The following is a 72,089-nucleotide window of genomic DNA, read 5'->3' as shown; positions in this document are numbered from 1 at the left end:
ACAATAACTGGACATTGCACAAGAAGATTTTGAATTTTGTTCAAGTCTTAAGCCATTCAGGAGAAGTAATGGCAAATACGATTTCACAATGCTTGGACAATTGAGGGTTGAAAAATGTTTTGAGTGTGACTGTTGACAATGCGTCATCAAATGATCTCGGGATTGAAAATCTCAAAGGAGGCTAAGTTTGAGAAATAATTTGGTTCTGAATGGAGATCACTTTCATACAAGATGTTGTGCACACATCATGAATTTAGTGGTTAAAGAAGGTCTAAAAGAAATTGATATTTCAATTTCAAGAATTAGAGATGCTGTCAAGTATGTTAAGTCTTCCCCGAGTCGAGAACATAAGTTTTTCGCATGTGTTAGAAGTAGACATATTGAATACAAGGGTAGTGTTCAATTCGATTGTGATACTCGATGGAATTCAACATATGACATGTTGAAGGCTGCTCTACAACTTCAAATAGCCTTTATTAAGTTTGAGATTATTGATGCTAAGTATTGTGAAGAACTTGAGAAAAGGAGTGGCATTCCTACCGCTTTAGATTGGGAGAAAGCACGCGAGGTTGCTCAATTTTTTAAAGTTTTTAAGGCTTCAACTTTGCGCATATCAGGTTCAACATATGTGACAAGTAATATGTACTTGGCAGAGGTATTTTTAATTGGTTTAGCTATAAAAAACATGTGCAATTATAAAGAGCCATCTTTAGCTCATACAAGGAATATAGCTTTAAATATGAAGGAGAAATATGATAAGTATTGGGGAAGTCCTTAAAAATTGAACATGTTGCTGGTAATTTCTTTTGTGTTAGATCCTAGGAAAAAATTGGTGTATGCTCGTTGGTTTATCGAAAAAAAACTTTGATAAACAAAATGCTGAAATCTTGAAGGATAAATTAGAATCGGATTTGAAAACCATATTTAAGGGGTATAATGGTGGTTCGACTAGTGGATCTCAAAGTAGCTTTGTTGAACCCCCTGAATTAGTTGGACGAATTGGAAATCCCGAATATTATTATGGGATATTTTTGCAATCCAGTGGTCTCAAGTCAAGTGGAGTGAAATCATAATTAACAAACTACTTTGAAGATGGGTTAGAAGGTGATATTCCTAACTTTGATATCTTGACTTAGTGGAAGGTGCATTCAAGTCGACTTCCAATCCTAGCTAACATTGCGAGAGAGGTTCTAGCTATACCCGTCTCAATGGTAACTTCTGAGTCTGCCTTCTGTACTGGAGGAAGGGTGCTTGATGACTATCGTAGTCGCCTAACCGTTAGATCCATGGAAGCACTTATTTGCACAGAAGATTGGCTTGGTGGATCACCTTCGCCAGTGCCTACGCAAGATGATATCGACGAACTTGAGAAAATTGAGCGAGGTAATTTTAGTTTTATTGTTATTGTTTGCATTTTAAAGTTTTGTTATTGTGAAATTCACATAAATTTAATTTGTTAGAGAATGTCTTGCTATCATTGTTCTACTGGAATTTAAAAACTGAATTACCAGAGGATTAATCATGGCATGACCAGTGGTTATAAAGTACTAGATTAGATTTCATAGTTCTCTTTATTCTGTTAAAGATGCATAATTATTCTTCAATGTCACCCAAACAACATGATCCCGTGGAAGGAAGTATCAAACAGGAACAATTCCTGGTTGAACTTTAAGCTCTTGAAAAGACAAATGTTTAGGATTCCATTGTGAGATATCAGTGTGACAAACATCAATAACATTAACTCTATTTCCATCAACACCTTTACGCTTTTTTGTTTAACTCTTGAGCTGTTCAGATAATTTAATTTTTGGTTCCAAAGTTTGAATTATTGATTCAATTTGTGGTGCTTTATAACTAGTATATGTTCAATTATGCTGTACTTGAATTCTTAAGTCTAGCTGAAGTTTTAAGTACAATAGTTTTCTTAGCTGAAGAATTTATGTTTGAAGGATGTCTATTTCTAGCATTTGATGTTTAGATTCTATGCCTTTTATATTTAAGACTTCTAGCTTGATTTTTCAGATTTTTTTTGCAAAGTGCATCTAATAGAGATAATAGTTATGTTTCCCTTGATGAGGATTGAAGACAATTATAACTGAGGTATTATCATACTTTAATGCTTACTTCTTAATGTCGGTATTCCTCTAGGATCAATGGTGTTTGTGTTAGTTTATTGGAATGTTTGAAGGCATAACCAACTTGTCATGCTGTTTTAACATATTGTTTGTTTGTCTTCCAGTTTAGTACTAGTTGTCTCCGCTGTGCTTTGGTATTGGTTCTGACTTAGTTGCAATTTGGAATTGGTTCTATTATATTATCTCATAGGATTAGTTTCTTATCATAAATTCAAGACTGTCATAATTAGATTAAAATTGTGTCAAATACACAGAAACACCACTTTAATGGAATCCAAAAAGGAAAAGATGCAGCTATTGTAGTCAATAATGAAACACCGACACAACAACGATACACCGATACATGTAGTAATTTGATAAAGTTGAATGGAGTCACATGTGTTGGTGATTACTAATTAGGCTACATATGAAATAAATAACATATAATATATTTCATATATATTTTTAACGTTTGTATCTTTTGAAGGGTGCGATCAATAGTAGATTCACTTATGCTGCTGCAAGGAGAATGGATAGTAACAGAGTGAATAGTTACTGCAAAATGCCAATTTTTTTGTTATATATGGTTTCAATCATAGTCAAGAGATTTTTTATATGTAACAAACATGTAGCTTTAACAGTTTATCTCTTGTAATAATCCCAAATGTTTGCTGAAATAGCTTATCAGTTTTATGCCGAAAATGATTATAAAAAAATAAATATTCAATTTTTAAAAAGTGAATTTTTATGTTCAAAACTGGATAATTTTTAATAAGTTTAAATCTTAAAACCGGTTATTAAATCAGGTTATGGATGTAACCGGTTTATAACCGGTTTTGAAAAAATAAATCCGGTTATGACAATTGGTTTTAAAATCCGGTTATGCTAAATGGATAATATATGGATATGGACGGGTTATATAACGGTCCATGAGCACCTCTACCTCACTCACATTTTGCAAACCGAAAAATGATAATGGAATAAACTCACAACGAAACTCAAACTTTGGACCCTCTCTCTTGATGTAGTGGCCATGGAAGTTCAATTGAAAGCATAAAGAAAAGCAAAACCCAAACACCAACAATCTCTAACTTCAATCCATTAGTCAGATACAGATTACAATTTATAAGAGCACAAGGAAATTAAAAATAAGAACAAGAACGAAAATTCACGTACATTCCTATTTAATTTCCGATTTCACCTTCGTCATCTTCTTCTTGTGTTGTGCTTGTTTGCGATTGATTGTGCTTGCTGTGTGTGATTGATTGTGCTTGTAAAGTGGCTGATGAAGTTCTGATGGAAAGTTGAGGGAGGTTAGTGAACCAAGGTTTGAGGTGCGTGAGCTAAGAATCAGGTAGAGGTTTAGAAGAGTTTTTGTTGGTCCCTTTTCATTGTTTCCGTGACTTGCTTATAGAGTTGAAGACTGATATTTTGAGGGGGACAATGACGTGTTGATGAATTTGAATCGATGGCTGGGATTGATTCTTGGCCACTAGGCTTTCTTCTTGTCATTTTTTATGTACTGTTTTTTTACTTTTTTTTTATGCAGGAATTGTTTTGGCTATTATAGTGTAATCTTTGGACTGATTGTTCAGAAAAGTTGGTGGATCAAGGTTGGACAGCATGGTTTTGTTGTTTTGTGCAGGTATCAAAGAGATGATGGTGATGAGGCAAGTTGATGATGCTTGATGGAACTGTAAGCACTGAAGAACAACAATGGCTCTCTCTTTTATTTTTTTTATTGATTTTTCTGTTGATGATTGAAATGTAATTAAAACTATATGTATATTTTTGTCCTTGTATTAACAAAAAGGTTACTATCATTATTAATATTCTTTTTTATCTCAAACGATTCCTATTAAATCTATTTGAAATTAGTAATAACAATTAAACAATGATTTAATCACTAAAACCAATTTAAAAATAGAAATAATGAATAGAAAAATGCAATTAGTTGACCAATGCATCAAGTTAAAAATCAAAACAAAAGGATCAAGAAAAAAATATGAACTTAGATGCAAGTGAAACCAAAATTCTTGCTTAAATGAAATGTTTAACGAACAGATGACTTAAGAAGTAAACAAGAAAACATAGAACCAGGGAATATGAACTAAAATGAGAAGGGTGGAAATGGAAATAGACAATTACGAGCATTGTGATAAACTCATGACTATATGAAATGGGCAAGGGGCAAAAATTGGTTTATGACAGCTAGAAAGTTATTTTATAAGCGTATTTAATTAAAAAGGTCAGGCCTCAGGCCCTAAAAAATGTCTTTTAAGCCTATCAGGCCGACCTATTTAAATAAATATGAATAATTTATTATTATTATGTTATATTTTGTACTTTAAATTAAAATACATAAATAAAAGTTGATTATCTTGAAGAACTTATAAAATAAGATGAAAACATCTGATAAACATTGTTTTCATAAGTTCTCTTAAACAAATAGTCTCACAAAAATAATGCTAATAGGTAAGTTAAAATAAGTCAATGCAAACAAATTTTTAGTCTCTTGGTTTTTTAATTAGTTAGTTTATTTAAATATTATTTTAATTGCTTATTTACATATGTCTAAAACTAATAGGCTTTTATGTAGGCTAACAGGTAAACCATGCCTTCGAAAAGGCCAGACTCAGGCCTAACAATAAGCCTACGACAGGTTACAGACCAAGCTTAGGCTTCGATTTTTTCGATAGGCTAGGCTCAGGCTTGGCAAAGCCTAGCTCGACCCAGCCTATTTTCACCCCTAATGACAGCGGGATATAGATTTTAACCTTGTTGTCCTTTTCTATTTAACTCTAATCCTATTATTAACATGGTCGAAACAATCATTTTTAGGGATGTATATAAAAAGCATCAACATAACATAATATTGTACTTCTTTTGTACCACAAAAATAAGAGTAACAATCATTTTCATGTATGACCATTCACTAGTATAAAAATATATTTGCTCAAATACAAACACCATAGTCTGAGGTACGTGGCTTGTTAAAGACATCTTCGACCAGAGTCTTCCAACTTTTGAAATTCTCAAAAGTTTCATCCTTAGTCTTCTGGATGAATACTCACACCTTCCTGGAATAATCATCAATTAAGGATAGAAAATACCTTGCTCCTAAATGTGATGGACACCTTGTAGGCCCCAAAGATCATAATAGATGTAATCAAGGGATCCGTGTGTTATTTGTTTACCTTTGTTGAACTTCACTCTGCAAGATTTTCCAAGTACACAGAGTTCACAAAACTTCAGCTTTTCGACTTTGTCTCCACCAAGCATATTTTGTTTCCCTAATTCGACCAGACCCCTTTCCCTGACATGGCCCAATCTCATGTGCCATATTTCTGTCTTCGACAAAGGTTTCGTGGATGCAACATTTGTCGAACCACTTACAACTTCAGCCTCAAAGGTATACAAGCCTTGTTTCTTCACGCCTCTCAAGACTTCCCTCGACCCCTTCATGACTCTTAGGATACTTTTCTCTCCTTGAAAAACATATCCTTTCTTGTCGAATTCACCAAGAGAAAGCAAATTTTTCTTCAAATCAGGAACATACCTGACTTCAGTCAACAACCTTATTGACTCATCATGGAGCTTGAATCTCACAAATCCAACACCTGCAATCTTGCAAGCTTTGTTGTTTCCCAGCAATACTGATCAACCATCTTGATCACATAATTCCTCGAACAAGTCTTTGTTTGGTGTCATGTGCCAAGTGCAACCTGAATCCATAATGCACTCTCTTAACGAGTCACTGCTTGAAACCACAAGAACATCAGATGATTCGAAATCATCTTGAACAATGGCTGCATTGCCATTATCCTTACCTCCATGATCTTTAAGGCGTTCAGGGCACACCTTTCTTGTATGACCTCCCTTCTTAGAATGATAGCATTGAATGTCGGATGCTTCGCCACTGTAAGACTTCGAATGGCCTTTACCTTCTTCTTGTCGAACTTACCATCCTTTCGCAAGAATTTTCCTTTAACGGCCAAACCTTCACCAACAGTCGAAGGTTTATGCTCCTTTCGTTCGTTCAAGTCCTTAGAATACAAGGTTGATTGAACTTCTTCAAAGGTCTGGGACTCCCTTCCATACAAGAGAGTTTCTTTGAAGTGAGCAAGTGTTCGAGGCAAAGCTCACAATAATAAAAGCGCTTGATCTCCATCATCGATCTTCACATCAATATTTTCAAGATCAAGAATCAGCTTGTTGAACATATCCAACTAATCAACCAACACTTTATCTTTGATCATCTTGAATGAATACAAAGCTTGCTACAGGTAGGGTCTGTCATACCCCAAAATTTTCCCTTATATATTTGCAAATGTCACTTTATTTTGAATAAATGACGTAGCACAGTTGGTAAGAATTTGAGATTAAAAGGTACAAGAGCGAGAGGTCCCGGACTCGAATCTCACTTCTAACTTTTCTCCCTTTTATTTATTTTCTAATTTTAATGCTAACTTTATTCCTATTTACTCAAAAATCATAAAAATTGTATTTTTTTTCACTATTTTAATTTAATTTCCGCACTATTTAAATATGCATTTTTTAAAATAGTCAATTTTCACTTTTATACATTTTTTAGTCAAAAAATCATCAAAAATCATAAAATATTCAAAAAAATCCAAAAAAAGAAGTTTTTAATTTTATTTGTTCTATTTTTAACATTTTTCACAACTTGGGTAACAAGTAAAGATCTTTGTAAGAAAATATTAGTTAATCATTTAAAAGATCACAATCAAATTATTTTTGATTTGAGCTTTTAATGAATAGTTAATATTTGATTTTTTTATTCCATATTTGTTGACCTAAGTTACACTATAAATATCACTAATTTTTACACATTAGGCATTCACAACAACTTTCTAACCCTTATTCTCACTCTCTCTCTTCTCACAAACACAAAAATTATTTTCTCCTCCTTCTCTCTAATATCAAACTTCACTTTCTCTCATGAATACCATAACAAATTCATAGCTTGTTGAAGAAAATCAAGAACACTTTCAAAAAGAAACTCAAGAACTTACATCTTCCTCTCACCGTAGAACCGAGTGGTTCAACGCACATCTTTCCTCCACAAACCGCCATCGAAGCCCCTAGGTGGTGTTGTTTTTTTTTTGTTAGCTTTTTATTAGTTCAATTGATGGCCATGATTATTGTTCTGAAAATGTTGTTTTCTTTTGATTTAATTTTGTTTATGTGAATAGAGAAGAGAGAATACATATGTGGAAGAATATGAAATCACATGGAAAATAATCTACCATAGACGTAGAAGAGGAAAAAAAAGAGAAGTGGAACTCAGTCAGAACCACTGAATAAACCGGATCCACATCACTCCTTCACGCCTTAACCGCTGGCGATCCATCCACTAACACCAAAAGCAAGCTGGCACGGTTGGTGGCATACGAGCGCCAATCACCTTCCCAACTCGGGTTCGACCCCCAGGTTTACCCTTTCTTTTTGTCAATTTTTCGTTCTTTCTTCTTTCTCTACAATTTTCTTTATTTAACCACACAATTAAAATCAACCCATAGCTAATTAGGACTAGGATTAGGGTTTAGACTATTAATTATTTTTTCTTTCCCCTTTTTGTTTAATTAATTTAATTTTAGTAATTAGGTTGTTTAATTCATTTAATTTCCATAAAATCATAAAATCACAAAAAACATTTAGTTTTAATAGTTAATTTGATTTAATTGTCTTGACATTTATTTTAATTGACTATAATTAGGATTAGATTAGATTTTTTAATTAAGACTAAATTTCAATTTAAAATTCAATTAGATTAGATTTAATTTGATTTGATTTAAATAGATAATTTTTTCAATAATTGATTAGATTTAGGATACTCATAATTTAATTTAGGATTCAATTAACATTAACTTAAAGTATTTTTCTAAACATCAAATCTTTTTCCTCTTCTTCAAATATTTTCTCGATTTCTCAATTCGTCTGCTATTTACTTTCTCGCGAATTTTTTTTATAATTTATGTAACTGCTCCTGGTTTGTAATAGTAATTAGGATTTTTATTTCCGTATTTTATTTCTTCATAGTTTTTCATATTATGTAACTGCTAAGGGTTGTAATAGTAATTAGGCTTTTTTATTTTCTGCATATTTTATTAATTATTATGTAACTGCCCCAAAGCCTTGTAATAGTTGTAGGTTTATTTTCTGTCTTTCCCGTTTTGGTTATGTAATCCCCATCTCCGAAGCCTTGTAATAGCGTAGGATATTTACTTTCCGCAATTTATTTTCATGTAAATATATTAATTGCGTGGTTAGTAATCCTAGGGAGTGCAAGCCTTGTTTAAAATAAATTATCCCACTAATTATAAGATAAATATTCGAATTGAACCACATGATTGTGCCACACACACACCTTTAGGGTAACCCTTATTATGCTGCCTATTGCCTTTTTAATTACGATTCTAAAATTGTCAAGTCCCTCGAATCTGAGGATACATAAGCAAAACAAATGTTACTCTCAGTTCATCATCATAAGATCATAGTCCCTTCGAAGTTGCCTTAACAGTAAATGATCTTGTCCCTCGAAGTTGCTTCGGTAAATGATGATTGTCCCAATTGCTAAGGTATCCTCGCCTGTTGCCTAAATGACTATTCTATCCTTCCCTAAAGACTACCTACCCTTTATATGGTACGGACAGTTTTATGGCGAACGATGATTCCTCGATGACCCTTAACATCCAATGAAAGGACTTCCTACCCTCTTTATGGTATGGATAGCCCTTTCAAACTAAAAAGCTAAAAGAAAAATGTTTCTAACTTAGGGTAGGTGCTCCTGGTTGCTTGCTCTATTCAAATACAAATTCAAATTTCAAAATCTTTTCCCACTTCTTTTCAAAGATTCTATTCAAAAAGACTATGCTTATTTACAAGCTAAAGTTCTTATTCAAACATTTTCTTATTCACACACTACACTTCAAACATTTTGAAAACAAAGTGAGCTAAGCAATTAAGAGCCCATGGATAACCATGGATACAAAGGGTGCTTACACATGCCCTTTGTATAACTTACCCCCCGAACTCAAAGTCTTTTAAAAAGCTTTTTTCTGTTCTTTTAGCCTTTCTATATCATGGATAAAATAAAAGTCGGTGACGACTCTTGCTATCCGCGACATTTATTAAAAGTCAGTTCTCCCACCGTATTACAGAACTGACGACTCTGCTGGTGATGCTTTCGAATAAAAAAGAGGGGTTACCTTAAAGTTCAGGATTCACTTAAATGTTTTCAATTGTTTGTATTGTTTGCTTTATATTTGTGGGCCTGTTTAGGTTTACTCTTGTGAAAGATTCTATCCCGGATCTAAGTACCTTAGGTAAATGGCATAAGACCAAGGAGACTGCACGGCGTATACTGCTGCAGTTGATATGGTGGCCATCGTTAGTGTGACACATTGGTTTGTCCTGGTGTTCCTTGGGATCCGTCTTGAGGAAACACTTGGCTGCTGCGTGGTGTCATTAAGCACTAATTTGCCCCTAGAATCTTAGTTGAACTTGACTTTGGCCTATTAGAAAGTAGCGAGATGGCTGGCTTTGGTTCTGACTGAAGTTGGTTGATACTCGAAGCTACACTCATATGGACTGGACTTTCAGGACATTTTCGGTCGGTGATTCGATTGCTGAACTGAAATAAGTGCCTTCGAGAAAGGTCAATGATATGAGCTCCCTAGAACCCGATCTTTATACAGGACAATTTGGACTAAGTAAACTTCAGTGGGGAGGGTATGCACCTTTGGACTACATGCAAGCCTAACTCTAAGGCAATTGTGTGACTTGCTTCTGTGCGCTACTAACCCTTTGATTTCCTTGCAGGTTTTGTAGGACTTATTTTATCCCTACTATCTTACACTTTGCCTGATGCATTGCATTCGCATAACATCATGACATCATAACATTGCATGTTAACTAACCCTTTCAAGGATCTTAGGAATTTAGGGCGCAGAATTTCAGGTGCCCTTATCAAGGACTAAATTTTCATCAAGGGGCAAGAGGATTTATTTTTCTCTGGCCATATATCTTCCAAATCAAAGACACCATACCTATCAAGAGGCAAGAGGATTTGTTTTCCTCTAGCCATGCACCTTCAAATTCATAGGTATCTCGAATCAGAGGCTATGACCCACTCGACATGGTGAGCTTGATTCCTATAGATGAACATCCAAGAATCAAGGTTCTTCAAACGAAGATGCAACCAAATCACTTTCTAATGTTACTAACTAATTTCCTATAGATCCTTGAAAACATTGCATTTGCATTCACAACATCGCATAACAGGTTTTTGCGACAGGTCTTTCATCCTTTCTCGCTGTTTATAAGCACAAATGGGTCTCGAGCAATCAGTCAAAGACCTTCAGGTTCAGAATATCTGATTCCAAGTTTTGATTCTAAACTTGGATAAGGGGCAAGACGAGTTGGAAAACCTTGTTAACCAAGAAGGAAAAGGATTAGCAGATGCAACAATGTTTACTCCACAGCACATGCTGTTGTCTCAAGTTCTGCAACAATTGCTCTGTCAGCACTTGATAACCTTATTGCCTCCATATTCAGTTCTTGCCAATCCTGCTCCTGGGTATAAGTATAATGTAAGATGTGTTTATCATTCGAACAGTCCTGGTCATGATACCGAAGATTGTGGACCATTGAAGCATAGGATTCAAGACTTAATTGACGACAAGATCATTGACTTCAACTTATCTGAGAAGCCTCATATGGCTGATGCTATATACAACCAGAAAGGTCGCAATGAATGCAACCTACCTGTTGGGGCAGTTCCACAACAATGAAGCAAGCTAGACACGCCTAGCCGTCAATTCACAAAGCTCAACATGTCACTGGCTAAGGCATCACAACATCTGCTAAAGGCAAACTTGATTACCGCGAGGGATCCTTCTGTGAAGTCCAACACTTCCTCTCCTTGATATAATCCTAGTGCAAGGTGTGTGTACCACTCCAATAGCCCTGGACATGACACTAACAATTGCTGGACATTGAAAAATAAGATTCAAGATATGATCGATGATGGGGAAATTAAATTCAACACTCCTAAGACCCCTATGGTGATCACTACTCCCGTGCCTAATCATGACAAGATTGGTTAATGGCTAGAATGAAGGACTTTTAGATCATTAGTTCTACTTTCAATTGCAACTTCTATTCTGTTTGTTTAACTTATGATAGACATTATCTGTTTTAATAATCATCATTTGTGCGTTGCATATGTTTGTCTTGAATTAATCATTTCGCTATCACTTATTTAAATTGTGTCTTTACTTTGCATATGTTTTGTGATATTCAACTCCTGCTAAGCTGTGAGCCTTTTGAGGGAGGATGACGAAAACGATATCGCAACCTCATACAGTGATGCCTTTGAACAGACTATGCTGACGATACAGGCATTGTTTCAAATTCCTAAACAATGAAGATATAAGGGTGTTAATCCCTTGTAAACCCCTTTGAGCCTAAGGAGTAGAAATTTTCTTTCATATGCAGTTTAAAACCCTTAATCATAACCTGGGGCAGGGTAGTTACTTAGTTAACTCAATTACATTAGCCGTTGTTTACACAAATAATGATGGGTTCCCGCAACAATTAAATCAGGCAGTCAATATCCACCAAAAAGAAAAGGATGTTAAGCCAAAACCTATGAAGGAGACTTATCGAAAATTGAAACATCCCGCTGACTGTAATCTCAAAATAAACAGTTCAGGAAAAAGTTAGGGATAACAAAGTAAAAAAAAAAGAGAGGTCACTACAAATCCTCGAAAAAGAAAAAGAATTACAAAAAAGAATGACTGCCAGTCCAAATAAACTTCCGGTGCTTTAACCATCATCAAATGTTAATGTTACGAATTCAAGCTCCGCTAGGACTTAAACGCAAAGTTAACTGAGCATAGGATCGAAGAACATCATGAAGATTGGGATGGGTACAAATAAACTTTGAGCCATTATCCTTTGTTTCTTAAACCGTGAACCAAGCCACGTTACAACCCTTGAAAGTCCTAACTGAAGCATGGTTAATTCGAAAGCATACTGTCACCAAAAGGGTATCCTGACTCCTTAAGGTTTGCCATAAATGCTGAGTTGATATCACGTTTTTACAAATATCACGCTTTTACACCTTTGTTTTAATGTCTTTCAAAAACTCAAGACATACATATGCACTGCATCTCATGAATTCATTATTAAACATATTCTGCTACATAATCTCAAGTGTTAGCATCAGGAAGAGCCTGCACAGGGTACGACTAATGACTAAAATTCATCCCGATAGACGAAACCACTTCAGCAACAATATTCCTCACAACCAACTCAGTTGATTAAAAGTTAATAAATACAAGGGGCACCATGTGCTTTATCCAATCAATCTGGGGCAATCAGGTCAAGATTCCAAGAATCTCTCAAGAATGCTTAACAATCAGAGGCATGCACCCAAGTGGGTCTAAAGTTACTTCCCGATCAGTCAGGGGCATCATACTAAGTATTAGGGGCATGTCACGCATAGTACGCATCTCATAAGGTCCTCGCGAGGCGAATCTCTTCAAAATTCCCTAATAGTTGGGGCAAAGCTATGCAAGGCATGTTCAACACTTCGATCAATACTCATTGGTGTATCCCACTCAACACAAGCCCTGGACCGGCAGTTACTAAAATCACTAGGGGCAATGTGCAAAGCATCCACGAATAGCCCTCAAGAAGCTATCTTCAAATAATCTCCATAAAGGTTTCACAGGAGTACATCCCCACAGAGTAGTCCTCAAGAAGCTATCTTTGAATAATCTCCATAAAGGTTGGCACTCACAGTTGAGCTGAGTCAGATAGAACATCGGAGAATCCATTCATCTCTCTTATCCCCAGTCAGGGCACATCAAGATGAATCATTCAAACTGCTCTCATACCCAAGCAGAAGTCAAAAATCCCCAGCTGAGCATCCTCGAGCTTGAAGCGGGAGTTCCTACTAAAAAGGAAGACATGTACTCTGTATTCTCCACAACAGTCAGGGATTTATTTTCCCCGCCAGACGCTACTACAATCTACTATCATAATTAACAACATTTTGTATTCATACATCATACGCCTCATGGCACACACATAACATACATACGCCTCATGGCATATGCATAACACTCTCATTCATTTTAAAAAAAATAAACATTACAATACATGCATCACGATATTGCATAAAACTAATGTTGCTTTTTTTAGTCTATTCCTACAAATCAAGTGAACATTACCTTCTAGATATAATTCAGAGATAATCAAGTCAACGATTTAATTCAGACACTCATTCAAGACAGAGATTTAATTCTGATACTTAGTTTCGGGTATTCTCCAGAGATAGTTCAGAGATAATCAAGACCAAGATTTAATTCTGATACTTAGTTCCGGGTATTCTCCAAAGATAGTTCAGAGATAATCAAGACCAATATTTAATTATGATACTTAGTTTCGGGTATTCTCCAGAGATAGTTCACAGATTATCAAGACAAAGATTTAGTTCTAATACTTAGTTCCGGCTATTATCCAAAGATAGTTCAGAGATAATTAAGACAAAGGTTTAATTCTGACACTTAGTTCAGGGTATTCTCCAAAGATAGTTCAGAGATAATCATCTTCTTAAGATCTAAATCAGTTACTACATAAGGTGCTGAGACGATTGACATTACAAGATCTAAATTGGTGACCCCACAAGGTGTCGAGACGATCAACAATCCAAGATCTAAATTCACGAATACAAACGGTGGAGACGATCAATCCAAGATCTAAATTCATCAATACAAACGATGGAGATGATCATTCCAAGATCTAAATTGGTTACCCCACAAGGTGCTGAGACGATCAACATTCTAAGATCTAAATCAGTTACTATACACGATACTGAGACGATTGACGATCCAAGATCTAATTCTATCATCACGAATGGTGTAGACACGATCATCTTTCAAAGATCTAATTCAATTACTACAAACGGTGCTGACACGATCAACATTCAAAGATCTAATTCTATCATCACGAACGGTAGACACGATCATCCTTCCAAGGTCTAATTCAGTTACTACGAACGGTGCTGACACAACCAACATTCAAAGATCTAATTCTATCACCACGAATGGTATAGACACGATCATCTTTCCAAGATCTAATTCAGTTACTACGAACGGTTCTGACACGATCAACCTCCAACAAACACTTCTCAATACATCGAGCTCAGATACAACCTAACGTACGGCTCATTCTGGTACTTCTCAATACAAAGGATTCAGTCTAACGTACGACTCATCCTAGGATACCACCTAACGTATGGTGTATTGTGACCATTCTCAAAACAATGGACCTGGTCTAACGTACGACCTATCCTTCATCCTAACGTACAACTTACTTACCTAGACATTCATCAATGCAATCGAATCCGGTATAACGTACGACCTATCCTTCAGCCTAACGTACGGCTTATCCAGACATTAATCAATGCAATCGGACCTAGTCTAACGTATGACTCGTCCTAAAGTATAGCCTAACGTATGGCTTACTTTGACATTTATCAATACAGTGGATTCAGACTAACGTACGACTCGTCCTAAGTATATCCTTCAGATACAGTCTAACGTACAACGTATTCTGACTCTCAAGTCTATCAAGCTGGATGGTATCTTTAAGCCCATCTCAATCAAGTCTCTCAATATCCTGGTGGCATTGTGGTGTAGTTTTTTTTTACCTCCCCGTTTCACTTGGGAGGACGGCACGCTAGACCCTTCACGCAAAATTTGGAAGGAGAATGCGCCCGTGGTGGGATGAATTTTGTTTCAGTTCTTATTGTCCTACAAGTAGGAAAGGGAAAAAAAGATCTCAACTAAACCCTAGGAGTTTGCTAAGTGTGGGGATTCACCTAGACTAGAAATTCTGGAGTCCGGGAGGTCGGTTATACATAGGGAAGAGTTTAAGCACCCTACATATCTGTAGTACACTACAGGAACCTTCTCTGTGTCTAAATGTGTTTGTGCTGCTTTGTATTAGGAGAAGGAATTGAATTGAATAAAAGAAAGACAGTCACACAGACTGACTATTTTTGGTATTTTATTAGCTCGCTGAGATTCCTTGTGATCCTCATGCCTACATATCCCTAATGGAAGTCAGAGCTTACTGTAGTTCGGGGAACTAATTAATTATTAATTATTTTTGGGTGCCTTGCTTGAAGCTCAAGGTTGAAGCTTGAATTAAATCTCTGTTTACAGTAAAGAGACATGAAGTCATCTTTATAGAGAGGTATTTCTACTATTCCACCACAAACATTAAAAGAGTGACAGAATAACTGAATTCATTTCATTCAAGAGGGGGACCTTACTTGTGTATGTGCAAGTATACCAGTCAAATGCCTCTTAAATGAAAGAAAAATTCTCATCCAAATTAGGGAAAGTTACCACATGTCTGGGTTTTACTGCCAGCTCATGCCTTTCAAAATCCTAAATGGGAGACTTGATTAAAATGAAATGTAATGTTTGTTTCTTCGAATGTGGTGAGATAGAGGAAAGATCTCTCTATAGAGATAAGCTATGTCTATCTACTGTATAAAAGATTTGATTTTTTAACTGGCTTGTATGAGGCCCAAGCTTGAGGCTTTTTGATTAATGTATTATTTATTGACTCTGGGAGATGACTCCACTGGGGGTTAATTACAAGGAATCTTTGTATTCTGTACAAAGCCCAGAATTGAGGCTGACTCTAGCTAGGAAAAATATTATTTTCTGCCTTGTACAAAGCCCAAGGTTGTGGCTGACTGAGTATGAATGACTCTAATAGGGAAAAGATCCTAGATGTTAGGAATCTTTGACACATGAAGTATGGTTTATCTGCCTTGTACAAAGCCCAAGGTTGTGGCTACCTGAATGATGAAGGACTCACTGGGGAGACTCTATTATTTGCCTTGCACAATGCCCAAGGTTGAGGCTGACTATTAACAAGGGAGTCTTATTGTTTTGGTGCCTTGTATGAAGCCTAAGGTTGAGGCTAACTATTTTTGTTGGGTTTTGACTCTACTGAAGGATTTATTTATTAAAAGACTGATTTTTTTGGAAGCTAACCCTTTCCAGGGGTTTTGTCTCAGCTGGTGAGTTTATCTTTTGAAAAGAATGATTTTTGGAAGCCAACCCTTTCCAGGGGTTTTATTCTCTTAAACAGTTTTTATTAATTGACTTTGGAGGCTAACCCTTTCCAGGGGTTTTAACAGTTTATTGAATGAACTTGGAGGCTAACCCTTTCCAGGGGTTTTTGTTAAAATGAAGGAATGTTAAAAATGGAAGAAAGAATATCTAGTGGAGACTTCTTGTTTAAAGCCCAAGATGAAGGCTGACACTGACTAAGGATAAACAAAACATGGATCCTAGACTCTGCTAAGGAAGATTAATGAAGATAAGGGTGACAGAGACTGTCCATGCCTCTCATTCCAAAAGGTGTACTCAATGTAAAATTCAGGCAAACTTAGCTTGTTTAAAGTTTGGTTTAAATTGGAAGAAACTCACCAGGGTATGTTAAAAGGTGACTAAAGACCTGTTCCTATGTTTATAAGAAACCTGATGGGTCCTTGTATACAAGCTCAAGAGGAAGCTGGAAATGCTTTTAAGAAGCCTGTGGGTCCTTGTACAAAGCCCAAGAGGAGGCTAATCGAGGGTCATCGAGGGTCCTTGTTATAGCACAAGAGAAATCTATGTGGTTTTGAACTTATTTTGGCTTTAAGCAAATGGGTAAGAGGTTTCACCGGGAATAATTCCTCTTTGGGTGGATGTGTCCTATTTTTTGGATTCTAAGGTTTTTGCCAAGATGTTTCACCGGGAATAATTCATCTTGGGGGTTTGAACTACAGATCTCTAATTAGGAAAGAGCCTTCACCGGGAAGACATTCTCAATCCTAGGTCATATTCCTATAATATATATATATAGTTTAATTGTCCTAGGGTTTACACTCAAACGTAGTTCTAATATATATATAAACAGTTCTATATTTGACAATAATTTAAATAAAGACTGTAAATTGAAAGCTTGTAAAGCCTAACCTGGATGGAGTGGAGGCCTTTGAAGAAGTATGTACAAAGCCTTACCAGTAATTGATGGATAACAATTGAATATATATATGATAAACAGTTAATGTTTCTTTTGAAAACAGAAGAAGTGAAGATGGACAAAGGTCACATAGGTATCTGAAGAGTTTCACCGGGAATAATGCCCTTCAAATACCAGAAGAATATTTTGAAAACAGAATGAAGATTTTGTAAATACAGTTTTTGAAAACAAACTATGAAAAGAAAAAGGTGTTGGGACTTACACTCTATTAGAGGCCCACTTAAAAATGATTTACTGTTTATGAGAAACAGTTGAAAATGATTGAAATGATATAAGGTTTTATTGTTTGAAAACCTTAATCATCCGTTTAATTGGAGACTGAAAACAGTTTTGAACATTGACAAAAGTCAACTTAATTAAGGCAAAGATGAAATCTATACCTAATTAAGACCTAAATAATTAGGGTTTTATCATAAAATTATTCACAAAGTAATTAGGTTAAAACAAAATGAAAATATATATTTTCAAAGTATTTAAGAAAACACTTAAAACATACTATTTTAAACCTAATAGGAATATATGAAATAAATAATATTTTTATGATTTTTTTGATTATTCACAAAATAGATATAATTAATGACAAGTGTGTAAAAAATGAAATTAAAATGAATTAATTTGATAGGTTAAATAATTGTTTAAAGTTGTAAAGAAATCAAATGGAAAAAGTGATAAAAAAAATATTGTTTTGTCACTACCAAGGCTTGAACCCACGCTCCCATGGTCACCACACAAAACAAAGCCAACTGAGCTACACGCTCAGTGTGACTAAAGAGGGATTCCAATTGGTTATATATAAAACACGCGCGTTAAAATGAAAAAAAAAAAAAAAAAAGGTCTAAGGGGGGGATCGAACCCCAGACCTAAGGCATGAGAAAGTGAGAGGCGCTTGTAACCAAGTGAGCTGAACGTTTTAGTCGTTCAAAACACGCTTCCAATTGATTATATTTTAAACTTGCTTCTGAGAATTCAAAAAAACGCGCGCAAAGCAACTTCATCTTCAACCTCACGATTTCAATTTCTGGAAATCCTATCTCCCTCAATTCTCAACTAAGTTCAAAGATGTAAAGATGGATTTTGCTCGTTTTTGGACGAGGATCATGATGGTGTCCTTTAATTTCATTTATTCTAAGTGTAACATAAAATTCGCAAGCATGAACACTAAGAACCCTAAAACTGAAATTAAACATGAAATACTATATATGCATGATTTGATGCAATTGATTGAGGGCTAATGATCTATGAAGGTGCAGAAACCAACTGGTAACTTCATTTTAAATTTATCATGCGTGAATCATAGAGTTTGAAGCTTTTGAAACTTACCTGAAAAATGAAGATTTGGCTCTGATCAAAGTGTGTTGCAGAGTTGTTGCAACGATCTAGATAGCTTCAGTGATCCTCCTGGAAGGTGTTGAGATGCTTAACTTGGACTGAAAGTGCCCAGAACCTCTTGCTCGACCCCAACTGCAACAGCTCCAAGTGAGAGGTGAAGATGATGATTCCCCATGTACAGAAGTGTTTCAGAGGTTTGGATCACCTCTAAATGACTCCCCTAAGGTGTTTGAATACTTAATTCCAAAGGAAGAGCTCTGGTTTGAAGAATCCGAGTCTTCTTGCCAAAGAACCTTTGAAAACCTTAAGTATGAAGAAAGAAGAGAGAAAGCAAGAATTCTGTTGCTTTGGTGTGTTTTCTGAATGAGAAAGACCCCTCTATTTATAGGCAAATGGTTCAGAGCAATTGAACATAGCAAGCTTGCTTAGTGAAGTGAGTTTGGTTTCTTAGCCATGAAGAAATTTTGAAAATATCCCAAATGCAATGATGCATTTTCGGGCTAGCTTCCCCAACCATTGATCTTGTATGATCTTAGGGAACATTTCTGATGCAGAGGAGAGTTCTAATTGGCATAGAGAAAGATTCCTTGATGATTCACCATTTGCCATAAATTCAAAAATGCAATCATTACATAATCACATGCCTTTGTTTTTGGGAATCTTCTTCAATCCTTATGCAATGATGGAAATTGATGTATGGCATGCTTGCAGATGTATTAGAGGTCGTGTAGAATCACTTAGTGAAGCTAATTGCACAAAATTGCAAAGTTCCAATTTGTACATGACCTATAATTTCACCTTATGAGGCCAACTTTGAACAAGCATAACTCCTAGCTCAAAATGAATTTGGAGAAGGTTGAGCACAATTTGGAAAGCCCTAAACATCTACTTCAAATCATTAGTTTGGGGTTTCTTCAGAATCATTTGGGAAAATTGTGAAAAATGAGCCCAAAGTTGGATGAAAACTAGGTTAAAAACACTTAGAAAAATTTCTAAGTTTTTATAACCTAAAGCTTGAAAATTCCAAATCTCTTAAATGGTTGATCTTTTGAAAAAAGTTCCTATGTAAGATGTTGTTTTATTTTGCAAGATCTACAACTTTCATGTTGGAAGTTTTTTGAGTTGTGTAGGTGAAATTTTGAGTTCCCACAATGCCCTCAAAAACCCTAATTCCCGACTTTTCGCTCCTTGATGATTCTTCTTGAATTTCTTTGGTCAAATGACTTTAATATCCATATATTGATGATATTGATCTTTGAAAGTCATGGTTTGACCAAAAATCTTAAAAGTCAAAGGTGATCCCATACAGTTGACTTTTTCCAAATAAAGTGAGATTTTGGACTTTTGTGTGGAATTAAGATCTTCTCCTCAAATGAGTGATGTAAATGGGTTATATTGAGGTAGTAGAGGTTCTTGAATCATGTCTTGAGTTTTGGATCCATGCCCTGATTAAAAGTCAACTATCCAGATGAATTAGGTTAAAAACCATAATTGTCGACCAGATGAAATTGGTGACTGTGGATCTTGAATTGAGGTGTGATGTCCAGTGGATCTTATTGTATGGATCATTTGAAGATGATTGAAGTCTTTAATAGATGTCCTGGAGCTTTTTAGGTTTTCCCAAAGGTGATCCCTGATTTGAGTCCTTGATAGGCTCAAAAACCCTAGTCTGGTGACCTGAGTAAACCTGTACTCAGATGACTGGGTGTCTTAATCAATCATAGGTGAATATAAAAGTGAAGCTTTTGAGTCCTATGATTGTGTTAGAGACCAATCCTTCTATTGATTGATCCTTTGCCTGAGTTTTCTTGTCTTTGAACATCCTTGATTAAATGCCAGATGAAGAAGTGACTTCTCTGGGTACTTGCTTTGACCTGATGAAAATCCTGAAGATATATCATCTCAGGGGGGTCAAAAATTAGGGTATGATAGGCATCTCTAAGCCCATCCCCGATGGTGCAAATTTTTGGGTACTCTAGTGTTCAATCCTCTTCCACCTTCAGATTTTGACTAGCACACAAGCCAATCTACATGAGAACATGCAGGCCTTTGGATCTGGCAGCAACGATCTGGATCGTTGAATACACACCCTAACCCTACACCTGCGTAACATTGGAACCAAATGGATTAAAAATTAATGGGCTGAGCCCTTTGCTTTTCGCACCCCCAGAATTGCTATTTCTTTAATAACATACACCCCCTTCAAAGAAATAAATAAAATTAATGATTTAAATCTATAACTCTTTTTGTTAATTGTTTATCTTGTTTAATATAATTTCTCCCCGAACCGACTATACCTATTGGTTGTATTAGGCGAGGAATAATTTTTGATCATTCAATTTATTTATTGATAACATAATTCATTCAATTTATTTATTGATAATATAATTCATTCAACTTATTTATTAATAATATAATCGATTCTCGAGTAATTCTCTCCTCGACCCGACTAAAGCTATTAGTCGCATTAGATGAGAGATAAAAATATATAATTTAAGATACATTTAATTTGCTGCCCGCGACGACCAATCTATCGATCTGAGTAACCAGCAATGCCCCATTAATCCGTTAGCTATACTAATCAAATTTATTGATCATTGCATCTAACGGTGACACATCAAATCAGGGTTGTACGCCCAAACCTTAAAAACACTAAACCACGACACTACGGATTTTCATCCTTTTCAATCAGGCAATTCAAGATGCCTTTCAAATCGCAACTTCTAAAACTACGACAAGGCCATTCAAAAAGCCTTCAAACCTTTCAAATCAAATTCAAAGGTGTACAACCCTGTGCCCGAACTACGTTGACTCTGATTCTCCATAAGGAGATACGTAGGCACTTGGTAACAAGGCGAGTCTCCCCCCCTATAATTTCAATTCATTCTCAAATCTCAATTTTCCCCCTATTCATTTCCTTAGCTATAAACCTCGATATTTAGCCATAACCTTTATCTTAAGATGCAAACCTTAGGAAAGGGTTGAGGGTGCCTAACACCTTCCCTCAACCTGATTATAATAACTTATCCCGAATCTCTTAACTGTGTAGGGTTTCCTATTCGCCCTTCAGAATAGGTGGCGACTCTAAAAGCTTAATTTTTAGGGCAGGTTGCTACAGCTGGCGACTCTGCTGGGGAAATACACTATAGGTGAATTATTATGCTCCTAAGGCTTGAGAGGGTTTAGGTTTGTGGTTAATGGTTTAGGTTTGGCAAAATGTTTAATTGTTATATAATTCACACTGTTGGGTTATATATTATTGTTGTTAAGCCTAAGCGTGGGAATTATAATTAAGACCAGAGGGGAACTACATCGCCTACGAGTCTTGTTATAATTCCACTCAGAGTGGGTTAAATATTCGGAAAGGTCTGATACGAGGCTCGACCTTGTTGAGGGTTGGACTGGGTATTTAGCTGATCTCCCTGGGAACCAACCCCTAAAATTCGAACTTCATGGACCAATGAGTTGTTCCAAAATCCAAAGAGACAAAAAGTCTCGGCGGCTACGAACGATCCCATGAGACCTTCTAGAACATACCAATGGGAAGGGTAGGCACCCTAAGCAGTTACGTCGAACCTATGAACCTAGGGCTTATGTGCTTATGTGTTTAATTATACGTTTCCATTATGTTATATATATATATATATATATATATATCGTATAACTGTGGCATTCATCATGCATCATGTGCATTCTTGCATCATGTCTTATCCACGAAAATAATGAGAAACAAAAAAAAAGGAATTATTATATTTAATCAATGGATGTGGATAAGACATAAACACGAATAAAACATATCATTCATGGCATGCATATAATTTTCATGGCATTAAAAGAAGATTTCTCTTTTGCCTTCAGAGCAAGAGACAATTGGGAAGGATAATCTAACATCCCGACCGCCTTATCGGACAAGATTTCAGCAAAAGAAATCAATGGATCAGCTAGAACAGAATCAAGCCGCTCTTTGTGAGGAGGTGGATCAACTAAAGGTTAGTATGGAAGAAGTTAAAGGAGGTATGACTCAGATGCTAGGATTCATGAAGGCCCTCCTAGATAAACAAGAAAAGGCAAAAGAGGTTCAGTCTGGGGATACACTGGTTCAGGATGAGATCCCCAACGACGAAAACTCGCTGCTAGGATTTGTTTCAGGCTTTGGCCCGGCTAAGGACAGACCTCAGGTCCGATCTGTCAGGAGAGCTATCCAATTCCAAGAGAGAGGAGAGGCCTCTCAAGAGGGATTTGTCCCCACACCACAGACTAAAGGGACAACCCGCACAGTTCGCATCCCTGCTAACAATGTCCCTAAGGATGAGGATTACCTAGATCTACAATACGGAGTACAAGAGGTGGACAACACAGACCAAGCACCTGAGACGCAGCAGTCTAATCCCAACTCTAGGGAAGACTTCAAGGACAGTGAACAGATCAAAGCGCTAGAGGAGAGACTAAAGGTGGTAGAAGGATACGATGCTTTCGATGTGGATGCCTTCGAAATGAGTTTGGTCTCATACTTGACTATCCCACATAAATTCAAGATTCCTGACTTCGAGAAATACAAAGGATTCACATGTCCAAGGAACCACTTGCGCATGTATGTGCGAAAAATGGCTGCTTATGCCCACGATCAAAAGCTGATGATACATTTCTTCCAAGATAGCTTAAGCGGGGCATCTGTTGACTGGTACATGCAATTGGAGAAATCCTATATACGAAGCTGGAATGATCTTGCTAACACATTCTTGAAGCAATACAAGTACAACCTGGACATGGCACCCAACCGGATGCAATTACAAAATATGTCACAGAAGAAGGATGAATCATTCAAGGAGTATGCCCAAAGGTGGAAGGAAATGGCTTCTCGTGTCCAACCTCCCTTGATGGAAAAAGAACTGGTGGACATATTTATGAGTACTTTGCAAGGACCATACTATGATAAGATGGTCGGAAGCATATCTTCAGGGTTCTCGGACTTGGTAGTCATTGGTGAAAGGATTGAAAATGGGATCAAAAATGGGAAGATACAAGGGGCACCCTCAAGTTCCTATCACACAAAGAAGTCATACGATGGGAAAAAGGAACCCAACACTATTGGGGAAATCCTGGTTAATCAGACCCCGACACTACAACAAAAGGATCAGCAAAAGCAACAGGGTGGCCAACGCACCTGGAGGTCAAAGCCAAAACGAGCATTCACCCCGTTGCACATGCCACTGTCTCAAGCTTTACAACATCTGCTCAGTCAGAACCTGATAACTCTGCTACCTCTATAGTCAGCTCCAGCTAACCCCGCTCCTGGATACAAGCATCATGCTAGGTGCGCTTATCATTCAGATAGTCCTGGTCATGATACAGAGGATTGTGGACCGTTGAAGCACAAGATCCAAGATTTAATTGAAGAAGGGCTCATTGAGTTCGAAGAGCCTCGCAAGTCTAATGCTATAAGTGGCTAGAAGGAGGGTTTCTTAGATCATTAGTTTTTTATTCATTCGCAATTTCTTTTCTGTTTGTTTAAACATTGGTTTTGCGGTATACGCTATGTACTTTACAATAATCATTAATGCATTGCTTACGTTTGTCTTGGTTTATTCCTAGTGTTTTCACTATATTCAAAACTATTTTTTTACTTGGTTTTATTATTTATGATATTCAACTTTTGTTCAAAGATGTGTACCTTTAGAGGGAGAATGACGAAAACGATACCACAATCTCATACAGTACGCTTTCGAACGGACCGTGTTGACGATGTACAGGCATTGTTTTAATTCCAATACATTGGAGATATAAGGATGTTAATCCCTCGTCAACCCCTTTGAGCCTAAAAAGTAGGAGTTTTCCTTCACGTACAAAATAAAAACCCTCAAAATATAACCTGGGGTAGGGTAGATGCTCAGCTAACTTAATTATTCCAAATTGTTCCTTTGAACATAATCACTGATGGTTCTCCGTCATAATTAAGCCTGGCAGTCAATGTCCGTAAAGAAAAAGAAAAAACAACGCAAGGCCCGCCAAGTCAAAACCTATTAAGGAGACCTAGGCAAAATTGGGGCATCCCGTTGACTGCAGTTTTAAATAAATAGTGCAGGCAAAAATTAGGGATAATAAAGTGAAAAAAGAAGTCACTACATACCCTCGACAAAAGGAAAATATTACAAAAGGAGGATGATTGCCTCTGCAGATAAACCTTTGGTTTTTGAACCATCATAAATGTCAATGTTATAATTCCCAAAGTCTTTTGGAGCCTAAATGCATAGTTAACTGAGTGTAGGACTGGAGAACGTCATGAAGATTGGGACGAGTACAAATAAACTTTGAGCCATTATCCTTTGTTTCTTAAAACCGTGAACCAAGCCACGTTACAACCCTTAAAAGTCCTAACTGAAGCATGGTTAGTTCGAAAGCATACCGTTACCAAAAGGTATCCCGACTCCTTAAGGTCTACTATAACTCTCGAGTTGATATCACTTTCTAAAAAAAAAACTTTGTTTTACTCAAAAATGTTTTTAAGCTTTCAAGACAGACATATGCATTCGTATCTTATGAATTTCATCGTAAAGCACACTGGTCTATATAGATTCAAATGTTTTAACATCAGGGAGAAGTTGCATGGGGCATGGCTAATGGCTAAAAATCCTACCGACAGGCGAAATAGCTTTAAAAGCATATCAAAGAAGAAATGTCTCTTACGCCTGACTCGGATGGCTATTGGATACACAGGGCATAGCCCGTTATTATCCCATTTATCTGGGGCAATCTCATCAAGATCCATGGAATCTCTCAAAGATGCTGAATAGCCCATGGGGGAAATCCATTACCTGGGGGCACTTTGCAAAGGTCACTCAATATAAGATGGTGTTAATACTATTCTCACATTCTTTCTAGGAACCTTTTTAGGTAGTTTTCTTTAAAATGTCTCTTAATCTTTTCAGACAGTCTTCTTTAAGACATGCTCAAATATCTATTATCCTTTCTAGGAGTCCTTTTTCAGATAGTCTTCTTTAAGACACATCCTCTCGTTCTTTCTAGCAGCCTTTCCAGGTGTCTCTCGTTATTTTCAGAAATGTTTTCAGATAGTCTTCTCTAAGACATAGTCCTTTCTAAGAACCTTTTCTAGGTAGTCTTCTGTAAGACATCTTTTAACTTTTCAGGTAGTCTTCTTTAAGATATTCCTTACCCTTTTCAGGTAATATTCTCTAAAATATCCCTCGTCCTTTCCAGGAACCTCTCTAGGTAATCTTCTTTAAAGACACCCGTCAATCTTTTCAGACATGTTCAAACTTCTCTTATGCCTCCAAGAACTGTGTCAAACTTTGTTTAAAGTACAGTCTTCTTTAGGACGGTCTCCTATCCTTTCTAGGGTAATCTTCTTCAAAATGTATTTTCCTGAGTTTTGTTTAAAACACCACATTCCTCAAAATAGTCTTTATCCTCTATGGGATTCTTTGACCCTCTTTACAAACGTGCCTCCCCGAGCTTTGTTTAAAGCACAATCTTGTTCAAGACAATCTCATATCCTTTCCAGGAACCTCTTCAGGTAATCTCCTAGAAGACATCATCTCATTCTGAGTATTCAGTGAACTTTTGTCCATCGGACACGACCAAGACGCATGACTAATTCTGAAAAGCATCTGCTTCACATTCGAATCAATACCTAGCATCAGGGAGATTGGGTTAATCAAAAGCGACCATTGCTAATAAAGATCCCTGAACTGGGGGAACCACATCTAGGGGGTTCTCCTAAACAGGGGCAAAATATCAAGGATTATAGGGGCATACAATCAAGGATCCTATTGACTGGGGCATATCTTTCAAGAATTCAAATACTGGGGCAGTGCATGTCAGGTTCGTGGCATGGTGTCGTCCTCGGTTTTTTCGTGAGATACGAACTGACTCTTCTTTTATTTCTTTGAAAATCAGAGAGTCGCCACCGAATTTTATTTTATCCAATTAAGGAAAGGTTTATAAAAGAAACAGAAAAAGACCTTTAAGAGATTTTGGGTTCGGGGGTAGGTTATACAAAGGGAAGGTATTAGCACCCCTTTGTATCCATGGTTATCTATGGGCTCTTAATTGCTTAGCTCACTTTGTTTGAATCATTTGTCTTGCTTTGAAATGCTTGTATGTGGTCTTAAAATACCTTTGTAAATTAACTTTGTAATGATCCATGTGCGGATGTATACAAAGTATTTTATCTTTCGAAAGATGTTTTTGAAAAAAAAAGATCTTTAACTTCGTAATGATCCTTGTTTGGATATATACCAAGTATTGTCTTTTTTTTCTAAAGTTTTGTTTTGAAAAACAGTGAATATGTGAAACATTTGTTGTTTTGATTTGAGCAAGCAATTAGGAGATCTACCCTAGATTTATAAGGTCCTTTCCTATTTCTTTTAGAAAATTCTCCTTTGACCGGATGTAAACAAAAGTTTGGATTTGCATTTGAAACAGTAGAATTGATTTTGAAAAGAGTAACAGAGGGATTACCTTAAGAGGTGCAAGTGTGATCGTGTTATGATTCAGATATTTTTGTCTTTTGGGATTAGTGATCTAGCGCTTCATTTTTATCTTTGACATACACGCAGTTTTATATGTACAGAAATTTAAAGTGCGGGAATGTAAAATGCGGGAAATAAATCTACGCTATTACATCGATTGTGCGAGAAATGTAAACTACCCTATTTACATGATTTTGACAACCTATACACTTTATCTATGAATTTAAATTGCAATAAGATAAAGGGAAGTATTTTTGGATTTTTTAGATAGTTGATTTTAATTAGAATTAATGCATAATTAATTTAATTAAAATGAGAAAAAGGTAGAAATAAAATATAAACCTAAAAATTAAGTCTAAAATATGTTCATATTGCTGGTTAATTAATTTTAAAATAAAAACTAATTTTTTTGGATTTTTTGAAGTTGTTTTGGAAATTTATTAAGCTAATTAACATATAATTATAAAAACAATTATACACTTAAGTTAAAATTAATGAGAAAAATATTCTAATTATGTACAAAATTAGTCTATAATATATAAACAAATTTACTAAAAAGAACATATTTTTTTTCTGATTTTTGGATAGGTTGAAATAATTAAAAAGAAAATATATAAATATTTACTAATTAATTAAACAAAATATTTTAATTATTAAGAAAAATAAAATATTTTTGTGACAAAAATTAATAGATTATTTTATAAACCTAAAAATTTTTTTATTATATTTTTTTGATTTTTAAAACTATTTTAAATTAATTTTGCAAGTTATATCAAATAAAATAAAAAGTATATTAAATCTTTGATCCTGTGTGTTTGATGAGAAAGTCCATAGTATGGACTAGCGTGTCTGGTCCGTTGGATTGAGTGACTGGATTAATCATGTGGCTCAGATTGGAGAGGTACATGGTGTGCGTGGATAGAAGTGCAACATAGGATAAGTCAGCATTCAAGTCTTCTAGGTGGGAACCACGCGAAGCTGACCAGCGAATAGAAAGAAGAGGAAATGCCACGCAAGCTGGTCAAAGAGTCTCATCCACTATTCATCTTCTTTTTTAATGGTACCTGCGGATTTTGCTACGCATTTTCCTGCAATTTTACCTGCGGATTTTCCTTCAGATTTCCATGCTTTTGAAAACCTACAAAAACAGCCATTAACAAAAACAAAGGGCACCCAGGTCGACTTAAAATGACCTCCTGAACACGATGGTGGCGTTAGTTTTGGCTAAAAGCTCATGGAACATGGTATTCGAATGCTCACATACTTGAAAACTCAATAATGGTACATGAGAATTCTTACGTGGAAACTTGCATGTAAGTGTTCAAACCTTTCCTAAACCATCTTGGCAACTTGTTAGAAGTGTTAGTTTGCATTAAAACATGTTTAATTAGGAGACACGAAAATTTAAAAAAATGCATGAATATGTAACTTTCGAAGCATGAGGTTTATGAACATGTAACCATGAGTAATGATCCCAACTTACTATATTAGGTCCCAGGAGATGATTAGAATGATTATTTTGTATTGATAGTAGCTGGAAATGTGAAAACGAAAATTACAAGTATTTTGATATTTTTTGAGAATTTTGTGAACTTCTTAGCTATTACGTTGAGGTATTTTCGTGTGTTTGTTGTTGATGAAGTATCCTACTTCATTTATAAGCAATGGAGGTTCTGCAAAGCTAAGCTAAGAAGCATTGATTGCTTTTTGAACTTTTGATTTTTAAATATTAAAAATCTTTGAATTTTTGACCATGGCTTAATTTTCTTCATCCCTCTTGCTCTAGGCCTGCTATGCACCTTCATGCTGCAGAGTTGAATCATTCTTGATGGCTTTAGCTTAAGATCAAAGCATTGTACCATTATCTTTCACCATTTCTTTTTTAATTTAACTTTAAATGTAATAAAATTAAACTAAAAAAGAAATAAAAATGTTATGGATCATGAAAACTTGGCCCCTTTTGGAAAAAAACATTTTTGATCAATGTTGGTTTCATGCATTTTCCCAAAAAATAGCCAACTTCAACAAGGCATATCTCCCTCAATTTTGATCATATGAAGGAGTTCTTGTACTTTTTAGAGACCTCAAGATGTCCTCTACAAGCTACTTTGGAAACTTTTTTTCATTTGGAGAAGTTATCTTGATGTTATGGCCTTGGACAAAAAACCACTTTTTGTTGACTTTGAAAATGACCTGTAATGTCGGAGCTCATATTTTTCAAATGGTGAATCCAATGACCATGGAATCAATTGTATTTGAAATATAATTTAATTTTCTTCAAAACAAGCTTTGGTTGGAATTTTTTGAATGAACGAGGAGAGAGTTATGGCCGGTCAAAGTTCAGTTGACTTTTTAGGAGAAAACCCTAATTTTGAAACTTAGGGTTTTGTTGATTTTTGATCTTTTCTTGATGAATTATGATCAACCATTGATCAAATGATGATTCTTTTGACAAAATATGGATGTTGACAAAAAATTTCATTTTTGACTGTCTGTTGACTTTTCGGTCAAACTGGTCGTTTGTTGATTGTTTGAGCTGCTGACTGTGCGTCTGAGTGAATTGAAGTTTGAAAATTTGTATGGTGGCACTTTGAGACATATGGAGGTCCATGAAATTCATTTGAGGTCTCAAAAAACTCGTTCTCCTGAAAAAAACAAAAACCCTAGTTAGGGACTGTTCGTGTAGGAGACAGTTAAGCGTACCTGATTTTTGTGCAGTGTTGAGTCTCTGCTGATCATGTGATATTCAGAAGACTTCTAGAACAAAAATATTGGAATTTTGAAATGCAAAAGATTGACTTGATTGATGGTACAAAACACGGAGAATCGTGCTGTCAGCGGGTTTGACTGTCAACTGGCTGTCCGGGCATTAACGTAACAGTTAAAGTGAAAATTCAACAGTTAAAGTTAATTTTTTCTTTTTGTTTTTTTTTGTTGTGTTAATGGTGAAAATTTATTTACATGAGTTGTTAGAAAAACACAAAACATAATAAATAAATACAATATACCGTACGTGAACGAAATTACCGATAATAACTTTGAAAAATATTTAATGCACAGAAAAATAAATATTTAATTAGCAGAAAACACACATAATTTTATTTTGATAATTTAAACGATAGTACGACATTTAATATTGACAGTACAAATATTACATAATATAATGAACAGTACGACAAATATAATGAACAATACATTATTTGAAAGCGAAAGATACGACAAACTTTAAAAATGACGATTAAAAACCCATGCTATAAATAACAACGTATAGATGATCGGGAGTGTAAGCAACCCAGGTCCGCATTTTTCAGGACTATGCAGACAGAAAAAGGACATGATTACCACCAAAACAGTGATGACCATAAGAAAACACGTATCCATCCACTTTGCAATTTTTGCCGGGGAAGAAGAGAAGATAAATATGAGGTAGAAGTTTGAGAAATGAGTTGAAATTTGATGTGAGAATTTACGAAAAAATGGGAGGTATTTATAGAGTGAAAAGAAGGATAGAGACGTTGGGGAATGAAGTGATTCCGTACAAAAAAGGAAAATTTGAGTGGTAGTAGGATTTGAAAGAAAGTGTATGGTAGGGTTTGAAAAGAAAGATGTGTGGAATAAAGTTAGGATTTGATTTGAAAGAAAGAGATTTGAAAAGAAAGGAAGAGATTTGAAAATAATAGAAGAGATTTTGAAAATAATAATATAGTACAAAAATTAGTGGGAAACAAAAACTAATAATAATTTACTTGTTACCAGTACAGTCTGAATCCCGGACTCTGCGCCTGCAAAATTTAATTCTGTACCAATTGCGTCAGTACTATTTATCTGCAAATAAATCTCAAATAAACAGCGTGTGTGAAGTAATAAACAGTACTTGGCGTTTGTGTAAGAATAAATTCAACAGCGAACCAAAATACCGTATAAGAAAAATTCTAAAAACTGAGTATTCATAAAATCAGGATATTTATGAAATAAAATCAAGATTATATGAAACTCCCAATTTTTAGACAGAAGTCTATTGCCTTCTTTGTGAAAAAAGATGCGGGCAAATTTTGGGGTATAACAGTTGCCCCTATTCAATCTTCTGAAGGTAGAAGATGATTGAATATTTAGATGCCCTGAAAATTTGCACTTACCTCCACCGGAAGTGATGTTGGAATTTGCACTGAGTGCTGTCTAAGAAATGTCGTTGGCAGATCAAAACATTACCTGAGATGGGCTTTCAGATACCATCTAGCGAATGTGTTGATGGTTTATTCATCAGAATGAATCCATTGATTATATCTTGATGAAGGATTTAAAAACCTCTGCGTTGACCGTTACGGAACCGTCCGAGGTTACCGCTTTAAATCTTGGAGGCTGATCGTTACGGAACTGTCCAAAGTTTTTCCGCTTTAGATTTTGAAAGTTGATCTATGTGGAACCGTCTGAGGTATCGCTTTGGATCTTGAAGATTGACTGCTTTAAGGAACCGTCTAAGGTATCGACTTAGATCTGAAGGTGGATCATTAAGGAACCGTCTGAGGTATCGACTTAGATCTGAAGGTAGATCATTTAGGAACCGTCCAAGGTATCGACTTTGATATGTGTTGCTTGTTTTGAGTTGATAGGTGATTTGGAAAGAGAGATCTCTTCAGAATGAATCTTTGGCTTGATTATATCTGAGAGGAATGTTCGTCTGAATAGAATCCAAGGGAACACTACATGTGATTGAGAATAACTTTGCTGAGGATATTCGTCCACCTGAAAAATCAAGTTAGTAACATGCAATGTCATGATGCATGTAATGTATATGTTGAGATTCTCAAACTAAATGAGAAACGTGCATGTTATGTATGCGTTTGTCATGAAACATTATATGCTATGTATGAATATGCGTATGATGTATGACTTATGCAATTTAGAGCGTATCAAACTTCTGGTTGGGAAAATAAATCCCTGCTTGCTATTTTGGAAACGAAGGCATTGTGATTGTTGATGATCTTTGCTATCTTGTTCGAGTACACTCAGCTGGGGAACTTCCTTACGGACTAGGGTGTTCTGTTGAGGGATATTTGACTACCGTTCGAGGATGAAGGATAATTTGAAAGTTCTGATTTTGATGCCCTTTGAGTGGGAATAAGAAAGATTCGTAATCCTCTGATGCACTATTTGACCAAGCCTCGGTGTGGAGGATCAAACCTTCTGGGGATAATGATCTTGAACAGCCCTGCTGGGGAATAAGGTTTCTCGAATCACTTTGTTGGAGAGAAAAATCTCATTGATGATTTTGCCAAGAAACGTATCTCTGTTGGGGAACTTTTCTTCTGATGCTGGTTTCGGGATGATGTTCAGGTGATTGGGACATTACCTGAATGCTATTCCTGTTTTTTTTTCTTATAAACATCAGTCATATTCAAATGCATATGTTCATTCAAAATTATCATTGGGACGTTTACGTATTCAAAACAGAAAAAATGGAAACATTGATTTTGAGCATGAACTGTATTGATTTTGAAAGAGAGCCATAATAGGCGGATTAGTACAAGGAGACAAAAATCCTAGTAGTAGGAAATTGTCATAAAACTTTGAAAAGTACTTATAAAGGGAAATAGCTAAGTGAAAACAATCCAGTCAAATTTCAATTCTGCTATTGCAAATCTATCTTCGAGCATCTCATCCCTCACCTTTTGGAAGAAAATGATTGAACTGATTGGTGCCTTTGATGTGTTGAACCTTGAAGGTGAGTAGATAGCCAAACGAGACATAGTCGTACGCTTTATTCATAACTTTTGATCAGGCTGCCTTTTCATGTTTTCAGCCTACCGGGATAATTATTATTTTTTTAGTCTCTAACTTTTGCCTGGATCGCCCTTTCAGGTTTTCAATCCACCGAGACGCTCATTTTTGCCTAAGTCGCCCTTTCAGGTTTTCAACTTAGCGAGTTTTTCTTTAAGCGAAGTACTTTTTGACTATATCCGCATTTACAGGGTGTGGGAAATCCTCGCCGTCCATAGTGGTAAGCAACATGGCTCCGCTGGAGAATACCTTCTTGATTACAAATGGTCCTTCATAAGTGGGAGTCCACTTGCCTCTGGGATCACCTTGTGGTAAAATGATACGTTTGACAACTAAATCACCAGTTTGATATGCCTGACTTTTGACTTTCTTGTTGAAGGCTTTGATCATACGCTTCTGGTACAATTGACCATGACAAATAGCTGCGAGCCTCTTCTCATCAATCAAGTTTATATGGTCCAACCGAGTCTGAATCCAATCGTCTTCGTCTAGATCAGCTTCTTTCATAATCCTTAGGGAAGGAATCTAAATTTCAATTGGAAGAACTGCCTCCATACCATAGACTAAGGAGAATGGAGTTGCCCCTGTTGAAGTACGCGCTGATGTGCGATAACCATGAAGAGCAAAAGGTAACATCTCATGCCAATCTTTGTAGGTTACCGTCATTTTCTGGATGATCTTCTTGATGTTCTTGTTGGCAGCTTCTACGGCGCCATTCATCTTTGGTCGATATGGAGAGGAATTATGATGTTTGATCTGGAATTGCATGCAGAGTTCAGTAATCATCCTGTTGTTTAAATTTGTGCCATTGTCTGTGATGATCCTTTCAGGGATGCCATACCGACAAATGAGATTATGCTTGATAAACCGGGCCACAACATTCTTGGTGACTGAAGCAAACGAGGCTGCTTCTACCCACTTTGTGAAGTAGTCAATAGCGACCAGGATAAAGCGATGTCTGTTGGAGGCAGTAGGCTTGATTTCTCCAATCATATTAATTCCCCACATTGCAAAAGGCCAAGGAGCCGTCAGAACGTTTAATGGGACTAAGAATCTTTTTAGCCATTGTATGTCCACTTGAATGAGTACCAAAGGCACCATCGTGTATGTCTTCCATAATCTGTTCTGCTTCCTTCTTGTTCACACAACGAAGCAAAGTCGAGTCATGGTTTCGTTTGTACAGGATTCCATTACTTAGAAAGAATTTGGAGGCAAATCTTCTTAGAAACTTTCTATCGTTTATGGATGCCCCTTCAGGGTATTCTTGGACTTCGAGATATCTGTTTACTTCATGGAACCATGGTTTTTCTTCCGCTCCTTCGGTATTGACCTCATTGCAATAGGCTGGTTCATCCTGTCTGTAAATGGTGACCATTGGCGCCTCATTGTCCCACCTGACTTTGAACATAGATGACATGGTAGCTAAAGCATCAGCTAGTTGATTTTCTTCGCGCAGGATATGTTCAAAAGTAATTTCTTCAAAATAAGGATCAAACTCAGCACATATTCTTTGTATGGAATTAGATTCGGGTGCTTCGTGTCCCATTCCTCTTTGACTTGATAAATTACAAGAGCCGAGTCTCCATAGACTTCCAGGAACTTGATTCTCAGATCGATTGCAGCTTTAAGACCCAGAATACATGCTTCATACTCGGTTATATTGTTAGTGTAGTTGAAACATAATCTGGAAGTGAATGGTGTATGTCCTCCTGCAGGAGAAACGATCACGGCTCCGATGCCATTGCCAAGCGCATTAGAGGCTCCATTAAAAACCATAATCCATCGGGATCCTGGCTCGGGTCCTTCCTCTGGTCCTGGTTATTTGTAGTCAGTAATTAGCATAATGTCTTCATCTGGGAAGTCAAAGTTTAATGCTTGATAATCATCCACTGCTTGATGAGCTAGATGATCAGCTACCACACTTCCTTTGATTGCTTTTTGTGAAGTGTACTGGATGTCATAATCTGTTAAAATCATTTGCCATCTTGCTATTCTTCCAGAGAGAGCAGGTTTTTCGAACACATATTTGATAGGATCCATTTTGGAGATCAGGAAAGTGGTATGGTTTAGCATATACTGTCTTAGTCGGCGAGCCGCCCATGCCAAGGCACAACAAGTTTTCTCGAGCAGTGAGTATCTTGTTTCACAATCGGTAAACGTTTTGCTAAGATAGTAGATTGCATGCTCTTTTCGGCCAGACTCATCATGTTGTCCCAGTACACACCCCATTGAATCTTCTAACACTGTTAGGTACATTATCAGAGGTCTTCCTTCCACTGGTGGTAACAAGATTGGTGGTTTTTGAAGATATTCTTTGATCTTATCAAAGGCTAATTGGCATTTTTTGTTCCATCTTTCCACTTGATCTTTCTTCAACAATTTGAAGATCGGCACACAAGTAGTAGTCATATGGGTAATAAATCTGGCGATGTAATTCAGACGTCCCAAGAATCCTCTGACTTGTTTCTCGGTACGGGGTATAGGCATTTCTTGAATGGCTTTGACCTTGGCAGGATCAACTTCAATACCTTTGCTGCTGACGATGAAACCTAAGAGTTTACCGGATCTTACTCCAAAGGTACACTTGTTTGGATTCAGTCGCAACCTGTACTTCTTGAGTCTGTCAAACAGCTTGTGCAGATGACCCAGATGTTCTTCTTCGGTGTTGGACTTTGCAATCATATCATCGACATAAACCTCTATTTCTTGATGAATCATATCATGGAACAGAGCTACCATTGCACGCTGATATGTTGCTCCTGCGTTCTTTAAACCAAAGGGCATTACTTTGTAACAAAAGGTTCCCCAGGGTGTTGTGAAGGTTGTCTTTTCCATGTCTTCGGGCGCCATCTTGATTTGATTGTATCCTGAGAATCCATCCATAAAGGAGAATACCTTGCATTGTGCAGTATTGTCAACCAGTACATCGATGTGAGGTAAAGGGAAATCATCTTGGGGGCTTGCCCGATTCAGATCTCTGTAGTCTACACACATTCTGACCTTCCCGTCTTTTTTAGGCACAGGCACTATGTTAGCTATCCATGGAGGATAACTTACAAATTTTTGAAAGCCAGCGTTGAATTGTTTCTCAACCTCGTCTTTGATCTTCTTGGACATGTCGGGCCTACTTCTCCGCAATTTCTGCTTAACTGGCGTGCTACCTTCTTTGATCGGCAGGCGATGAACCACAATAACCGTGTCAAGGCCAGGCATATCTTCATAGGACCAAGCGAATATCTCAAGGTAGTCTTGTAACATTTGAATCAGTCTTTGCTTGACACTGTCTTCTAGATCAGCCCCTATCTTGACTTCTTTCTTTTCTTCGTCACTGCCCAGGTTGATAACTTCAATTGGTTCTTCATGCGGCTGTATAGTTTTTTCTTCTTGTTCTAATAGCCTTGCAAGTTCCCTAGGTACTTCACAATCTTCCTCACTTTTGTCCTTATTTTGGTAGATCGTATTTTCAAAGTCATGACTGGCAATAGCAGAATCGTTATCAACAGGATCCAGAGTGAATGTGAATCTGCATTTATTATGTGGGTGTGTGTAAGAACACATAGCTATTTGAAAATGCATAAAGCAAAGAAAGAAACAAAAAAGGATCACAAAATTTGAATATGCAAACGTCCCATGATTTTATTGAATGAACATGATCATGGTATGACAAACCCTTATAAAAAGGACCAGTGTGCTTCGGGTAAGGCACCTGGCTTTTAAGTTCATGGTTCGATAGTACAGGAACCATTTTTATCTTTGAACATATAAACAACAAAAACAGGAAATTGCATTTACTCCTGATCAAAGGAGATCACATCTTCAGTTTCCCAGTTGTTCAATCTATTGTTGTGAGCAGGGAGTATCCAGCTGTCTTCTTCGTCTTCCACAACATTGATTTCTTTAGTGATGAAATGAGCTGTTGATCCTTCAGGATGAGCAAGATACTCTGCTGGATACGAGAGCCCAGGCTGAGATACCTCTGTTGGCTGAGCGAGATACCCGATAAGATCGTCCCATTCAGTTGGAATGATGTCTTTGAGGGAGACTTGTGCATTCTGGGGAGCAGTGTACTGCATCAGGAAATCATTCTCGTTATTTGGTGTTTCCCAGACTTCATTTGGAGCGACAGGGCTTGTGAGTGTCATATTGTCTTCGAAATGTTGATCCCATCCAGTTGGGGTGATGTCTTCAATAGCGACTTGCGAGCTTAGGGGAGCGGAATACTTCACCATAAATTCATATTTACCACTTGGTTCTCCCAGCGTATCCCTGACTTCTTTTGGACTAGGTGGACTTTGGTATTGCTCAGTAATGGAACTTGTGAAACTTTTGCAATCTTCAAACTGATCACCCCATCCAGTTGGGGCGATATCTTCAATGGCAATAAAAGAACTCTGAGGAGCAGTGTACTTTACTAGAAAATCGTACCTGCGGCTTGGTTCTCCCAAAGTATCCCAAATTTCCTTGGAGATAGGTGGAACTTCATCTTCAATAGCATTTACTCCTTGGCTGATGAAATGTGACATTAATCCTCCAGAACGAGGACTTTGATCGTTCTTTTGAGTTCCATTAGCATAGCCCAGACCTAGCTTATCGAACTAGTAAGGTACATCAAGGAGTTGTCCCCATACTGTGCAACCACCCTCTTCGATCACAGCTTTAGCATCTTTGAGAGAAGCCATAGTTGGAGTTATTTTTGTAGCAGGAGTAGCAGAAATATGTTTGGCAGTAGAGACATCTGGAGGGACCACTTCAAAAGATTGGCAGGGGGTTTCGATGAATTCGCCATCCATCTCAACATACTTGGAGTTACTCAGGTGGCTAACCACATATTCTTCTTCGCCATAAACTGTGACCACCTTGCCTTTTACCGAATATTTTAACTTCTGATGCAGGGTAGAAGTTACAGCGCTTGCCCCATGTATCCAAGGGCGTCCTAGTAAACAGGAGTATGCTGGATGAATTTCCATCACGTAAAAGGTAGAATCAAAGATCTGAGAGCCCACTCTGATTGGGAGCTTAACTTCCCCGTACACTGTTCTTGTTGAGCCGTCGAAGGCTCTTACCACAACATCGCTTGGTTGTAACACAACTCCTTCGAAGTCAAGTCTTTCCAGTACTGCTTTTGGTAACACGTTCAAAGAGGAACCGTTGTCTACCAGCACATGAGACAGAGTGGTGCCGTTACATTCAATAGAGATGTGCAGGGCTTTATTGTGATTTTTCCCAGCAGGGGTTAAATCAGCATCAGAGAAACCGAGACCGTTATTCACTGTTAGATTGGCAACACAATTTTCAAATTGATCAACTGAAATCTCCTGTGGTACATGTGCAGCTTTCAGGAACTTCATCAGGGCCTTGGCATGAGCTTCTGAATACTTTAGCAGAGACAGCATTGAAATCTTTGAAGCAGTGTGCCCCAGTTGTTCGACAATATTGTAATCACTTTTGCAGATGATTTTCAGTATTTCCTCCATTTCTTGCCTCGACGGATCTTCAACAGTGACTTCCACCGGTATTTGAACTGGTTCAACTAGTTTCTCTTTGCCTCGAGCGTTGATATCTTGATTAGGAACTGGGACCTGGACTGGATTAGCAGCAACATTTGGAGAAATTTCTGGTGAAAAGATCCTTCCACTTCTCGTAATCTTACTTGTACCCACAATATTATCAACTGTTGGAGTAGTAAAATTCATGGCCTCTTCAGTCAAGGTGTCTTGCTTAACTCCATGGACATAGACATTAGTGTCATAATTCCACGGGACAGCTTTGTCTGAGGAGTATGAAAATGGAGCCGGACTGGTGATGATTACAGATGCCACTTTGGGTACAGCGGAAATTTTGAAAGGAGTTTTTGTAGGGATTTTCAATGGTATGTTAGAAACCACTAAGACGTCCTCTATCCTCATCCCATTTGAAAAAACTTCGCATAAATTGTCCATAGAAGGGAGCCTCTCAAACATAATGATACGACGATCCATCCACTTTTGAATTCCTATTTTCAGATTCTCACAACCATTGGGTAGGTGTGCACAATAAAAGCAATCAGGGTCACAACCTGGGAAAAAACCAGCTCGTATTAGCTTTCTTTTGACTTCAAGGAGCGGAGTTGACAATTCTCTCACATCATAGATATAAACAGTGTCTATGATAGCATTAACGGTCTTGTCGTGCTTTGGCATAGGTGCAGTGATGACATTTGTAGTCTCTGGAGGATCGAATTCAATTTCTCCAGCATCTATCATGTCTTGTATTTTATTTTTCAGGGCCCAACAGTGATCTGCGTCATTTCCTGGACAATTGGAATGGTATGCACATGTTGCATCGGGGCGATAACTCGGAGAGGAAGTGTTGACATTCTTTGGAGGGTCTTTCAATGTGATCATATTTTCTTTTAAAAAGTGCTGCAATGCTTGAGAGATTGGCATATTGATTCTAGTGAAATTTCTTCTTAGTGCATCTGGTCGACGCGTATACTTTGGCGGTTGATCTTTTTGAGGTGCAGATGCAGAGATCAGAACAGCCCCTACAGATTGGTGATGCTCACTTTTGCGACTTTTCTGACTGTGCATTGTATTGACTTCATTTCTCCCACTGATGGGCCTCTTTGTAGTACCAGAGGAGGAGCCTACTTGAATTTTCCCACTTTGAATACCGCTTTCAACACGTTCTCCAGTTAATATCAGGTCAGTGAAACCTGACGACGAGCTTCCCAGCAAATGACTGTAGAAAGGGCCAGTTAAAGTGCCCATGAACTTGTCGACCAGCTCGAGATCAGATAAGGGTGGTTGAACCCTTCCAGCTAGATCTCTCCACTTTTGTGCATACTTTTTGAAATTTTCTTTTGGTGCAGTAGTCATGCCTCGTAGTTGAGTACGGGTTGGTGCAAGGTCAGCGTTGTATTGATACTGTTTGTAGAAAGCAACAGCCAGATCTTCCCAGGTGTGAACTTTTGCACTTTCCAGATAGTAGTACCACTCGAGTTGTGTACCCGACAGACTTTCCTGGAAGAAATGAATCCACAATTTGTTATCTGCCGTATGAGGTAGTATCTTCCTCACAAAGGACCTTAGATGCAGTTTTGGGCAAGAGACTCCATCATACTTTGCAAAGACAGGAACTTTGAACTTTGGAGGGATAACAACATCTGAGACGAGTCCTAGATCATTGAAGTCTAAACTTGGTATTTTTTGTATCTCCATAGCTTTCATGCGTTCTTCCAACAGCTGGTATTTGCTATCACCCTGTTCGTCTTTGGAGTGATAATCTTCTTCGTTTGAAGAGAGGGAGTGTTTGGCAGAACCCTGGTTGCTGTGATTGTCTCCTTGATCACCTTCACCGACTACTTCAGGGATCGGCGCCTTTTTGGACCTCCTGACAGGGATTTTAACCTTCCTTGCAAGGTGACTTAAGCCTACAGATCCTTTGGGCTTCTTTTTCTTCTTGATCATCAGGGCTTTCAGTTCTTGTTGCCCCTTTGCTAGCACCAAAATTACCGTCTGAACTTAGGCGTTTTGTGCTTCGAGATTCTTGATGCTTGTTTCAGAATCCACCCCTCCTGATTGAAATAAACAACAAGGAGATGAGAAACCTGTTATGTGAACCTGTTATGCAATGTTTATGAATGAAATGTATATGCAATGTTTTCAAGGATCTTAGAATTCAAATTTGTTTAAACAAAAGAGAAACAAACATTTATTAGTCAAACAATTTATTTCTTTTTTTTTCTTTTCTTTTGTCTCTTTTTTTTCTTTTTTCTTTTCTTTGCCTCTTTTTGGGCTTAGAGAATAAAATAAAGACAATAAAGGATTTCTCAAGCCTCCCATGGACGCTTTCTCTTTGCACCCAGAAACGTGTTGATCTGCTGTTCTTCCTGGAGTTGTCTGGTGAGCTCCAACACTTTCCTCTCATAGTCTTGACAGTGTGCTTTGAAGGTGTCTCTTTCTTCTCTTAGTTGAACCCAAGATTTCTGCAGTTCTTCCAAGTCAGTTGGCATGTCCGGATGTAGAATACCTCGAGGTTCGTCCCCTTCGACTTCTGGCTCAATAGTCACAGGTAGAATAGCGGGATATGGCATGATGAACTTCTAAGCACGAGCACGCACCCATTTGAGGTAAGGCACCATGGGAATAGAGTTCCATTGTCCTAAAGTCTTGCTTTCTACTTTGTAGACACTGCCCCAAGCATGTATAAATCTTCGTCGACACCTTTGGGAATCATCTTCGTAGTCGAACACAATGCCACGGATAATCATGTCATGAGGACCGTTTCTTCGTGCATATCCAAATTGGCGCAAAGCTAAAGAGGGGTTGTAAGTGATGCCTCCCCTGATGCCAAGGAGTGGCACATTAGGGTACTCCCCACAATGGTCAATGAGAGTGATGTCTCTTTGAAAGAAGTTGTTCCACCGGATATCTGAATGAGACAAAGACATAATCCTGCGAGACCATTGCATCCTTTGTTTGTTTCTCAACACTGATCGGGGAAGGTGTAATGTAAACCATCTAGCCAGCAGTGGTACACAACACATAAGAGTTCCTCGTTTCTTCATAGTACGAGTGTGTAAAGAATTTAGAATGTCTCCCAGCAAAGTAGGTACCGAATTGCGGGTTAAGAAAATGTTGATAATGTGCACACTTATGAACTGGTCGGGATTATGGAATAAAACCAACGCATAAATCAAAAGAGCCACAACTTCTTCAAAAGCTAGGTAACTTCTGTTTTCTAGTAGTAATCGAGCCTTTTCCATTAAGAACTTGGCGAGCAAACCCTTGACTCCACTCTTTGTTTCCCAATTGGTCTCGATTTCCGGCTTTCGTAAATGTAAGGCAGCAGCAATGATTTCAGGTTTTGGAATCTTTTCTAAACCAGTGAAAGGTAATTGATCTCGAACAGGTAACCCAATTAGTTCAGAGAACTCTTCCAAAGTGGGTACTAACTGGTAATCAGGAAATGTAAAATAATGATGTTCGGGATCAAAGAACTGGAACAGGACCCGTATCATGTCTTCTTCAAATTTTGAGGTAACCAAATGGAGTAGGTGACCGTGCTTTTCAGTGAATTGAGCATTTCTGGGAAATTCTGATATTAAGTCCTTAAGTTCAGATGGTACTGTTGAGATGTTGATCCGGATATAATCTCTGGTAGCGGGAGCCATTACTTGCAACAACAGAACAAAGGTAAACTCTTTGATCCTTGAAATGATTAGTGTGAAAATGATATGTTTATGATGCTTATGATGTCATGAGGTTTATAAGTGATACCCTCCCCACTGAAGTTGAGTTGGTTTAAACCTGTCCTAAAATAGTATTCGAGTTCTATGATCCTTGGAGACAACATCTCAATACGGCACTCGGACGGCCGATCAAAACATTCCTCGAGGATAACTAACTTCGATCAATTTCAAAGCTAGTCACTTAATAGGCCACAAGTCAAGTTCAACTAAAGGTTCTGAGAAAAATTAGTGTTTAATGACATTTCGGAGGCCTAACGTACTCCTTGATCGTTTTCAAGGGATATCAGTACAGACCAAAGTGTCGCACTAACAGTGACTACCAGATCAACCATATCGGTACATGCCGTACAGTTTCCTTGGTCTATTGTCACATACTTAAAGTATCTCGAGATTCGGGTTAGAATCTTTCACACAAGTAAATACCCAAACAAACCTTTGAAAAATTGAACAAACAAGACAAGCAATTGAAAACATCGAAGTGATCTAAACTCTAAGGTAACCCCTTTTGAAAACATTTTGTTTTTGAAATCCCCAGCAGAGTCGCCAGTTCTGTCGTCCTCGGTTTTTTCGTGAGATACGAACTGACTCTTCTTTTATTTTTGAGCTTTGAAAATCAGAGAGTCGCCACCGACTTTTATTTTATCCAATTAAGGAAAGGTTTATAAAAGAAACAGAAAAAGACCTTTAAGAGATTTTGGGTTCGGGGGTAGGTTATACAAAGGGAAGGTTTTAGCACCCCTTTGTATCCATGGTTATCCATGGGCTCTTAATTGCTTAGCTCACTTTGTTTGAATCATTTGTCTTGCTTTGAAATGCTTGTATGTGGTCTTAAAATACCTTTGTAAATTAACTTTGTAATGATCCTTGTGCGGATGTATACAAAGTATTTTATCTTTCGAAAGATGTTTTTGAAAAAAAAAGATCTTTAACTTCGTAATGATCCTTGTTTGGATATATACCAAGTATTGTCTTTTTTTTCTAAAGTTTTGTTTTGAAAAACAGTGAACATGTGAAACATTTGTTGTTTTGATTTGAGCAAGCAATTAGGAGATCTACCCTAGATTTATAAGGTCCTTTCCTATTTCTTTTAGAAAATTCTCCTTTGACCGGATGTAAACAAAAGTTTGGATTTGCATTTGAAACAGTAGAATTGATTTTGAAAAGAGTAACAGAGGGATTACCTTAAGAGGTGCAAGTTGATCGTGTTATGATTCAGATATTTTTGTCTTTTAAGATTAGTGATCTAGCGCCTCATTTTTATCTTTGACATACACGCAGTTTTATATGTACAGAAATTTAAAGTGCGGGAATGTAAAATGCGGGAAATAAATCTACGCTATTACATCGATTGTGCGAGAAATGTAAACTACGCTATTTACATGATTTTGACAACCTATACACTTTATCTATGAATTTAAATTGCAATAAGATAAAGGGAAGTATTTTTGGATTTTTTAGATAGTTGATTTTAATTAGAATTAATGCATAATTAATTTAATTAAAATGAGAAAAAGATAGAAATAAAATTTAAACCTAAAAATTAAGTCTAAAATATGTTCATATTGCTCGTTAAATAATTTTAAAATAAAAACTAATTTTTTTGGATTTTTTGAAGTTGTTTTGGAAATTTATTAAGCTAATTAACATATAATTATATAAACAATTATACACATAAGTTAAACTTAATGAGAAAAATATTCTAATTATGTACAAAATTAGTCTATAATATATAAACTAAATTTACTAAAAAGAACATTTTTTTTTCTGATTTTTTGATAGGTTGAAATAATTAAAAAGAAAATATATAAATATTTACTAATTAATTAAACAAAATATTTTAATTATTAAGAAAAATAAAATATTTTTGTGACAAAAATTAATAGATTATTTTATAAACCTAAAAATATTTTTATTATATTTTTTTGATTTTTAAAACTATTTTAAATTAATTTTGCAAGTTATATCAAATAAAATAAAAAGTATATTAAATCTTTAATCCTGTGTGTTTGATGAGAAAGTCCATAGTATGGACTAGCGTGTCTGGTGTGTTGGATTGAGTGACTGGATTAATCATGTGGCTCAGATTGGAGAGGTACATGGCGTGCGTGGATAGAAGTGCAACATAGGATAAGTCAGCATTCAAGTCTTCCAGGTGGGACCCACGCGAAGCTGACCAGCGAATAGAAAGAAGAGGAAATGCCACACGAAGCTAACTAGAGTCTCCCTAGGTAGAGTCAGCCACAATTCTGGGCTTTCTACAGAACACTAAATAAATCAATCAAATAAAACAAACACTTTCCAGTTAGAGTCAGCCACAATTCTTGACTGCATATAGAACACAAATTTCACTCAGTCAAAGTCATTCCCAGTGGAGTCATCTCCTAGAGTTAATAAAAACTCTTTAAGCCTCAAGCTTAGGCCTCATACAAGCCAGTAAAAATCAAATCTTTCATACAGTAGATAGACATGATTTATCTCTATAGAAAGATATTTCTCCTATTTCACCACATTCAAAATACAAACATTTCAATTTCAATTTCAAACATTCTCCCATTTAGGACTCTGAAAGGCATGCTCTGAGGCGCACACACCCATACTTGTACACTTTCCCTAAACTGGTCGAGAATCTTTCTTTCATTCAAGAGACATGCGACAGGCATACTTGCACACAACCAAGTAAGGTCCCTCTCTTATGAAACAAACTCATCTTTTCTGTCACTTTAAATGTTTGTCGTGGACTAGTAGAAATACCTCTCTATAAAGATGACTTTATGTCTCTTTCCTGTAAACATAGATTTAATTCAAGCTTCAACCTTGAGCTTCAAGCAAAGCACCCAAAATCAATTCATTCCCTAATTAGTTCCCCAAACTACAAAAAGCTCTGACTTCCATTAGGGATATGTAGGCATGAGATTCACAAGGAATCTCAGCGAGCTAATAAAAAACCAAAATTAGCACAAAGGAGAAACTTTCTCAATCAATTAACAAACACAAACACATAGGCACGGAGAAGGTTCCCGTAGAGTTTTACGGATATGTAGGGTGCTTAAAACCTTCCCTACGTATAACCGACCTCCTGGACTCCAGAACTTTTGATTAGGTGAAATCCCCACACCTAGAAAACTCCTAGGGTTTATTTGAGATCTTTTTCCTCTTCCTCCTCGTAGGCAGAAATAAAATGAAATTCATCCCACAAGAGCGTCTCTCTCCTTCTAAATTTCGCGTGAAGGGTCTGGCGTGCCGTCCTCCCAAGTGAAACGGGTAGATAAAAAAACAACACCAGAGAAAAATGGCGACTCTGTTGGGGACAAGTAATAACCTTGGTTTTCATCCAAACCATTGGTTGACCGTGCTGATCCAACCCTAATGAGGAATTAGGGATGCCAAATTCCCCCTCAAACAAGAGAGGTCCTGCCTAACCTCTGTGTCATATCAGGTGTTTGTTGCATTTATACTTGTTTACTTTTATGGGTTTTATATCGGGAAAGTGCTTGATTCCCCCTTGTGGTGAAAAATCCTATACCCGGATTTGAGTGCAACATTAGATAGGATTGAGGATGTCTTCCCAATGAAGCCTCTAATCTTGGTTCCCAAATCTACTTTTGGGATTTTCGTGGCTGGTTGTGATTAACTGCGCCAATGCGTTCCGAGACTGATTTGTACCAGGAGGACCTAGAAACCCTTTAACCCCACTTAAAGCCTCTTAGGATGTAGAGCGGTGATTACGAAAGTAATTGTCACGCAGATACTACACTCAGAGAAAACTCTCTTGGAGATACCAGTCAACGTATCTTTAAGGTTGAGCAAAAACTCTGAGATCCCTAGAACCCGTTCTACAGGTACAAAAATCAAAATCCTTAGTTTACCCTGGGGCGAGGTTAGAGACGTGACTCCATGACAATTACACGCTTCTACCCCAAGTTTCCTAAAAACTCTTGTGTGCGCATTCATGCATTCATGCATTCATCATAATAATAATAACAAAGAGTCTTTTTTGAGTCGTTTTTCAAGGAAACTAAATAACAAACGTTTTGAACTTTAGAGATGTCATACCCCAAATTTGTCCTACCCTTAATTTCTAACTGGCTTAGACTTCTCATTTCATATACATCATCCTTCCGTTAGGGCATTAACATATCATACATTCATTAAGCAATCTTGGGTTCAGGAGACCAGTGTATATGGCATTGATCAAGGGTCCAATGGATCAAGGTTTCTTTACCACAAGGACTTATTTCAACTAACATTCTCTTTCGTCATTTTAAGGTTCAAGCTCATTGCCATTAAGCGACTTATTCTTCATCATTAAGGTTTCAATTAGGTTTTGTTCATCATTCAAAGTGTGACTCATTTAATCCATTGGATGGAAAGTCATTATTCTTGGGTTTTACAAATATTCAGACATACATGATGTAGTCGGTGTATTGTTGCAAGATTGGAGAAAAATGTCAAGACTTTGACTTTTGGTCAAAGTCAACCAAGCAAGGTTGACTTTTGGACCAAAGTCAATCTTTACACTTTTTGGGTTTCTCTTATCATGACTTCATTCAAGTTGCAAATTGAAGAAGGATTTGAAATTCAAATAAAGGCATTGAAGGGAAAAGAGTAAAAATCAAAAATACTTTGATAAAAAAGAAGTATTACACATTTTAAGTCAAGATTCAGATTCTCTCATCCAAGGGCATGTTCATGTTCAGTACACCACTACAACTTCAACTCAATTACATTGTCATCGAGAAAATATACAACTCAGTAACATCTCCAAAAGTTTCAAAAGTCATATGTCATTTCTACTCACAAACTCTACACTAACTATCAGGCCTATATCCTAGAACTTAATTGTTTCCATTATAACATCTTCAATTTTTCATCTTCTTCCTTCACGGTTTTGATTTCGTCCAATTGCCAAGAATTTCATAGTGTCATGACCAGCACCTTCTTCAAACTACCAAACCTGTTACAAAACAAAACCAAGCTTAGCTTAGTAATAAAACTGTCCAAACATTCCAACAGTCCAAGTATTACCCTCATGCATAAACTCATTCACTAAAAAACCAAATGATCTTAACCATTTAGTTCCAAATTTCTTTTTCATTCACCATAACCGACCTTTCGCTAACCGCTTTAACCGTCCCAATTGCCAAATAAATAGAAAACCCCACATTTCTTCTAACCTAACACCTATGTTAACAGAATTTGATTTCTAACATCTTAAACAACCGCATCAAATCACATTCAGACAGGTGCAAATACAAAAACATAACCCACACCAAATACCCAACATACATCATAATATTCAAGCCATGTTTAACTCATCAATGTACATCTCAAACAAGCTGCAGTCAGTATGAACCAACAACAATACATATATATTGATACAAGAAGAGCATCAACCCTGCAATGTTTTCAGCCATCACCAGTTATTACTAACATTTCAATTTTGGTAAACAACTAACTTAGTTTTATCACTAAACTGATTTCAAACCTAGCCAACCTAACAACTTAGCAAGCTAACAGTAGCAACAATCAGAAGGAAAAGTCCAAACCTGCGGAAGAAAAAGAAAACAGTTGAGCTCCATGTTCACAACAGTTTGTCAAGCCACTCCAATTCACATTCAAGTTTAGTTCGCGGCTACGCCAAGTCTATTTATAGCACTGAGCCAAACCTGCCATACACATGATATGCACCCAGTTCAAACCAATTCAAAAATCCCAAAGAAGCAATATTCTATAGTAGTCTAGCCAAGTCAAAAGAGTACCTTTAAACCGTTTCAAACATGTCGCTGCGGGTCCTCCCAGCATCAATTTGAACTAGGGCTTGTCATGTTGTTGTTATATGCACAAGGCTATTAAAATCCAAAGAATCATCACCAGACCTATGTATCCAAGACACTGCATAAGTTCAAAGAAAGGCACTCGAAATTACAGAAGAAAATCTCTAACAGAAACATAACTACCTGTCATACCCCAATTTTTGACCTAAGATACCACCTCATATCATAGCATATGCATCATTTGCATCTCTAACAAAATTGCATAGCTTGTGTTTGCTACTTGTGACTCAGCAGGATTTAATCAGGAAATCACTCATCAGTACAAGTAACAATCAATTAGGGTTTTGTTCTCCCTTCATCTCAAATGAATCATCTTCATAACCAATCAACATTTGGTCCTCAGAGATTCATTTCAACAAACTCAACAGCTTTGAATCGACTGAATTAGGGTTTTGACTGAAGATAGCACACCCCTGACTTTTGCTCAGGATTTGACCTAATGACTTGGGACATGACCTCAAGACCCCAAGTACATCACTTTGACCTAATCCATTGGCTCAAGACATCTCCTACACAAAGATTGATCAGACAAATCCTCAGATCAGGGTTTTGAACTATCAGGGACTGAAATCATGGATCACATTTGGGAAACCCTAAAAACCCCCAGGAAGTCAATCAAAGGTTTCAATCATCCTCAAATAATCCCTATGACAATATCCAATGGAAATTGCATCTCAATTCAAGACCTACAGTCATCAATCTCATCAGGTCGACAATTAGGGTTTTTGACCTAATTCACTGAACAACTGACTTTTTAATCAGGACATGGTGCCACAACTCAAAACATGGCTCAATATCCTCTAATGCTTCAATGTGATCCATTCATACCATTCATATGGTGAGGATAGCATGTTTCATTTGAAATCTCCAGAAACGCGATTCGTCTGAAAAAAGTCAACTGTACAAGATCACCATTGACTTTTGGGGAATTTCTGTCAACCATGACTTTTGAAGTTGAAAATCATCAATATATGAAGTATGAAGTCATTTGATCAAGAAAAATCAAGAAAATCAATCAAGAATCAAAAAGTCAAAAGTTTGACTTTCATACTTAGAAAATTTTTCTAAGTGTTTTTCATGGTTTTTTCCAAACTTTGGAGGGGAATAACTCAAAATTTCACCTACAAACTGAAAAAAACTTCCAACATGAAAGTTGTAGATTTTGATCCAATAAACAACTTTGACACATATAATTTTTTTCCATAAGATCAACCATTTAAGAGATATGGAGCTTCAAAGTTGGTACTTTTTGAAAACTTCACTTAAAACTTCATTTTTCTCAAAGTTCATGGATCTTTTTCACCCATTTCCTTAAAGGTCTTGAAGAAACTTTCAACTAGGGTTTTGAAGTATGCAACATGAGCTTTCCAAAATGTCCAAGAGCATGAAAAAATATGGAGTGTAGCTATGGTTTTGAATTATGCATTTAGTGATCATTTTCACTTGAATTTTCACCATTTTTCACTAAGTTTCAAGACTACATGACCTATAATCCAAGCAATGATGCAAAGAGGCAATAATTGAAGATATTTTCTCTGATTTGAGATCAGAATGGAAGAGGATAAGAAGCTTGAGTTTTAACCATGGTTTGGTCACTTTAACCATTTTGCATTAAATGTAAAAGATTCCTTTTTATCTCTTAAGCCAAATCATCAAACTTTGATCAAGTTGCAAAGCTCTGAGTTCAGACTCTTTGGCCTATAAATAGAGGTCCAAACTCCATACAAAAACACACCAAAGTCTCACAAATTATAGGCTTTCTCTTTCTTTCTTAGAATGCAAGTTTCTTAAGTTTCTAAGAGGTACAAAACTCAACCTTCAAACCCTTGAAGTTATGGCCAAAGTGATGGTTCTAGCAACTCATAAACATCATATGGGATGTGTTTGAACCACTCACACACCCCTAATCACCCCAAAACTCAGAATCATCATCTCACCTCCATATGAACATGAAATGAACCTTATCATGCCAAAATCCATTCTAGCTCATCTCTGTCCAAACTATCACTTCTAACACCATCCATGTACCATATATGAACTATCCCAATCATCATCACCAACCTGAAACATCAAAATCATAGAGCTCGATTCACACTTAGGCTTAACTGCAGATCGGGTACCTCCAACTACTCCAGGTGTTTTCAATTCACTCCAAGCATCCAGACACCTTCCATAAGGTTCATTGAAGCTGTCCAGATCGAGCAACAACATCTGTAACACCTCCTTCGCAAAATTCAATCTCCAGCTTGGCCGTTTTTGAGGTAAGTGCTCATGAACTTCAAACTCTATGAATCATGCATCATAAATGAAATATGAACATACCATCTTGTTTCTGCACCTATGAGGATCATTAACCCTCAATCAATTGCTATTTATCTTGCACATACACGATTTCATGATCAATCTCAGAATTAGGGTTCTTCGTGTTCATCACAAAATTGATCACCTTAGAGCAAAAATAAATGAAATTAAAGACCACCATCATGATCCTTGTGAAAAAACGAGTGAGTTAGACCCTTCACTTGATCAATTTGGTTCAGTTTTCAGAATTTTCAAAATCAAATGGGGATAGTGTTCTTGGCGCCATTTTTTTGTTCAGAAATTCAAATACTTGTTTTTAAATATAATCAAATGAACGTGTATCATTAACAAGCTGCGCGCGCAGCTCAGTTGGTTGTTGTTTTGGCTGATGAGCATAAGGTCACGGGTTCAACACCCTTAGGGACCAAAACATTTTTTTAACACTATTTTTCTTTCATTTTTTTAACAAACTTCATTAATTAATTTAGCTAATCAAATTAACTCATTTTTTATTCATTTTTTGCACACTTCTCATTTAATATACATATTTCATGAATACCAAAAAAAATCATCAAAAAAGATTTATTTAATACATTTTTAAATAGGTTTAAAATGACATGTTTTAAGTGTTTTTTAATACTTTAAAATATTATTTTTCATTTGATTTTCAAACTTAATCACTTGTAAATATTTTTTGAAGTAAACCCTAATCATCTAAATGTTAATTAAGGATAATCTTTTGTTTATCTTGATTAAATTGATTTCTTTCAAAATTCAAACCATTTTAAAACGAGCAATCGTTCTTTTCAAAACAATAAACCATTTCTTTTTGAAACTATTGATTAAATCTTTTTTTAATTGATCAATTGATTTTCAAAACGATGTGGGGCCTCTCGAATATTAGAGAGTATAAGTCCCTTTCGTCTTTCTTTGTACAGAAAACTTTTTCCAAAACTTCAAAACAGTTTTTTAACAACAAATCACACATCTTTTTCAAACCATCCACCCTGTTTTATGAAAATAAAACAGGGGCCTCTCGAATATTAGAGAGTATAAGTCCCATTTCTTTTCCTTTTGTACAGTTTTCCAAAACATTCTTCAAAACAAAATCTTTTCAAAACAGTTTTCAAATCATTCAAATCATTTCCAAATCATCCACCCTGTTTTATGAAAATAAAACAGGGGCCTCTCGAATATTAGAGAGTGTAAGTCCCATTTCTTTTCCTTTTGTACAGTTTTCAAAACAATAAAACTTCTTCAAAATAAAATCTTTTCAAACAATTTTCAAATCATTTTCAAAACAACAAAACTTCAAAGAAACAAAACTTTTCAATATACCATGGGCCTCCACGTAGGTATAAGTCCCAAGCCCTTTTGTACATACCCACTCCAGTACATGAAATTAGGTATTTCATTGTACGCCTTTTGTACATATCTCGATCAGTTTGATTTTTAACTTTGAATAACAAACCAAAAATGAAGGTTTTTCTTTAAATCTTCCCAAAAATATCATGGGCCTCCATGTAGGTATAAGTCCCAAGCCCCTTTGTAAATACCTGTTTACATAGCTTTGAATAAATTCAAGTGGACCTCTCCCCGAGTGTGAGTCCCGAGCCCTGTGTATACAAATGGATCATGCTTACAGGTATATTTCCTTCATAAACTCCATTATATACACACACTTTGTCATATATAACTGTTCATATAACTGTTCATATTTGTTCATGTACTTGTGCATATTTGTTTGTACTTGTTCATATGTGTGATATGTGTGCTTGTTCAACTTAGTACAACACTAGGTTCCCCATAGCCTCCTATTGGGCTTCGTGCAAAGAATCTCCCTAGTTTAGGTTAGGACATAGAGTATGGTTTCCCGGTGAAATCGCTCTAAGAGCTCAAACCAACTATACCACGCCTCCCCTTGGGCTTTGTGCAAACGAGTGACCCTCCCATAGCCTCCTCTTGGGCTTACAATGCAAGGACCCTGGATTGTCCCTCCCATAGCCTCCTCTTGGGCTTACAATGCAAGGACCCTCGGATAGCCTCCTCTTGGGCTTCGTACAAGGACCCACGGGCTTCTTATAAGCATCCCAAATATCCAAAACAAATACCCTAGGAGATTAGACATTTTTCATCTCTATGCTAGGAGTATCTCTTCTATATCATCACAAACAATCAATCAATCAAACTTCTTTTTGCCACAAGGCTGGCTAATCAATCAAACTTCTTTTTGCCACAAGGCTGGCTAATCAATCAAACTGTTTTACCACCGTACTGGATGATTAATCAAAGTTTTTGTCACAAGGCTGACTTCATTGAAACTTTTGCCACAAGGCTGGCTGATTAATCAAAACTTTTTGTCACAAGGCTGACTTCATTGAAAGTTTTTGCCACAAGGCTGGTTAAACAAACAAAAACATCTTTATCATTCTAAGCACCCTAAGTGGCATGGCCCCGGGCTTATAATGAAAAGATTTTCAAACAAAAACAAACAGATGTATGTGATGATATAGATTAGATACATCTAGCATTTAGACGACATTTGTCTATTTTCCTTTGCTTCCACTAGCATAAGTGGGAACTACGATTGCTCTGACTTTCTCAACATCCCTTTGAGAATACGTAGGCACAAGGTCGATCCTTGGCGAGCAAAACTTCTCCCTCAAACCATTCAAACCTTAGCACCCGTAGACCCCGAGCTACAGATGCTATGATTCCCTCTAAGGGATATGTATGCAGAGGATCGCGATGATCTTTGCGAGCGTAATCAAACAAACACCTTAGGTCCCACCTATTTCACAAGAACCTCTCAATAACATGGAATGAAAAACAAAGCAAAGAAACCTATAGAGTACTATAGATACGTTGGGTGCTAATACCTTCCCTTCGTATAACCAACCCTCTTACCCAAGATCTCTCCCCCCACTTTTAGGTTATTGCAGCTTTTTTCTTTTTCCTACTTTGGAAATAATAAAAAGTTTGGTCGATACAAAAGAAATATCATTTTTTTGAGCACTCGAGCCCAAAGAAGGCATCAGGTGTCTCATCCACAAAAAAGAGGAACAAAACGATTTTTCGCCCGCGACAGAAAAATGGCGACTTCACTGGGGACCATCTTTTTATTGTTTCCAAAGGAAGGGTTATTTCTATTTATTTTATTTTTCATTTCATTTTTTGTTATATGTGTGGTTCTTGTTCTGTTACTTGTGTGGTTCTGTTACAAGTGATACCTTATGGACAAATCCTAACCCGGATTAAGTACACATAAGAAATTAGGTGGAGGGTATAGTCATGTGCAGGCGCACGTGAGAATCCTTCCGCTCAGTGGAGGTTCCTTGTTGGTAATATATGTTTAGCATGTTTCGTAGCGAAGACATTATTACTTTCATTGAACTGTAGAAGCTGAGAGACCGTAGAACCCCAACCCATCCTGGCCTTATTAGGTTGTGGTGCAGAAACTATTCAGGTGAAGACTTGGATTAGTTGTCATGCGGAGAACCACACTCAGACGAGTTTTTCTTGAGAATATTACTGGCTCATGAGTTTAATTGTGGAAGGCCGGTAATATCCGAAAGAAAAATGTAGACTCTGACGTATCAGTAGAACATGTCATGCAGGTGATTAACTAGATCTATCCCATTTTTGGTTCTCTGACCTCATGCTCGTGACTTTGGACCTTTGAACCTATGCGTTACCATGTTTGTGTTACCATGTTTGTGTTACCATGTATGCGTTACCATGTTCGCGTTACCCTGTTTGCGTTACCATGTTTGCTTTACCATGTTTGAATATGTGGCATCCATGCATCCATGCATTCATACATTCATTAAAAAACCCATCTTTTTCCATAAAAAACATGATTTTTCCAAAAAAAAATTTTTCTTTGCAAACATTATAGGATTAAGTTATGGAAAAAAGGTATACCAAAAAGTACGGTTTCAAAACGCATGATATAGAAAGACTGATAGAGTTAGCATCTTCTGTACAAGATCCTTCTAATTTTAGGAAAAGTTATGGAAAGCTTTTGCCTATTTTGAACACTCATGTTGATGAAGGACTTCTCAAAACTCTGGTTCAGTTCTATGATCCCGTCTACCGTTGTTTTACCTTTCCAGACTACCAGTTGGTACCGACCTTGGAAGAATATGCCAATCTTTTAGGTATTCCTGTGTCTGACAAAATACCCTTCAATGGTTTGGAAGCCATTCCTAAGTCACACGTCATTGCATCAAGTATCCACATGAAAAAGTCTGAAGTAGAGAGTAATTGGACTACCAAAGGAAACCTCCCGGGTTTAACTTCACACTTCCTAATAAAGAAAGCCTTTGATTTCATCGAAACTGGTAGCATGATAGCTTTTGAAGCTATACTAGCCTTGCTCATCTATGGGTTGGTTCTGTTTCCCAATGTCGACAACTTTGTTGATATCAATGCCATAAAGATCTTTCTGATTGGAAATCCTGTTCCGACTTTACTTGGTGACATGTATTTCTCTGTCCATCATAGGAATCGCCAAGGCGGTGGAATCATTGTATGTTGTGCACCTTTGTTGTTCAAATGGATTGTTTCACACTTACCTGAGTCTCCTATTTTCACAGAAAACCGAGAAGGTTTGCGTTGGCCTCGAAGACTTATGTCTCTTACTAATAATGATATTCATTGGTATACCTTGGCTCGCTGCGGTACAGAAACCATTGAAAGTTGTGGAGAGTTCGCCAACGTACCCCTCATTGGTACACAAGGAGGAATTAACTACAATCCGGTCCTGGCCCGACGACAACTCGGGTATGCAAATTCAGTTAAACCTATTGGTCCCTCAGTAGAAGGTTACTTTTATCGAGAAGGGGATAATCCTAAAAAGTTGAAAGCAAGAATGGTGAGAGCCTGGTACGACGTCCGATGGAAAGAAAAAGGCGAGGAAAGAAATTGCATTGCCATGGACGCCTACACTTGCTGGGTAAAGAAAAGAGCCAAGGAGTTCCAAATGCCTTATGCTTATGAAAAACCCATGTTTCCTGCAGTATCTCAACGACCCAACATTCCCACTATAGCGGAATACCAAGACACTTTGGCTAAAATGAGGACAGAAAAAGATGCTTGGGAAGAAAAGTTTCGTAGCACTGAGGTGGAAAATAGAAAGTTGAAGAAAAGAGTGAAAGATCACGAAGAAACTCTCTATTATCAAGATGGGTGGCTCATGAGCAAAGATGAGAAGATTCGTCAGAAAGACGCTGCAATCAAAAGGTACATCAAAGAAAGCAAGAAAAATCTGGAAGGCTCAACAAGCAACGCTCCGACTCCTGATGATTGGAAGAATGTTGTTGACAAACTGAGGACCGAAAAGGCCGAATTGAAAGCTCACTATGGGAAAGAAATCATGAAGCTCAAGCTGCACAATGCATTTGGTTCTTCGTCTGATGAAGATGTTTAGGATTGTTTAGCTTTTTATTTATCATTTGCTTTTGTAAGGAGCTACGCTCCAATGTTGTAACATTTCCCATTATTGCAATAAAAAACAAAAAAATGAATGAATAAAAGAATTGTTTGTGTTCAAATGTTTGCAAGGAAATAATCTTTAAAAATGTTTGGAAAAATCATAAATTTCTTTTTGCATACATCATTCTGCATATCAAGTCTGTTGTATAGAGTCTCATCTTTTGGATCTTTCTCCAATAGATCGTCAAGCTGTCGCGTCTCAAAGTTTCTCGACCACGCTCGCAATCAGATCACAGATACAATACTCGTTCAAGCAGAAGAAGAGTAATGGAACACTCTGAACAAGAGAATATTGAGCTTCGTGGTACAGTGACCACTCTTCAGGAAAAGTTGGAAAGTCTCACTACTCTGGTTGACTCCTTAATGGCCGCACAGAATCAGCCGCCGCCACCTAACAGTCAAGCAACGGTAACATCTGAAGTCACTACTCCAGTTTCTACAGTTGCATTCGGTATTCCATCTTTCTCCATGCCAGAAGGTTGGGGCCCGCCTTTCAGCTTTGGTACAGGTTTCCGCCATAATTTCTCTGGGGTTCAAACAGCTACAACTGAAGCGCCTGCAGCACAAGGTTCGGCTTTTATTCCACATTCAGGGGTAACTTTTTCTCAAGTCACTATGGCACTTTCTCAACCCACTATGACGGTTCCGACTCCTATGGTTCACACTGTTCCTTACGGAGACAATGAGATTTATCATGATCAGGGTGATAGCACAAATCAGCGAAGTCTTGTGGGAGATCTCCAAGAACAGTTTAACAAGATTCAATTGGAAGTCAAGGCTATTCGTGGAAAAGATTTGTTTGGAAAGAATGCCCAGGAGCTATGTTTGGTTCCCAGTGTACAAATACCGGCTAAGTTCAAGGTCCCTGACTTTGAAAAGTACAAAGGAAGTTCTTGTCCACAAAGTCATCTTGTGATGTATGCCAGAAAGATGTCAACTTATGCAGATAATCATCAGTTGCTTATCCATTACTTTCAAGACAGTTTGACTGGTGCCGCACTGAAGTGGTACACAGGCTTGGATAGCACCAATATTCGGACTTTCAATGATCTAGGTGAGGCCTTTGTCCGACAATACAAGTATAACTCGGATATGGCTCCAGACAGAGATCAGCTTCGATCCATGGCTCAGAAAGACCATGAAGCTTTCAAAGAGTATGCCCAACGATGGAGAGAAACTGCTGCTCAGATTAATCCACCGTTAAAAGAGAAAGAGATGACCAAGATCTTCTTGAATACTCTCGGTCCGTTTTATTATGAACGCATGATTGCTAGTGCTCCAAGTGATTTCACCGAAATGGTAAACATGGGGATGCGTCTAGAAGAAGGAGTCCGAACCGGACGTTTGACTAAAGAAGGTGGATCTTCGAGTGGAACCAAAAAGTTTGGAAGTGGTTTCCCAAAGAAGAAAGAACAAAGTGTTGACATGGTGTCCCAAGGGAGGCCAAGAGGAAACGTCAATCGTCAGCGACAGGTTGCTTCCATCACACCAGTCGTTAACACAACACCAAATCCGGGATTCACTCCTCAGTTTCAACAACAACAGCCTCGACCACAGGCTCAACAGTTTAACAATAATCAGAATCGTGTGCAAAGAGCTCCACAGTTCGATCCGATTCCGATGACCTACACGGAATTGTACCCTGCACTAATTGAAAGAGGCCTTATCCAAACTAAAGCACCACCACCAGTACCTGAGAAACTCCCATGGTGGTACAAAGCTGAGGTCTCATGCCCTTATCATCAAGGAGCACCTGGCCATGATCTTGAGCATTGCATAGCCTTGAAATATGAAGTTCAGAGGTTGGTTAGGTCTAATCTCCTCTCTTTCAGAAAATTGAATCCTAATGTGCAAGCAAATCCGCTGCCCAATCATGGAGGGCATGTTGTAAACATGGTGTATGGATGTCCTGGCCAATACCGAGTCTATAATATCAACTTCTCAAGAGCAGATTTGGTACAAATGCACGCTACTCTTTGTCGGGGGCCGAATTTTCGCCAGCATCAATACGGTTCCTGTAGAATATGTTGTGTGGATCCTCACGGGTGTTCGATTGTGAGAAGAGATCTCCAAGTACTGTTGGATAATGGTACTATTGAGATCTACAGAAATAGGGATGAAAATGAAGTTAACATGATAGGATGTTATCCGCATGAGCTTTTAGTCTCAGATATCAACTCGGAAATGCCTACAGTTAACATCATCGTTCCTCATTTCAACATGCCTGAGCGCATGGAAGTTACTTACAACAAGCCGAAGGTTCCTATTGCTCCTTTGATCATTTTTCTACCTGGACCTGTTCCTTATAACTCTGACAAGGCAGTTCCATACAACTACAATGCTACAATGATAAAAGATGGACAAGAAGTTCCTTTGCCTACTCTCTCATCTGTTGAAAACATTGCTGATGTAAGTCGTGTAACAAGAAGTGGACGTGTGTATACTCCGCTACCTCCGAAACAGCCTGTTGCTCCTGCATCCGGGCAAAATCCTGTGAATACACCAGTGGGGAACCCTGTGGAAACTCCTGTTAGTAATACAAACACTGATGTTGGTCAGTCCAGTGGAACCAATGTCAATCCTGACTTCGATGAAATTTTGAAACTTATCAAAAGAAGTGAATACAAGATTGTGGATCAGCTTATGCAGACTCCTTCAAAAATCTCAATACTTTCATTGCTGTTGAATTCAGAAGCCCACAGGGAAGCCCTGATGAGAGTTTTGGATCAAGCTTTTGTAGACCATGATGTGACTGTTGACCATTTTGATGGGATAATAGCCAACATAACAGCTTGTAACAATTTAAGCTTCTGTGATGAAGAACTCCCCGAGGAGGGTAAAAATCACAATCTTGCTTTGCACATTTCTATGAATTGTCAGTCAGATTCTTTGGCTAATGTGTTGGTAGACACCGGATCTTCCTTGAATGTGATGCCAAAGACGACTCTTGCTCGCTTGTCTTACCAAGGAATGCCTATGAAGTTCAGTGGTGTAGTTGTCAAAGCATTTGATGGATCACGAAAATCTGTTATCGGCGAAGTCAACCTTCCCATGACAATTGGTCCCCATACATTTCAAATCACTTTCCAAGTCATGGACATTCAAGCTGCTTATAGCTGTCTGTTAGGACGACCATGGATCCATGAAGCGGGGGCAGTAACTTCTACGCTCCATCAAAAGTTAAAGTTTGTAACAAATGGAAAATTGGTAACAATAAGTGGAGAACAAGCCTTGATGGTGAGCCATTTATCCAATTTCTCTTTCATCAGTGCTGATGATGTGGAAGGAACTCCGTTCCAAGGTCTCTCTTTAGAAGACGAATCTTCCAAGAAGAAAGCATCGATCTCTTCTTACAAAGAAGCGGTAAAAGTAGTGAAAGATGGAACTACCACTGACTGGGGGCAAGTTGTGATCCCTACCAAGAATGAAACTAGAGCAGGACTCGGATGTTCACCAACATTCTCAAACTGCACCAAGAAGGACGAAACCCTTCGACCGATCAAAGAAACATTTATTAGTGGAGGATTCCTTAACCCAATTCCTCAAGAGGTTAATGTCCTTATCGAAGAATGCATTGAAGAAGGTTTAACCGATCCTGAAGAAGAATGGAAATGTTATCTCAATGACTCGGGATATATATCTCAGGAAGAACCATATCCTCCTTCAGAGAAATCCAAAGGCAAAGAAACTGAGCCTGTTCCTGCAGAAATCTGGGACACCTTGGGACAACCAAGTGGAAAATTTGATTATATGGTGAAATACACTGCACCTGAAAGTTACAAGATTGCGATTGAGGATATTCAACCAACCGGATGGGGAGATTCCTTTGAATATAACAGTCAACCAGAAGAGGCTTATCAGCCCTGTCAATTTTCTCAGCAGCCTGAAATTACTGAAGGTTTCAGCTTCAATGCATCTGCCAAGGTTTATAATCCTGAAGATGGTTATTATCACATAAATGCCATTTTTGAAGATGAAGGGGAAGATGGTCCCGCAACTGACTCGGAAAGTGTCGCTGACAATGAGTCTCTTCATCCTGAAGACTGGGAAATACATCCTGAAAATTCTGAAGATTGTGACTCATCTTATGCTCTTCAAGAAGTAGAAGAAGACCGTTTCAACTCTACAAGGAACAAGGTTGACAAACCAGGACCTTCAAATCCTGCTCGACCAGCGGTCAATGTCAATGCTGGAGATAACTCTGAGGAGAATTTTCCTGAATACATAATACACAGAGGAGTTCGTTGCTACTGGAAAGCTGTCGACGTTCCGAATGTTGTTCGCCGCTCAAAGTAATCACCTCGCTGTTATTTTGACCTCCTGCCTTGCCCAAAGCAGAGAGATGTTTTATAGGGCTTTGCTTTTAAATGTTCCGCCCAAATAACTTTGTGTATAGGGCTTTGTTTTAAAAGTTTCCCTCTTTGTCCTGCCCAAGGCAAATGAGTTTGTGTTTAGGGCTTTGTTTCAAAAATGAATCATAAATAAAGTGTCATTTTGAATTCCCTACATTATATGTTTTATTTTTGCTTTTTTCTGGAAATGGTAATCCTAAAAAACCAAAATAAAGAAAAAACTTTTCAAAAAAAAAAAAAAAAAAAAAAAAAAAAAAAAAAAAAATCTCTGCATACACTCCTGCATTCATAAATTTTCTGAAATAAATATAAATCACATGTGCAGATTAACTATTGATAAACCCATTGAATGCAATAACCCTATGCCCTCTCCCAACTTTGAGTTTCCGGTGTTCGAAGCCGAAGAAGAGGAAGAAGAGGAGATTCCGGACGAGATCTCTCGATTACTTAAGCACGAGGAAAGAGCCATTCTGCCTCACAAAGAGCCTTTAGAAAAGATCAACTTGGGTTCTGAAGAAGACAAAAAAGAAGTGACCATTGGATCGCTGCTTGATACTGATGTCAAGAGTAAGTTGACAGACCTTCTCAAAGAATATGTTGACGTGTTTGCCTGGTCCTACCAAGACATGCCTGGGTTGGATACCAATATTGTTCAGCATTACTTGCCATTGAAGCCAGAATGTCCGCCGGTTAAGCAGAAATTGCGAAGGACTCACCCTGATATGGCTAACAAGATTAAAGTAGAAGTTCAAAAGCAACTCGACGCAGGTTTTCTTGTCACCTCTGAGTATCCTCAATGGTTGGCCAACATAGTGCCAGTTCCGAAGAAAGATGGAAAGGTCAGAATGTGTGTTGACTACCGTGACTTGAACAAGGCCAGTCCAAAAGATGATTTTCCATTACCACATATCGACATGCTGGTTGATAACACTGCTAAGTTCAACGTCTTTTCCTTCATGGACGGGTTCTCCGGTTATAATCAGATCAAGATGGCTCCTGAAGACATGGAGAAGACATCTTTCATCACCCCATGGGGAACATTTTGCTACAAAGTGATGCCGTTTGGATTAAAGAATGCAGGCGCAACTTACCAAAGGGCAATGACTACTCTCTTTCATGACATGATGCATAAAGAAATTGAAGTATATGTGGACGACATGATAGCCAAGTCCAGCACAGAAGAAGAACATATTGAATACCTTTTGAAGTTGTTTCAACGGTTAAGGAAGTATCAGCTTCGCTTGAATCCTAACAAATGTACTTTTGGGGTTAGATCTGGAAAGCTCTTGGGTTTCATTGTCAGCCAAAGAGGTATTGAAGTAGATCCCGACAAAGTCAGAGCTATTCAAGAGATGCCTGCGCCAAAAACTGAAAAGCAAGTAAGAGGATTTCTTGGGCGATTGAACTATATCTCCAGATTTATCTCTCAAATGACTGCTACTTGTGGGCCAATTTTCAAGCTTCTCCGCAAAGATCAAGGGGTTGTATGGACTGAAGATTGCCAGAAAGCGTTTGACAGTATCAAAGAGTACCTGTTAGAACCACCAATACTGATTCCTCCGGTTGAAGGAAGACCATTAATCATGTACCTTACTGTGTTGGAAGAATCCATGGGTTGTATGCTTGGACAGCAAGATGAAACCGGTAAGAAGGAGCATGCCATCTATTACTTGAGTAAGAAATTCACAGACTGTGAGTCTCGTTACTCCATGCTCGAAAAAACATGTTGTGCTTTGGCTTGGGCTTCAAAACGTCTCCGCCAGTACATGATCAACAATACTACTAGGTTAATCTCCAAAATGGATCCGATCAAGTATGTCTTTGAAAAGCCTGCATTAACAGGAAGGATTGCCCGATGGCAAATGCTGTTATCTGAGTATGACATTGAGTACCATGCTCAAAAAGCAGTCAAAGGAAGCATTCTCGCCGATCACTTGGCGCATCAACCAATTAATGAATATCAATCTCTCAAGTTTGACTTTCCTGATGAAGATGTCATGTACTTGAAGATGAAAGATTGTGACGAACCATTACCTGAAGAAGGTCCTGATCCTGAATCAAGATGGGGGCTAAATTTTTGATGGAGCAGTAAACACTTTTGGCAATGGAATTGGGGCAATCATCATCACTCCCAAGGGTACTCATATCCCGTTCTCTGCCAGATTGCTATTTGATTGCACCAACAACATCGCAGAATATGAAGCTTGTATCATGGGTCTCGAAGAAGCCATTGACCTAAGAATCAAGATCCTGGACATATATGGAGATTCAGCCCTCGTGATCAACCAAATCAAAGACAAGTGGGAAACTTACCACCCTGGCTTGATTCCCTACAGAGATTATGCAAGACGTCTGTTAACTTTCTTCAACAAAGTTGAATTGCATCATATACCTCGAAATCAGAATCGAATGGCAGACGCCTTGGCTACTCTATCTTCCATGTTCAAAGTCAGTCACTGGAATGATGTGCCTAAAGTCAGAATTACGCGCCTTGAAAGGCCCGCCTATGTGTTTGCAACCGAAGCAGTCATCGATGATAAACCGTGGTTTCACGACATCAAACGCTTCCTTCAAACTCAAGAATACCCACTTGGGGCATCAAACAAAGATAAGAAAACTCTAAGGAGACTTTCTGGCAGTTTCTTCCTGAACGGGGATGTGCTATACAAAAGAAATTTCGACATGGTTTTGCTCAGATGCGTGGATAGACACGAAGCAGACATGTTAATGCATGAAGTGCATGAAGGGTCCTTTGGAACTCATTCAAACGGGCATGCAATGTCCAAAAAGATCTTAAGAGCAGGATACTATTGGTTGACAATGGAATCTGACTGTTACAAACACGTGAAGAGATGTCACAAGTGCCAGATCTACGCAGATAAGATCCATGTGCCACCGACTCTACTCAACGTTCTCTCATCTCCATGGCCTTTTTCCATGTGGGGGATCGACATGATTGGAATGATCGAACCAAAAGCTTCAAACGGTCATCGTTTCATCTTGGTAGCAATTGATTACTTCACCAAATGGGTCGAAGCAGCATCTTACGCCAATGTTACAAGACAAGTGGTTGTGAGGTTTATCAAGAATAACATCATTTGCCGATATGGTGTTCCCAGCAAGATCATTACTGACAATGGTTCAAACTTGAACAACAAAATGATGAAAGAATTATGTGAGGAATTCAAGATTAAGCATCATAACTCTTCTCCTTACAGACCAAAAATGAACGGCGCTGTTGAAGCCGCTAACAAGAACATTAAGAAGATCGTCCAGAAAATGGTCGTCACTTACAAAGACTGGCATGAAATGCTGCCATTTGCTTTACATGGATACCGTACTTCAGTGCGTACTTCAACAGGGGCAACTCCCTTTTCTCTAGTATACGGCATGGAAGCTGTGCTCCCCGTAGAAGTTGAAATCCCATCAATGAGAGTCCTCATGGAGACTAAGTTATCAGAGGCTGAATGGTGTCAAAACAGATACGATCAGTTGAACTTAATCGAAGAAAAACGTATGACTGCTCTATGTCATGGACAGTTATACCAAGCAAGGATGAAACAAGCCTTCAACAAAAAGGTTCGACCTCGTGAATTTCAAGAAGGTGACCTCGTGCTTAAGAAGATCTTGTCTTTTCAACCAGACTCTAGGGGCAAATGGTCTCCTAATTACGAAGGCCCGTATGTTGTCAAAAGAACATTTTCTGGCGGCGCCATGACTCTTGCAACCATGGATGGTGACGAACTCCCATATCCTGTGAATGCTGATGCAGTCAAGAAATACTTTGTCTAAAAAATACAAAAGAACAGCTCGGTAAGTCGAAAACCCGCAAAGGGCGACTTAGGCAAAAATGAGCGTCTCGGTGGACTGAAAACCTGAAAGGGCGGTCCAGGCAAAAATTAGAGACAATAAACAGAAAAAATTCATCCTGGTAGATTGAAAACCCGAAAGGGCAATCTAGGCAAAAATTAGGGAGTAATGACAAAGTAACTGCATCAGTCCATACTTCGTCACCTGAGGAATCTTTTTCATCAAAGGAACTTCGATCAAATCATCACCAATCTGAAGCGACAAGCACAGTTGGAACTCAAAGTTGTTAGGGAATAGTGGTTATTGCTTTTAATGTAGCCTTTTCCGCATAATTACCATTTCCAATTTTTGTAAATACTCCATGGAATCACGCCTTTAGCTGATTACCATCCTATTAAATAAATTTGAGCCTTGTGCCCATTTGTTTGCAATCTCTAATTTCTTTTAGCTTGCAAAATGACGCTTTAATTGTGTTATTCACTTTTGAAAAAAAAGAAAAAAATAAGTTTTAAATGAATTTACTTCACTTTTCTTTTTCAAAATAAAAGCGAAATTTTCCTTTGAGTTGTGAACAACGGAAGGAACATCAGCAGTCGTCTCCATAGGATGAACAAAAGGATTCTCCCTAAAAAATTGTTGAGACAACGGTATTCTTGTCCCAGAAAAGAATTCTTGAAGCAATTATCCCTCAAGGTAAAGAAGCTCTTCTATCCCCAGTGAAGAAGCTCTTCTATCCCCAGTGAAGAAGGTCTTTTATCCCCAGTGTCGAAGATTTTCCATCTCCAGTGAAAAGGTTCTTCCATCTCAATGAGAAAAGATGTTTATCTTCCCCAGAGAAGTTTAAAGCACGCAACACCATTCATCACCTGTGTTATCTACACCGTGTTGAAGAACATTTGCCAAGTATCTGGTTGTATTGCGACGTCGGTCCCTCTCCAGTATGTACTTCTTTGTCTGTCAGTATTGTCAGTATGCATATTCATGACATTCATCATTCATACATATTTGCATCATTTATGCATTCTTGCATTTTTCAGTGTTTTCTTCGAAATTACTTGTTCAGGATATATCTGTCCCAAGAAAAAAAAGAAGAGAAGAAAAAAAAAAAAAGAAGAAAGAAAAGAAAAAAGAAACAAGTATGGGCGTGTCATCTCTCCAAATAGATTGTCACCCATAAGTAGAAATAACATTTTCTTTCTCCAGTTCCCCACTGAGATCATTCCTCGTGGAAGAAGGTTTCTTTAGTTTTTCCTCTCAAAACAAAGGAGAAAATCCCCATCGAGTTCATTCCTCATGGGTACAAAGTCTTGTTTGACTGTTTCTTTCCAATTCATTCTTGGTTAGAACTTTGTCTTTACCAAAGATTCAAATTCCGATTCCTCAAATAGAGTCGTGAAAAAACAGACAATAAGCAATAGCCTCATCATCTGAGCAGCTTATGTCTCTTTCAAAAGACATTTCCTCTCAAGGAAATCAATCATGAAGATCATTTGACGATCAGGGCCTTATTACTGTTCACAAGGCTGAATAACCAGTAATTTCCCTAGCAAAGTCTCCAGAATCATTTTATCACTCGGCTGATAATTGATCATGTCTTCAAAACCACTATCACGAGGCTGGTAGTCGGTAACTTTTTGTTCTGGTTATATTATTAAACATGTCTATCACAAGGCTGATAGTCGGTAATATTAACCAAACCTTTGAAACTCTTTTTACCTTGTCAAGTCTATCACCATGCTGGTAGTCGGTAACACAGTTTCATACCTTTCACCTTCGCATTATTAAACAAGTCTATCCCCATGCTGATAGTCGATAATGTCGATAGGTAAGCTTTTTTTACAAAGCTATCATTCCCAGGCGAAGCATACACTTGCTTTCCCAGTAAAACGGATTCTCTTCCTAAAAAGGATTGAGACATCCTTCCAGATCTCTTTTCCCCAGCGGAGTCAGTTTTGATATTCCCTCGGTAAAGATATCCTTGCATCATCCGCAATTTTGGTATCTTAGGTCCAAAATTCGCGTCTTCTGATATTTAAGTCTCTTCCACCCTATCAAAACGAAGATTTTCAATCTTCATGTCTCAGGTTGAAGAAACTTAAATAGGGGCATCTGTCATACCCCAATTTTTGACCTAAGATACCACCTCATATCATAGCATATGCATCATTTGCATCTCTAACAAAATTGCATAGCTTGTGTTTGCTACTTGTGACTCAGCAGGATTTAATCAGGAAATCACTCATCAGTACAAGTAACAATCAATTAGGGTTTTGTTCTCCCTTCATCTCAAATGAATCATCTTCATAACCAATCAACATTTGGTCCTCAGAGATTCATTTCAACAAACTCAACAGCTTTGAATCGACTGAATTAGGGTTTTGACTGAAGATAGCACACCCCTGACTTTTGCTCAGGATTTGACCTAATGACTTGGGACATGACCTCAAGACCCCAAGTACATCACTTTGACCTAATCCATTGGCTCAAGACATCTCCTACACAAAGATTGATCAGACAAATCCTCAGATCAGGGTTTTGAACTATCAGGGACTGAAATCAGGGATCACATTTGGGAAACCCTAAAAACCCCCAGGAAGTCAATCAAAGGTTTCAATCATCCTCAAATAATCCCTATGACAATATCCAATGGAAATTGCATCTCAATTCAAGACCTACAGTCATCAATCTCATCAGGTCGACAATTAGGGTTTTTGACCTAATTCACTGAACAACTGACTTTTTAATCAGGACATGGTGCCACAACTCAAAACATGGCTCAATATCCTCTAATGCTTCAATGTGATCCATTCATACCATTCATATGGTGAGGATAGCATGTTTCATTTGAAATCTCCAGAAACGCGATTCGTCTGAAAAAAGTCAACTGTACAAGATCACCATTGACTTTTGGGGAATTTTGGTCAACCATGACTTTTGAAGTTGAAAATCATCAATATATGAAGTATGAAGTCATTTGATCAAGAAAAATCAAGAAAATCAATCAAGAATCAAAAAGTCAAAAGTTTGACTTTCATACTTAGAAAATATTTCTAAGTGTTTTTCATGGTTTTTTCCAAACTTTGGAGGGGAATAACTCAAAATTTCACCTACAAACTGAAAAAAACTTCCAACATGAAAGTTGTAGATTTTGATCCAATAAACAACTTTGAAACATATAATTTTTTTCCATAAGATCAACCATTTAAGAGATATGGAGCTTCAAAGTTGGTACTTTTTGAAAACTTCACTTAAAACTTCATTTTTCTCAAAGTTCATGGATCTTTTTCACCCATTTCCTTAAAGGTCTTGAAGAAACTTTCAACTAGGGTTTTGAAGTATGCAACATGAGCTTTCCAAAATGTCCAAGAGCATGAAAAAATATGGAGTGTAGCTATGGTTTTGAATTATGCATTTAGTGATCATTTTCACTTGAATTTTCACCATTTTTCACTAAGTTTCAAGACTACATGACCTATAATCCAAGCAATGATGCAAAGAGGCAATAATTGAAGATATTTTCTCTGATTTGAGATCAGAATGGAAGAGGATAAGAAGCTTGAGTTTTAACCATGGTTTGGTCACTTTAACCATTTTGCATTAAATGTAAAAGATTCCTTTTTATCTCTTAAGCCAAATCATCAAACTTTGATCAAGTTGCAAAGCTCTGAGTTCAGACTCTTTGGCCTATAAATAGAGGTCCAAACTCCATACAAAAACACACCAAAGTCTCACAAATTATAGGCTTTCTCTTTCTTTCTTAGAATGCAAGTTTCTTAAGTTTCTAAGAGGTACAAAACTCAACCTTCAAACCCTTGAAGTTATGGCCAAAGTGATGGTTCTAGCAACTCATAAACATCATATGGGATGTGTTTGAACCACTCACACACCCCTAATCACCCCAAAACTCAGAATCATCATCTCACCTCCATATGAACATGAAATGAACCTTATCATGCCAAAATCCATTCTAGCTCATCTCTGTCCAAACTATCACTTCTAACACCATCCATGTACCATATATGAACTATCCCAATCATCATCACCAACCTAAAACATCAAAATCATAGAGCTCGATTCACACTTAGGCTTAACTGCAGATCGGGTACCTCCAACTACTCCAGGTGTTTTCAATTCACTCCAAGCATCCAGACACCTTCCATAAGGTTCATTGAAGCTGTCCAGATCGAGCAACAACATCTGTAACACCTCCTTCGCAAAATTCAATCTCCAGCTTGGCCGTTTTTGAGGTAAGTGCTCATGAACTTCAAACTCTATGAATCATGCATCATAAATGAAATATGAACATACCATCTTGTTTCTGCACCTATGAGGATCATTAACCCTCAATCAATTGCTATTTATCTTGCACATACACGATTTCATGATCAATCTCAGAATTAGGGTTCTTCGTGTTCATCACAAAATTGATCACCTTAGAGCAAAAATAAATGAAATTAAAGACCACCATCATGATCCTTGTGAAAAAACGAGTGAGTTAGACCCTTCACTTGATCAATTTGGTTCAGTTTTCAGAATTTTCAAAATCAAATGGGGATAGTGTTCTTGGCGCCATTTTTTTGTTCAGAAATTCAAATACTTGTTTTTAAATATAATCAAATGAACGTGTATCATTAACAAGCTGCGCGCGCAGCTCAGTTGGTTGTTGTTTTGGCTGATGAGCATAAGGTCACGGGTTCAACACCCTTAGGGACCAAAACATTTTTTTAACACTATTTTTCTTTCATTTTTTTAACAAACTTCATTAATTAATTTAGCTAATCAAATTAACTCATTTTTTATTCATTTTTTGCACACTTCTCATTTAATATACATATTTCATGAATACCAAAAAAAATCATCAAAAAAGATTTATTTAATACATTTTTAAATAGGTTTAAAATGACATGTTTTAAGTGTTTTTTAATACTTTAAAATATTATTTTTCATTTGATTTTCAAACTTAATCACTTGTAAATATTTTTTGAAGTAAACCCTAATCATCTAAATGTTAATTAAGGATAATCTTTTGTTTATCTTGATTAAATTGATTTCTTTCAAAATTCAAACCATTTTAAAACGAGCAATCGTTCTTTTCAAAACAATAAACCATTTCTTTTTGAAACTATTGATTAAATCTTTTTTTAATTGATCAATTGATTTTCAAAACGATGTGGGGCCTCTCGAATATTAGAGAGTATAAGTCCCTTTCGTCTTTCTTTGTACAGAAAACTTTTTCCAAAACTTCAAAACAGTTTTTTAACAACAAATCACACATCTTTTTCAAACCATCCACCCTGTTTTATGAAAATAAAACAGGGGCCTCTCGAATATTAGAGAGTATAAGTCCCATTTCTTTTCCTTTTGTACAGTTTTCCAAAACATTCTTCAAAACAAAATCTTTTCAAAACAGTTTTCAAATCATTCAAATCATTTCCAAATCATCCACCCTGTTTTATGAAAATAAAACAGGGGCCTCTCGAATATTAGAGAGTGTAAGTCCCATTTCTTTTCCTTTTGTACAGTTTTCAAAACAATAAAACTTCTTCAAAATAAAATCTTTTCAAACAATTTTCAAATCATTTTCAAAACAACAAAACTTCAAAGAAACAAAACTTTTCAATATACCATGGGCCTCCACGTAGGTATAAGTCCCAAGCCCTTTTGTACATACCCACTCCAGTACATGAAATTAGGTATTTCATTGTACGCCTTTTGTACATATCTCGATCAGTTTGATTTTTAACTTTGAATAACAAACCAAAAATGAAGGTTTTTCTTTAAATCTTCCCAAAAATATCATGGGCCTCCATGTAGGTATAAGTCCCAAGCCCCTTTGTAAATACCTGTTTACATAGCTTTGAATAAATTCAAGTGGACCTCTCCCCGAGTGTGAGTCCCGAGCCCTGTGTATACAAATGGATCATGCTTACAGGTATATTTCCTTCATAAACTCCATTATATACACACACTTTGTCATATATAACTGTTCATATAACTGTTCATATTTGTTCATGTACTTGTGCATATTTGTTTGTACTTGTTCATATGTGTGATATGTGTGCTTGTTCAACTTAGTACAACACTAGGTTCCCCATAGCCTCCTATTGGGCTTCGTGCAAAGAATCTCCCTAGTTTAGGTTAGGACATAGAGTATGGTTTCCCGGTGAAATCGCTCTAAGAGCTCAAACCAACTATACCACGCCTCCCCTTGGGCTTTGTGCAAACGAGTGACCCTCCCATAGCCTCCTCTTGGGCTTACAATGCAAGGACCCTGGATTGTCCCTCCCATAGCCTCCTCTTGGGCTTACAATGCAAGGACCCTCGGATAGCCTCCTCTTGGGCTTCGTACAAGGACCCACGGGCTTCTTATAAGCATCCCAAATATCCAAAACAAATACCCTAGGAGATTAGACATTTTTCATCTCTATGCTAGGAGTATCTCTTCTATATCATCACAAACAATCAATCAATCAAACTTCTTTTTGCCACAAGGCTGGCTAATCAATCAAACTTCTTTTTGCCACAAGGCTGGCTAATCAATCAAACTGTTTTACCACCGTACTGGATGATTAATCAAAGTTTTTGTCACAAGGCTGACTTCATTGAAACTTTTGCCACAAGGCTGGCTGATTAATCAAAACTTTTTGTCACAAGGCTGACTTCATTGAAAGTTTTTGCCACAAGGCTGGTTAAACAAACAAAAACATCTTTATCATTCTAAGCACCCTAAGTGGCATGGCCCCGGGCTTATAATGAAAAGATTTTCAAACAAAAACAAACAGATGTATGTGATGATATAGATTAGATACATCTAGCATTTAGACGACATTTGTCTATTTTCCTTTGCTTCCACTAGCATAAGTGGGAACTACGATTGCTCTGACTTTCTCAACATCCCTTTGAGAATACGTAGGCACAAGGTCGATCCTTGGCGAGCAAAACTTCTCCCTCAAACCATTCAAACCTTAGCACCCGTAGACCCCGAGCTACAGATGCTCTGATTCCCTCTAAGGGATATGTATGCAGAGGATCGCGATGATCTTTGCGAGCATAATCAAACAAACACCTTAGGTCCCACCTATTTCACAAGAACCTCTCAATAACATGGAATGAAAAACAAAGCAAAGAAACCTATAGAGTACTATAGATACGTTGGGTGCTAATACCTTCCCTTCGTATAACCAACCCTCTTACCCAAGATCTCTCCCCCCACTTTTAGGTTATTGCAGCTTTTTTCCTTTTCCTACTTTGGAAATAATAAAAAGTTTGGTCGATACAAAAGAAAAATCATTTTTTTGAGCACTCGAGCCCAAAGAAGGCATCAGGTGTCTCATCCACAAAAAAGAGGAACAAAACGATTTTTCGCCCGCGACACTACCTAGTACTCAACTTAATTAATCAATTAATTTTCTAACTGCCATTTAATAAACTCCTAACTTCCCAAACTAATTCAGTTTTCATTCATAACAGAAACCAATAACTCAACCTAACCACCAAACAGTTTTTTTAACTAACCTACTAACTTATAGTTAACTAACAGAAAAATCAGTTTTAACCTATGCATTCAACCTCCATAACTAACCCTCAAACAGATTGCAACAGAATTCAACATAACCTCTAACTGATTTCTAACCACATAACAGTTTTAACAAACTTTTAACTAACTGTCCTAACAGTTTCAACTTAACTACCTGGCAGCTCTTCAAACAGAATGATAAATACCCTAACCACCTTCAGAATATCACTAACTGAATGTAACTAACATATAACAGAAAGAGTCAGAAATAACTAACCTTCAAAACCGATCTTCTTCATCTCTATATAACAGAGGTCTTCTTCATTCTTCAAGCTCTCTCCATTCATTCTTCACACAAAATTCACCATCTTCAATCTTCACCATCTCAAAAACATCTCTGCATCTTCATCAATCATCCTTTATATACCTTCAGATTTGTTTCCACTCTTCAATCCCTTCTCTCACTCTGCCACACCTTCTTCAACCTCTCTTCACTTCATCACCAAACCGGCAAAACAGAAAAGAAAAAAGCTTCATCCCATTCAATCTTCATACTCTAACGAGAGATCTTGAATTGCTTCTTCATCTTGATTCTGAACTCAGAAGGTTCTTCAAGCTTCGTCCTCAGTGCAAGCAACAAACAATCAACTTCATCTCCTCACGACCAAAACATCAGTCGCGCATCTGGCTTCAA

The 72,089-nt window shown here is 37.4% G+C and overlaps 1 long non-coding RNA gene across 1 annotated transcript; it reads right to left on the bottom strand.

Annotated features, from left to right (window-relative positions):
• Window positions 1-46,753: 46,753 nt before the first annotated feature.
• On the bottom strand, window positions 46,754-47,975 carry LOC131656652 (uncharacterized). The gene is made up of 3 exons (XR_009300228.1): window positions 47,846-47,975; window positions 47,633-47,752; window positions 46,754-47,040 (listed from the first exon to the last, which is right to left on the bottom strand). It is a non-coding gene; the product is annotated as an uncharacterized LOC131656652 (long non-coding RNA).
• Window positions 47,976-72,089: the final 24,114 nt, after the last annotated feature.

The sequence above is a fragment of the Vicia villosa genome, linkage group LG3 (assembly GCF_029867415.1).
Source record: "Vicia villosa cultivar HV-30 ecotype Madison, WI linkage group LG3, Vvil1.0, whole genome shotgun sequence".
NCBI lineage: Eukaryota > Viridiplantae > Streptophyta > Magnoliopsida > Fabales > Fabaceae > Vicia > Vicia villosa.
The sequence above is the reverse complement of the archived record's forward strand: the minus strand, read 5'-3'. Positions and strand labels throughout refer to the sequence as shown.